Source organism: Salvelinus fontinalis, chromosome 37 (genome assembly GCF_029448725.1).
Source record: "Salvelinus fontinalis isolate EN_2023a chromosome 37, ASM2944872v1, whole genome shotgun sequence".
NCBI classification, from domain to species: Eukaryota; Metazoa; Chordata; class Actinopteri; order Salmoniformes; family Salmonidae; genus Salvelinus; species Salvelinus fontinalis.
This window is the reverse complement of record NC_074701.1, coordinates 18,915,628-18,987,716: the sequence shown is the minus strand read 5'-3', so window position 1 is coordinate 18,987,716 and position 72,089 is coordinate 18,915,628. Positions and strand designations below refer to the sequence as shown.

The 72,089-nt window shown below is 43.3% G+C and overlaps 1 protein-coding gene across 10 annotated transcripts; it reads right to left on the bottom strand.

The window, feature by feature from the left end:
- Nucleotides 1-35,660: 35,660 nt before the first annotated feature.
- Nucleotides 35,661-69,352, bottom strand: LOC129836311 (zinc finger SWIM domain-containing protein 8-like). Of its 10 annotated transcripts, XM_055902293.1 has the most exons (24): nucleotides 68,991-69,352; nucleotides 67,549-67,831; nucleotides 55,830-55,983; nucleotides 54,707-54,801; nucleotides 52,786-52,958; nucleotides 49,211-49,318; nucleotides 48,432-48,513; nucleotides 47,920-48,040; nucleotides 47,604-47,805; nucleotides 47,361-47,536; nucleotides 45,044-46,812; nucleotides 44,744-44,842; nucleotides 44,442-44,566; nucleotides 44,009-44,324; nucleotides 43,680-43,835; nucleotides 43,262-43,484; nucleotides 42,854-43,143; nucleotides 42,453-42,727; nucleotides 41,822-42,319; nucleotides 40,368-40,566; nucleotides 39,960-40,163; nucleotides 39,682-39,801; nucleotides 39,155-39,333; nucleotides 35,661-37,218 (listed from the first exon to the last, which is right to left on the bottom strand). In XM_055902293.1, exons 2-24 carry the CDS (start codon nucleotides 67,724-67,726, stop codon nucleotides 37,015-37,017), a joined length of 5,946 nt encoding a protein of 1,981 aa, XP_055758268.1. In that variant the 5' UTR covers nucleotides 67,727-67,831; nucleotides 68,991-69,352; the 3' UTR covers nucleotides 35,661-37,014. The 10 variants fall into 10 exon arrangements, with proteins under 10 accessions (XP_055758268.1, XP_055758267.1, XP_055758272.1 ...); XM_055902292.1 differs by having other exon boundaries at nucleotides 67,549-69,352; XM_055902297.1 differs by having other exon boundaries at nucleotides 39,960-40,133; nucleotides 67,549-69,352.
- Nucleotides 69,353-72,089: the final 2,737 nt, after the last annotated feature.

The following is a 72,089-nucleotide window of genomic DNA, read 5'->3' as shown; positions in this document are numbered from 1 at the left end:
CAATGTAGAATCCCTGTCCAGCAGGCAGTGGCAGCGTCCGTAGCCGTCTGGGTAGTAGTGCCATGCCTCCCATGGAGGGGGATGCTGCCAACACACAACACAACCAACTGCAAACTAATCCCAGGGTGAGGATGGAGGGGTGATGACAGCCCGTCCTGGCCTGGCCTGCGCCCACTGTAATATAACTCGCTCTCTAGTATGGATGGAAGAAACAGACTGGCTTAATATAGGGAGACGACAGGCCCTCCAAGAGCAGAATACGCTGTGGAACCCAATACGCTCACTGCTTCAATGCAAGGCTAAGCATGTGTGTGACGCGGACAAAGTCCCATTTGTACTGGTGGGGCTTCAGGCAGAAAGAGACACTCTCCCACTGCTGCTCAGACAATGGAGGAGAGGTCCAGATGCCACAGGAGCACAAGAGGATGTGAAATCAGTCAGCCGCAGATACACATTGAAATACAGTAGGCCTGTGTACAGACTACACAGACAGACACCCAGGAGTATAAGCCAAATGGGTTAGAGGTTCTTTCTGTGACACACACACAAATTCAGCGCGACAAAGTACAGATGTGAGCGAGCAGATGTGAGCACCCGAGAGCAAAATAAAAATGATTTTTTTAAACACACAAAATGCCGGGCCAGGGCTGTGTGAAATGTGTGGCACTCAAGGGAGCTTGAATCAGCAGAACACACACAAACACATCTCTATCAAGAGTCCAGTTTAAATGAGCAGCTGGTCTGGGGCCTTAATGGAATACTGAGTAGAGTGCCACTATGGGAATTCACCTGCAAGATGGATTCCTTCTCCTGGCCGTTTATAAACAGACTCCATTATGAACGCATGGTTCCAGCTAGTCAGGGGATCAGCATGGAGGGCCTGATTCCATTAATAAATATGATTAGACTACGATAAACAGGATTCCAGAGAGCGAGGCAGAATTACCAGAGGAGTGAGGTGGTGTACAACACTTGGAAATGACTAGCTAATATCTGATTACAGTGACAATTATTCAAAACATGGGTTTGGTGGATAGGCAATTAAATCGAGGGAAGTGCATCTAACATTTAAATGTATAAACTACACATGTTTAGCAAACAAGCTAAGTCATATATCAGTGGTCTTAAGAGTGAAGGGAGTCATGCAAGTGATAGTGGCCAACAAAGGAGCTGGTGATTATCCACAGTCGATTTCCATTCACCCCTCTGCACTAGCCTAACCTAACGCAGGAGGAAAAATAAACAGATGACACTTGATTTCCTACATACTGGTCTTTGCGAGAAGGGGGAAAAAATGGTCGGGGGAGGTCCTCTTCTGCACTGTTCCACCAATCCAGTAAATGTGGAGGAGGAGCAAAGAAGAAGTGTTCCCTTGTTAACATCCAAAAATGGAAGTCACGTCACAGGCTCGTTTTCCATTTTCCCTGAAAACCGGAACATCCGATTGTTGGGGACATGGCAAAGGCTAGCGCTAGCCAAGTGATTTGACTTCCTATGAAAAATGCCAGACCACAAAGAAGTCAGCGACCCCAGGCACATAACCAGCACCTCCACAACCTCTCTCAACTCCAGTCTGGGTAATAGGGGAGAGAGTTCCAGAACTTTTCCATTGGCTGAGCCTCTAACAGAGGCAAAGGGAATCTAAATTGATGGCAGTTCTCCTCCCAGACATCTCTAGCCAGACTAAATTTACTTTCTCCCTTTTGTCTTTAGCCAATAGTGGAATTTTCAAATTCACCATAACCACCCATTCAACAGACAAGCATGAATTTCATGCTGAAAAGCAATTGCTTATAGGCTTGGTTCTCACTTCTGAATATTACAGCGTTAATAAAATCTTGACTGCGTATATAGGCTACACAGTGAACAATAAAATAAGCAGTAATCTCTGAATGTTTATAATGTACACAAAAAAATATACTTGCTTGTATGGCTAGTAATTAAACACCCACACAAACAGGACATTTCATTACCTGCTCATCTAATCTCAAAGAGATTCACAGGTGAACAAACTGTAAATGTTATTCATGCCAAAAAGGCTGATTTACCAGAATAATAATGACAACATTAGGCCTACATCTAAATACACAGTTTCGGTAGGTACACACACAACACATGCACACACATGAAGTACTCTTGCATAGGCACAGAAAGAGTGCAAATCCCATTTGTTTACAAAGCCATAATTAATGGAACAGCTAGAGGAGCCAACAAGGCCTCGGTGCCTATGAAAGATGTCAGGGGACAGAGAATTAAACAAGGGAGATGACAAAGGTGTGTGTAGGGTTTGCACAAGACAAGATTCATTAACACACTCCTCATCCGTTAATAGTAGGTGACTTGCATTCAATCTATGACCTCACTTTTCCCAGCACAGTTTGGTAATTACACTGCTGATATCATACGATGCTATGGAAACACCATACGAGTCCATCTAGTATGGGTTAAAGAAGCCTCTGAAAATGTCAGACCACAGTAACTGAAGTGACGAAACAGTCATATGCACTGCAATGCTGACCAAATTAAAGGGATACTTCGGGACTTTGGCAATGACGCCCTTTTATCTATGAAGGTTGTCAAAATCCTGAAGTATTCTTTTAACCAGACAGGATTTCCCCATTACTTAACTGTGGGGAAGGCAGAGCTACACCCCAGTGGTCACTGTGGGAAGTCAGAGACAGAGAAGCTCATCTTTAAAGAAACACAAGTCTCTCTGTGCAAACAAAACATTTCTAGATCAGGGACGGGTATGCTCAGCTGAGCCCTGTTAGGGTTGGGGTCCGGTGAGGCTGCAGCCCATTAACGACAACAGACCTGGAGCTGACTGAGCTGCCAAGGCAACAGGGCATGGCCTCTGCAGTAATTACAACCCAATCAATTAGTCATTAGGGTTTGTGCTCATGTAGGGTAATGAAGGCCCTGCTTGTTTCTCTGGCACCTATCACTCTCTACCCTCCTCAGCCTGGCCAGCCCAAGCAGCTGCTGAGGTCAGCCTATAAAGCACCTGGCTGTGTTAATTTGATGTGCCTGCAGGGGTGTGTATGTGTGTGCATATGCATGCATTGTTGACTGATATAGAAAAGAGCTAGTAGAAGACACGAGAGAAAGATGAAGACAGATACACTGCATGCATGTGTCAAATAATGGGAAACCATATGTACAAGATAAAGAAATACAATGTCTTTCTATCGGCTTGTGTTTTTTTATTAAAGGGTAGAAATTACTATGCAATGACTGTGCAGCACAATGGCGGAAGAGGGAGAGAGAGGCAGAGCAGAGCTCCATACCGTGCCCATTCACTGGAAAATGCCAGGACGGACCACAGCCACCATGTGGAACCGAGAACGGGAGATTAAAAAAAGACACATAAGTGAGAGAAAGATGCACAGAAAAGAAAGAAGGATGGGTGGGTGTATGAATGCCACACAAATTTCCCCATACAAAACAATTTCCCAGAGATTATAGGGGAGCACATTCATGATCACATTCCAATACCAGTCACTTCTTCCACAAGAGAGCCCAAAGGCTACAAAGCTGTTTTAGAGAGAAAGGTAATTAATTATACAGTAGAACAGTGCTCATCTTCACTCCTGGGGTTCTAGTCCAGCTGCTATTTGGGCTCCTCTCTTATGGGAGGTTAACCGAGGCTGGAGCAAGAGAGGGCTGTGGAGAATAAGAGAGAGGCTGTCTTATCCAGGGAGCCTTTCAATCAAGCCACAGAGTTCCACAGGGACCGAACAGCTGCAAACCCTTCAACACACCACTAACTGTAAAAATCGCAGCACTCGGAGGGTCGGAAGCAGTGGATATAAAAAACAAAACACACAACGCGACAAGAGCAGAGAAAGGTGTTGCTGTTATAATGGGAAAGAAAATAACACATTGATCGTCACATTGAATCCCACTAGAATTGTTTGTCCTTGTTGTGTGAAAGAACGTCATGTGAAAGCTAACTTGACAAATAAAACTGAAGGTAAGGAGTGTGTTGATGGTAGAACCAGACCGATGTATATGTTGAACAATATTACCAGACAATTTTAGACAATTTTTTGGCATTTACCAACATATACCAGTAATTATTCCACCAACATTATTTACATAGGATGAACAAAAAGTTTGGTTTTCAAATGTAAGAAATCAGCATTCAAAGCATCTTTGTAGAGCGGTTTCTCAATTGTTACATGAGGTTCGATCAACATTGCAAAACTTCTGTGAAAAGACTGAAGGAGTGACAGACTGAATAGCCTAGACATGTCAACTGAAGAACATGTTTACAAGAACACGACTCAAAGTTCTTGACACGTTTACAAAAACAAGAATCATTATGGTGACGAAGATTAGCACTGCCTCTTCGGCACCACGGCAACGAGACAACTAGCCTACCTACTAAGAAAAGAATGCCCAGCGAATCAAACAATAGCAACACTTCTGTGTGACAGGCATTTGAGAAGAGCTTCTCAACAATGTATGGCCATTATTACTGCTAAACTGAAACCAGCAATTAAAATACAATTTTAAAGGTAGGAGAAAAAAAAATCCTGAAAAAAAAAATGTATATCTTAGCATGACTCATCTAAGTACCCTGCGTTTATATTTGGCTCCATGGCTTTATTTCCTCAAATTGAGGAAGAAAAAAAATAAGGAAGATGAAGAGAACTTACCTCACGCCATGGGTGGTAATGCACATTTTAAAAGGACATTCTGAAGCTTGACAGTTAATATGTGTTGACAATGTAGTCAGAGAGGATGTCATTAATGTTGGGTAAACAAAATTGCAGAAATAAATATTCAGCTTCTCTGTGTGCTCCGCAGAAACAGGTCACCAAAATGGCTCCCTTTAAGTAGCGTCATCTTCAAAGAGCATGGGTAAAAATAAAAATAAAGTGGCATTTGTCTGAGATCAAGCAGAAAAGACGCAGGGACTTAAAAGCGCCATGTTCCTAATGAGGGTCAGTGAAGCCCGACAGACCATTTCTCACGGAGCGGCAAACAGATGTAGATAGACGGGCTGTAAAGAAAGCCTCACAGTAATCCACACATGCTTTACAGCTCTCCCACGTGTTCTGTATGCAATTAACCATCCAAAATATCCAGCCATGAACAGCCAGTCTACAGAGGCAAGGAGGTGCATTCAGGGCTCATTAAAGTAAGCCACCTGTTCTTACAGCATACCTTCCACTGAATTCAAACCTGGGGTTGTCTTTTTCATCCATTTAACATGCTATTCAAAAACTCTGCTGGCCCTGACAGTTTGCCTACATTTTTCAGAATAATTACACAGTAGGGACCTTTCCTTTTTTGACTATTATTTCACAAAATGAAGCTCTATTTTCCATGAGCCATTACATGTTGACAAACCCAGTGAATTCCATTTGAATCAATTAAAAAAGGTAAATCAATGGAATGCCGATTAATAAATGTAAATGCTCTAAAATGTCTTTACCCAGAAAGCTATGTAGACCAAACATGGGTAGTCCTCAAAAACAAAATGTGGTCTTTGTTCCATGCAGAGGAACACAACAGGCTACTTACTTTCTCATCGCACACAGGACTGCGATTGCTCTGGTTGAGGGACCTCTGCACCACAAAGGCATGCAAGCACGAGTCACTACAACATGGTCAATTAACATTTCATTAGAAAGGCACTCGTGTGAATTATGATCATTTGTATTGCTGTTTTTTTGTATTTTTTTGGACATGCAATTTGCAAGTAGCTGCTGTTTCATCACCTAGGATTTGGGCTTAAATTTGCCAGTGGCACACTGGGCCAGTGCCAACTGAAAAGTTACTAGCCCGAACGATAAATAAAATGATCTGACAGGAAAGCGGAAAAGCAGGTGATTTTATCTTTCATTTGTGGGCTGAGCAAGCATTCTATACAGGGTTCATACATAGGCAAGACAAATTCAAGGACTTCTTTAAGCACTTATTATAATTTAAGGACTTTATTTTATACTTAAAATTGCTGTAATATCCTATAGAAGAAAAATACATCCTCCCACAAAATGTATGCAAAAAAATATGCATTACCACTAGCGTTGGTCGGTATCCAGATTTCAATACCGTGCCTGTCCCGTCCCGGGATATACTGTATTACCGTATATAAGGCCACCATTCTATTTATTTTTTTCATGAAAAGGCCCACAAAAACAACACTTACCAGAATTCTAACAATTACTAAGGAATTCTCATAGCGGATGCTAGGTAAATGCTAACAAGCGCATGCTGACATTTCGTACTAGTGTAACGGATGTGAAATGGCTAGCTAGTTAGCGGGTACGCGCTAGTAGCATTTGAAGTATCTCAAAACGCAGTTTGCAGCATGCACAGAACAAATATTAGGCAGCAGGGATCTTAATCCAGGAGGGGATTGTATCTGCTGCCGTTCCCAAGAAGCTTGATCTTGCAAGCTAGCATTAGCCACTTAGCTAACATTAGCAAGTTAGCAAAACTCAGCTGGAGAGAATTTGTGGCACATCTTAGATCACAAATAATTAAGATATATAGCTGGCAAACATTAATAGTGAATTTTATACAAGTGTTACGTGATCACCTCACTTAAAATGAAGCTCCCATTTTGCTCTGTGTTCTTCTTTGTAAACAAACACACTTGACTGGCTCAAACAGCTGTTTTGGTAAACTATTTTGCTGCTTGAACAAAACAAATATTATCTAGCAAGGCTCATGATCCAGGAGAGGATTCTCCACAGTTACCAAGCGAATGCTTGATTTTGGATGAAGCTAACCACTTACCTAGATAGCCAACTAGCTACAAAATTGGCAAATCAAATGCACAACTGCAGAGCATTTAGCACATTTTAGACAGTTTAAGAACGCAATTGTTCTTTACCTCCTAACGTGTTAAACAAGTTGAATGCAGGAATTTACTTAAGACGTATCTATAAATATTAAAATGTATTAAAAAAACTTCAGAAGAAATAGTTAATGGTATTGAAGAAACCAAATGCACAGCTTTTTTCAAATATCCCAGTATACTGTATTCTGCCCAAGCCTAATTACCGCTATGAAATTTTTTTTTTTTTTTTTTTTAAACTAGTCCAACCCAATGGCATTATGCATTGGCATTCACATTATTTTTACATTCTAAAGTATGTCTGGATAATGTGGGCAGCGACTGACTAAATAGACAGTGTGCTACTGACAAACCCCTGGCACGGAGGGTTTGCAAAACCTCCCCTGTATGTCGAGCCCTGACACACAGACAGGAGCATTCCTGTGCCATTGTTGACTCATCAGAAACTTGGTTGATTTTTAGTTAATTACACATTTCTGTTTGAATAAATCCTGAATGAAAAATAATATATAAAAAAGGAAATTGTGAACCAAAAACTAACATGACCAGGTACATTTTTTTCACTGGCACCCTTGTGACCAATTACAAAAAGGTGCCGCCCTGGCAAGAAAAAACAGATGCAGTATCGAACCCTGGGCTTAGCATTGGGTGAAAAGATTGGAGTAAAGGAAAAAATACAATTTGAGTCAATTGGAGGTGTACCTGTGGATGTATTTCAAGGCCTACCTTCAAACTCAGTGCCTCTTTGCTTGACATCATGGGAAAATCAAAAAAAATCAGCCAAGACCTCAGAAAAAATATTGTTGACCTCCACAAGTCTGGTTCATCCTTGGGAGCAATTTCCAAACACCTGAAGGTACCACATTCATCTGTACAAACAATAGTACGCAAGTATAAACACCATGGGACAATGCAGCCGTCATACCGCTCAGGAAGGAGACGCGTTCTGTCTCCTAAAGATGAACGAACCTTGGTACGAAAGGTGCAAATCAATCCCAGAACAACAGCAAAGGACAATGTGAAGATGCTGGAGGAAACAGGTACAAAAGTATCTATATCCACAGTAAAACGAGTCCTATATCGACATAACCTGAAAGGCCGCTCTTTCCTTTCTAATCGTTACAGGAAAATGCCTGATGTGATGATTATGTGGAGACATTTCACCGCAACTAATGTTGAAGGAAACGCTGTGTACATTTGCAAATACTGTGCCAAATCATATGTGCAGAATGCAACAAAGATGCAGAATCATCTGGCCAAGCACATAAAGTTCCCTCAGCGCTCACAACAAGCAACCTCTGACAAAAGTCCCTCTACTTCTATTCGAGGTGAAAATGATGAATCAGACAAAAGTTTTTTTGACTCAATGGAGGAACGTAGTCAGAGAAATGCTGATGAATGTCTTGCTCAAGCTGTGTATGCAACTGGTTTACCTCTGATGCTCACAGGCAATGTTTATTGGAAGAGATCTCTGAATGTTCTTCACCCAGCATACACCCCTCCAACCAGACATACTTTATCTACTCGTTTGCTGTATGCAGAGTTCAACAGAGCTCATGTGAAGGTCAAGCAAATCATAAAGAAAGCAGACTACTGCAATCATCTCTGGTGGGTGGTCGAATGTTCGTGGGCAAGGAAAAATTTACTACATCATCTACACCCCTCAACCAGTATTCTACAAGAGCACAGACACACCGGTCTCTACATTGCAGATGAGCTAAAGGCAGTCGTCAATGATCTTGGACTACAGAAGGTATTTGCACTGGTGACAGACAATGCTGCGAACATAAAGGCTGCTTGGTCTAAAGTGGAGGAGTCCTACCCTCACATCACACCCATTGGCTGTGCTGCTCATACATTGAATCTGCTCCCCAAGGACATCATGGCACTGAAAACAATGGATACACTCTACAAGAGAGCCAAGGAAATGTCTAGGTGTATAAAGGAGCATCAAGTTATAGCAGCAATCTACCTCACCAAGCAAAGTGAGAAGAATAAGAGCCCCACATTGAAGCTGCCCAGCAACACCCGTTGGGGTGGTGTTGTCATCATGTTTGACAGTCTACTGGAGGGGAAGGAGTATCTCCAAGCATTGACCATATCACAGTCTGCCGATATGGACAGCCCCATCCTCATGGATGATGTATTTTGGGAGAGAGTGGTAGCAGCCTGAAACTCCTGAAACCTATAGCAGTAGCCATTGCACGAATTGAGGAAGACAATGTCATCCTGTCTGATGTTCAGAATGCTTGCAGATGTAAGAGAAGAAATCCGTACTACCCTGCCTACTTCCCTGTTGCTCCAAGCAGAGGAAACTGCAGTTCTGAAATACATCAAAAAGCGTGAAGACTTCTGCCTGAAGCCCATACATGCCGCAGCGTACATGTTGGACCCCAAGTATGCTGGCAAGAGCATCATGTCTGGTGCAGAGATCAACAAGGCCTACGGCTTCATCACTACAGTGTCTCACCACCTTGGCCTGGATGAGGGCAAGGTTCTTGGCAGTCTGGCGAAGTACACTTCCAAGCAAGGGCTTTGGGATGGAGATGCAATATGGCAGTCATGCTCACATATCTCATCAGCCACCTGGTGGAAGGGACTTTATGGATCTGAGGCTCTTTCCCCTGTTGCCTCCATCATCCTCCAAATCCCACCATCATCAGTCGCCTCTGAGCGCAACTGGTCCTTGTTTGGGAACACACACACACACCAAAGAACACAACAGGCTGACCAATACAAGGGTTGACAAATTGGTGGCCATCTGGGCAAATTTAAGGCTGTTTGAACCTGACAACGAGCCATCCTCAACAAGGTTGGAAAGTGACAGTGAAGATGAGGCCTCAGAGTCTGATGTTCAAGGGGTGGACATTGAGGCAGTCCAGGGAGAAGACATGGAAGCCTGAGAGGAAGATAAGTGTCTAGACTAAAGCTTTGGTTTCTCCCAAATCTGTAAAATGATGTGATGGATCATTGGGGATCATTCAATATTCCCTTTCTTTTGCTGTTCAGTGAAGAGTCAATTCATTTAATTAAAGTTCATAACTAAATTGTATTTGATTTATTTTTTCTATTGGAAGGATTTCATCATTTGTAATTATGTCTACTCATGATAAGGTAAAAAGGTTCATGTTTCTGTCTCCATATGATGTGGTAAATATATCCAATATGAAAAACATCTACATTTAAATGGTATTAATGTTAATTTGCATACATTTCCATTAATTCCCATATTTTCCAGCGGAAAATTTCCACCTATGAATATTCCCCAGAATGTGCAACCCTAGTAGGCCTTTACAGTTTGTGGGCACTGTTTATCACCGTTATAGTGCAATTCATGTATTGTTTAGTGTTCTGCTGTGTAGTGGCTTTGCTGGCATGCATCCCACATTTTTGTGTTTGCCCCAACAAGATTTACATGCTAAAATCGCCACTGCAAGAGAGTAATAGGAAACTATTGACTGGACACTTTAACTTTATCTACACTGAACAAAAATAAATGCAAAATGTAAAGTGTTGTTCCATGTTTCATGAGCTGAAATAAAATATCCCCGAAATGTACCATAAGCACAAAAATCTTCTCTAAAACTGTGCACAAATTTGTTTACATCCGTGTTAGTGAGCATTTCTCCTTTGCCAAGATAATCCATCCACCTGACAGGCATGGCATATCAAGAAGCTGACTAAATAGCATGATCATTACACAGGTGCATATTGTGCTGGAGACAATAAAAGGCCACTCTAAAATGTGCAGTTTTGTCAAAATACAATGCCACAGATGTCTCAATTTGCGGGAGCATGCAATTTGCATGCTGACTGCAGGAATGTCCACCAGAGCTGTTGCCAGATAATTTAATGTTAATCTCTCTACCATAGGCCACCTCCAATGTCGTTTTAGAGAATTAGGAAATATGTTCAACAAGCCTCACAACCGCACACAACGTGTATGGCGTTGTGTGGGTCAACAATTTGAACAGACTGCCCCATGCTGGCGGTGGGGTTATGGTACGGACAATGAACACAATTGCATTTTATCAATTGCAATTTGAATGCACAAAGATACTGTGATGAGATCCTGAGTCATGCAATTAATCCACCGCAATCACCTCATGTTTCAGCATGATAATACACAGCCCCATGTCGCAAAGATCTGTACACAATTCCTGGAAGCTGAAAATGTCCCAGTTTGTCCATGGCCTGCATACTCACCAGACATGTCACCCATTGAGCATGTTTGGGACGATCTGGATCGACGTGTACGACAGCGTGTTCCAGTTCCCGACAATATCCAGAAACTTCGCACAGCCATTGAAGAGGAGTGGAACAACATTCCACAATCAACATCCTGATCAACTATGTGGATGAGATGGAGAACGCTGCATGAGACAAATAGTGGTCACATCAGATACGGACTGGTTCTGATCCACGCCACTACCTTATAAGGCATCTGTGACCAGCAGATGCATCTCTGTATCCCAGTCATGTGGTATCCATAGACAAGGGCCTAATTTATATAGTTCTATTGACTGATTTCCTTCTATGAACTGTAACTCATTAAAATCTTTGAAATTGCTGCATGCTGCGTATATATTTTTGTTCAGTGTAGAATCAAAAAGTGCACAATGTGAAAATCATTACTTGAAAGCCATGTTGTCAGCTCTTTTAAGCAGCAGCTCAGGGCGGTGCGAATCTCATTCCCTCCGATTGGGTTTCCCTGTCAGGAGGGAAGGGCAGGGAGTGCATTGTTTTCATTAATCTATACAGAAGTCCAGGGGTGGAAAAATTAAGACGGGACATCCAGCCACAGTTGGCAGCCGTGCTAACTGAAGTGAGAACCAAGTAGCTGGCGGGAGTAAAAACAAGGCGATTCCAAGCCAGTGGGAGCGGAAAATACTTTTGGTATCTCAGATTGTTCTGGTAACTCTCACATAGACACTACATTGAGAGGAAGGATGTTTGACATGCTTTTTTTCCATTTGTATAACAAACGTTTGAGAAAATCATATTGAAAGTGGCCATTTTAGGACCTATACAAGACCTTATGATCTGTACACAACAACATCTTGGTGTCATTATACTAGGACTGGACATTTACCGTATAACCAACAGTTAAGGATGAAGACCTTCATGAAATTAAAATAACTGAAAAAAAATGTAGAGGCCGTCAGTCCACCCATTATGCCATCATTGAGCTGAATGAGGATGCCTCTTCTCTTCATTCTATTTCTATGGCAGCACATTCAGTCAGGAGCAGAGGAGAAAATAAATCTCAGCCCCACATTATACTCCCTTTTCTTTCTTTTTTTTCAGTTACCTTGTCTAGGGTAGGGGGCAGCAATCGGAATTTTGGATGAAATGCATGCCCAAATTAAACTGCCTGCTTCTCGGGCCCAGAAGATATGATATGCATATAACTGGTAGATTTGGATAGAAACTCTAAAGTTTCCAAAACTGTTAAAATCGTGTCTGTGAATATAACAGAACTGATTTGGCAAGCAAAAACCTGAGAAAAATCCATTCAGGAAGTAGGATTTTTTGGGGTTTTGTAGTTTTCTATTCAATGCCATTACAGTATCCATTGACTTAGGACTCAAATTGCAGTTTCTATGCCTTCCACTAGATGTCAACAGTCTTAAGACATTGTTTCAGGCTTGTATTCTGAAAAATTAGGAAGTAAGAGCAGTCTGAATGAGTGGACCCTAAAGTGTCACAGAGCTTTTTCATGCGCACGACCGAGAGAGTGCCTTTCTTGTTAACCTTTTATATTGACGACGTTATTGTCCAGTTGAAATATTATCGATTATTTAGGCTAAAAACAACCTGAGGATTGAATATAAACATCGTTTGACATGTTTCTATGAACTTTATGGATACAATTTGGATTTTTTGTCTGCGTTTGAGCCTGTGGATTACTGAAGAAACGCGCGAACAAAACAGAGGTTTTTGGATATAAAAGAGACTGTCTGCTGAGTGCAACCATATGAAGATCAAAGGTAAGGGATTAATTTTATCTCTTTCTGACTTGTGTAACTCTTCTACTTGGCTGGTTACTGTTTGTAATGATTTGTCTGCTGGGCTATGTGCTCAAATAATCGTAAGGTATGCTTTCGCCGTAAACATTTTTTAAATCTGACACCGTGGTTCGATTCACAAGAAGTTTATCTTTAAACCTATGTAAAATATGTTTTGTTTTCTGAATTTTTATAATGAGTATTTCTGTATTTGAATTTGGCACCCAGCAGTTTCACTGGCTGTTGAAGAGGTGGGACGCTAACGTCTCACGTACCCAAGAGAGGTTAAGAACAAATTCTTATTTACAATGACGGCCTACCCCAGCCAAAGCCTAAGCCGGACGATGCTGGGACAATTGTGCGCTGCCCTATGGGACTCCCAATCACAGCCGGTTGTGATACAGCCTGGAATCGAACCAGAGTCTATAGTGACACCTCTAGCACTGAGATGCAGTGCCTTACACCACTGGGCCACTCGGGAGCCCAAGTGTGCTTATAGTGTGCTCTAGCATATGGAGTATGTCTAGATTCTGAAATACACATTTAAATCAATATAAAAACATTTTTTTACATGAATCTCAAAACAACCCTTTTAAAATGTACCTTATTTTTTTACTTTTCAAAAAAAATCCAGAGTGGGATCTCTGGCCATTTAACGATATGATCTATTTCACATATAGAAATTGACATATAGAAATTATTTGTTGAGTGCGAGAGTGGTGTTGGCTTGTGGAGGGATGTACACTGCCGTGATAATTACAGATAAACTCTTGGTAGATAAAAGGGCTTACCATGAGGTACTCTATATCAGGTGACCAAAAGCTTGAGATTACCTTCACACTTGAAGCAGCACACCAGTTATTTATGGGGGGGGGGGGAAACATGGCATCCTATTGTTTTCTCCAAAGCCGCCATCCAATCCTGGCAACGCATGGAGATTCCACTGAGAACTACATGCATAGCGTCATTATCCAGCCACGTTTCAGTAAGGCATTACAGCTATACACGTCTCTCTGATCGGAGACTCTCAAATGAAGCTCAACCATCTTATTCTCGAGTAACTGGACATTTGCCAATAGAACAGAGGGGAGCACCGTTTTGTTTTCTCTTCTTGTACGTGGCTTGATTCATGCATCCTTCACAAAGACAAATCTGCCCGATTCCAGCTTTGCTGAAGCACACCCAGATCATCACCAATCCTCCACCAAATCTCAGTGGGTGCGTGACACTGTGGCTTGTAGGCCTCTCCAGGTCTTGCACCCACTGTGGAAATTTGGTGGAGGATCAGTGATCTCTTGAAGGTAGACAGAACTGAGGAGATTATTAGTTTGTCTAATCTGGTACTGCTGCTTCAAAAACAGTTTTTTTTAACTCCCTTTGATCTCTCATTTACAGCTAATTGAATCAACCTTCCAGTTCTTTAACCTAAAGGCAACAGCATCCTATTGCCCCGCTCCCCTCCTCCTCAAGCCCTCTCCAACGCTGGAACACTGATTAACTCTGGTCTGCAGAGTGCCTTGCTTTCATTAAAACATGCCTGTTCAGCTTGGCTGCGTGACACAGCTTACAAAGAGCGGAGGAGCGTGAAGCTTGTAATAACTATTTACTCATCAGTAGTAGTTCATCAGAGGGGATGTGTGGGGCAGGGGGAATTACCACCAACAATGTTCTCGAAACGGTTTTGGGCAGTTGAGCTGTCAAGTGGGAATACTGCTCATTCCATACTATTATCTCAGGCAAATTATGAAACAGCTCAGCCATTTCAGAAGCACGTCGCCTCCTCTTGGCACATGCACAAAAGACCGGAGTGCAACTCCCTCCCCTCTGGCTCCAGTGCACAGAGTAACTGCTTGGTGTTTGGCAAGGCGCTCACACCTTTGAGAGCTCTACAAGCACTTATCTACGGAGGGTTGCCATCCATGGCTGTCACAATCAGAGCGTGAGACAGTGGTTTCTCATCCTGAACCTAGCCACCATTGCTTGCCTATCAACAGGGTTTGCACATCCGGCTTCTTCACCTACGGGATCGTCGGAGACCAGCCACCCGGACAGCTGATGAAACTGTATTGGGGGTGGCAGGTAGCCTAGTGGTTAGTGCGTTGGGTCAGTAACAGAAAGGTTGCTAGATCGAATCCCTGAGCTGACAAGGTCAAATCTGTCATTCTGCCCCTGAACAATGTAGTTGTTCCTAGGCCATAATTGTAAATAAGAATTTGTTCTTAACTGACTTGCCTAGTTAAATAAAAGGTTAAATACTAAAATAATTTCTGTCTAATAAAGCCCTTTTGTGGGGTAAAATTAATTGTTATTGGCTGGGCCTGGCTCCCCAGTGGGTGGGCCTATGCCCTCCCAGGCCCATCCATGGCTGCACCCCTGCCCAGTCATAGGAAATCCATAGACTAGGGCCTATTGAATTTATTTCAAATGATTTCCTGATATGAACTGTAACTCAGTAAAATTGTTGCATGCTGTGTTTATATTTTTGTTCAGTATACATTTTTAAAAGTCTAAAATATCAATTTAATATAGCCTCCACCATCACAATAAATCCATTCTTTATTTTATGCAGGTCTAAAGAAAACATTATGCTATGAAGACAATATTGCCCATATCAGAATAGCGTATGCCATATGGCTACACAAGTTAATTTAGAAGACAAGGTTTGCTTATCATTCCCGTGGCATTATTTTAATAATAAGAATACAATTGAACATATCTGAAAAGAAAATATATTTTTCCCCAAATGATTTCCGAGGGAGGGCGAACATGTGTTGAGCGGTTATCAAAGTAATAATTTGAAACAGGTCCTCCTATATGCTTACTTTAGAGTTATTTATGCAACGTTCATTGTAATACAAACATTAGGCTATATGTTTCATTTCTAATACATTGTAAGGCATGCGCTCTGCTCCGTTTCTTGCACAGGCTGCACACACTTCATCAATCTCTCACTCCCAATTTGACAAGCACATGACAATTCTCTCACCCATTAGACTATTCTCAATTAATTTGGTCTTAACATATAGCCTAGTAATAATTGAAATGCACACACGTTCAAAAGTTTGGGGTCACTTAGAAATGTCCTTGTTTTTGAAAGAAAAGCACATTTTGTCCATTAAAATAACATCAAATTGATCCGAAATACAGTGTAGACACTTAATGTAGTAAATGAATATTGTAGCTGGAAACGGCAGATTTTTTATGGAATATCTACATAGGCGTACAGAGGCCCATTATCAGCAACCATCACTCCTATGTTCCATGGCACGTTGTGCTAGCTAATCCAAGTTTATCATTTTAAAAGGCTAATTGATCATTAGAAAACCCTTTTGCAAATGTGTTAGCACAGTTGAAAACTGTTGTTCTGATTAAAGAAGCAATAAAAGTAGCCTTAGTTAGACTACTTGAGTATCTGGAGCATCAGCATTTGTGGGTTCGATTACCAGCTCAAATTGGCCAGAAACATAACTTTCTTCTGAAAATTATCAGTCTATTCTTGTTCTGAGAAATAAAGGCTATTCCATGCGAGAAATTGCCAAGAAACTGAAGATCCTCGTACAACGCTGTGTACTACTCACTTCATAGAAAGGTGCAAACTGGCTCTAACCAGAATAGAAAGAGTGGGAGGCCCCGATGCACAACTGAGCAAGAGTACATTAGAGTGTCTAGTTTGAGAAACAGACACCTTACAGGTCCTCAACTGGCAGCTTCATTAAATAGTACCTACAAAAACACCAGTCTCAACTAGAGGTCGACCGATTAACTTCTCTAGGGTAGGGGGCAGCATTGGGAATTTTGGATGAAAAGCATGCCCAAATTAAACTGCCTGCTACTCAGCCAAAATAGCTAGAATATGCATATAGTTAATAGATTTGAATAGAAAACACACTGAAGTTTCTAAAACTGTTTGAATTATGTCTGTGAGTATAACAGAACTCATATGGCAGGCAAAAACCTGAGAAAAAAATCCAGCCAGGAAGTGGGAAATCTGAGGTTTGTAGTTTTTCAACTCTTGGCCTATCGAATACACACTGTCTATGGGGTCATATTGCATTTCCTAAGGCTTCCACTAGATGTCAACAGTCTTTAGAACCTTGTTTGATGCTTCTACTGTGAAGTTGGGGCGAATGAGAGGGGAATGAGTCAGAGGTCTGCCAGAGAGCCGCGAGCTCTGTTCCATTGCAATTCTACAGACAAAGGAATTCTCCGTTGGAACATTATTGAAGATTTGTTAAAAACATCCTAAAGATTGATTCAATACTTCGTTTGACATGTTTCTACGGACTGTAATATGACTTTGTTCGTACTTTCCACTGGACTTGCACGCGCGGATTGTGTACTGAACACGCGAACAACAAGGAGGTATTTGGACATAAATTATGGACTTTATCGAACAAAACAAACATTTATTGTGGGACTGTGATTCCTGGGAGTGCATTCTGATGAAGATCAAAGGTAAGTTAATATTTATAATGCTATTTATGACTTCTGTTGACTCCAACATGGCGGATATCTGTTTGGCTTGTTTTGTTGTCTGAGTGCCGCACTCAGATTATTGCATGGTGTGCTTTTTCCGTAAAGTTTTTTTGAAATCTGACACAGCGGTTGCATTTAGGAGAAGTGGATCTAAAATTCCATGCATAACAGTTGTATCTTTTAGCAATGTTTATTATGAGTATTTCTGTAAATTGATGTGGCTCTCTGCAAAATCACTGGATGTTTGGAACTACTGAACATAACGCGCCAATGTAAACTCTGATTTTTGGATATAAATATGAACTTTACCAAACAAAACATACATGTGTTGTGTAACATGAAGTCCTATGAGTGTCATCTGATGAAGGCATCAAAGTTTAGTGATTAATTGTATCTCTATTTCTGCTTTTTGTGACTCCTCTCTTAGGATAGAAAAATGGCTGTGTTTCTGTGACTTGGCTCTGACCTAACATAATTGTTTGGTGTGCTTTCGTCGTAAAGCCTTTTTGAAATCGGACACTGTGGCTGGATTTACAACAAGTGTATCTTTAAAATGGTGTAAAATACTTGTATGTTTGAGGAATTTTAATTATGAGATTTCTGTGGTTTTGAATTTGGCGCCCTGCAATTTCACTGGCTGTTGACGAGGTGGGACGTTATCGTCCCACATACCCTAGTGATGTTAATCGGAATGGCCGATTTCAAGTTATAACAATTACACCTTTATTTAACTAGGCAAGTCAGTTAAGAACACATTCTTATTTTCAATGACGGCCTAGGAACGGGGGGTTAACTGCCTTGTTCAGGGGCAGAACGACAGATTTACCTTGTCAGCTCGGGGATTCAATCTGAAACCTTACGGTTAACTAGTCCAACGCTCTAACCACCTGATTACATTGCACTCCACGAGGGGCCTGCCTGTTACGCGAATGCAGTAAGAAGCCAAGGTAAGTTGCTAGCTTGCATTAACTTCTCTGGGATATGTGCGACGGTAGCATCCCACTTGGCCAAAAGCCAGAACAAATGTAGCGCGCAAAAATCAAATATATTACTGTAAAAATCAATATTTCATGAAATCACAGAAGACACCAAATTAAAGCAACACATGTTGTGAATCCAGCCAACATGTCTGATTTCAAAAAGACACACAGGGAAAGCACACCAAACAATTTATTTAACTCAGTACATAGCCACAGAAAAACACAGCCATTTTCCCAGCAACAGATAGTAGTAACAAAAACCAGAAATAGAGATAAAATTAATCACTAACCTTTGAACATCTTCATCAGATGACATCATGTTACACAATACATTTATGTTCAATAATGTAATAATAATAATAATAATAATTTTGTTCAATAATGTGCATATTTACATCCACAAATCTCAGTTTACATTGGACCCATGTTCAGAAATGCCTCAAATATCCAGAGTAATATATTTTTCTGTCAAATAACAGAAATACTCAAACTTTGATGAAAGATACATGTTTTACATATAATTAAAGCTACACGTTGTGAATCCAGCCAACATGTCTAATTTCAAAAAGGCTTTTCGGCGAAAGCATAAGATGCTATTATCTGATGATAGCACAACAGTAAACAAAGAGTGTAGCATATTTAAACCCTGCAGGCACAACACAAAACGCAGAAATAAAATATAAATCATGCCTTACCTTTGACGAGCTTCTTTTGTTGGCACTCCAATATGTCCCATAAACATCACAATTGGTCCTTTTCAATTAATTCCGTCCATATATATACACAAAATGTCAATTTATTTGGCGCATTTGATCCAGAAAAAAACAGCTTCCAATTGCGCAACGTCACTACAAAATATCTCAATAGTTACGCGTAAACTTTGCCAAAACATTTCAAACTACTTTTGTAATACAACTGTAGGTATTTTTAAACGTTAATAATCTATCAAATTATAGACGGAACTATCTGTGTTCAATACAGGAAGACAACAAACTAACGCTACTTTCCGAGTCATGCGCCTCTCTCAAAAAGTACACTTCAAGTGACCCACGTTCAAGATGGCCGTACTTCTTCATTACACAAAGGAATAACCTCAATCAATTTCCAAAGACTGGTGACATCCAGTGGAAGAGGTAGGAACTGCAAACAAGTCAATTAGAAATCTAGTATCCCAATGAAAACTCATTGAACAGACAGTGACTTCAAAAAAAGAAAATTCTGAATGGTTTGTCCTCGGGGTTTTGCCTGCTACATAAGTTATGTTATACTCACAGACATGATTCAAACAGTTTTAGAAACTTCAGAGTGTTTTCTATCCAAATCTAATAATAATATGCATATCTTATATTCTGGGGATGAGTAGAAGGAAGTTGATATTGGGTACGCTATTTATCCAAAAGTGAAAATGCTGCCCCCTATCCTAAAGAAGTTAAACGTATCTTATAAAAAACAATCAATCATAATCACTAGTTAACCTCTCTTGGGTACGTGAGACGTTAGCGTCCCACCTCTTCAACAGCCAGTGAAACTGCTGGGCACCAAATTCAAATACAGAAATACTCATTATAAAAATTCAGAAAACAAAACATATTTTACATAGGTTTAAAGATGAACTTCTTGTGAATCCAACCACGGTGTCAGATTATAAAAATGCTTACGGCGAAAGCATACCTTACGATTAATTGAGAACATAGCCCAGCAGACAAATCATTACAAACAGTAACCAGCCATGTAGAAGAGTTACACAAGTCAGAAATAGAGATATAATTAATCCCTTACCTTTGATGATCTTCATATGGTTGCACTCAGCAGACAGTCTCTTTTATATCCAAAAACCTCTGTTTTGTTCGCGCGTTTCTTCAGTAATCCACAGGCTCAAACGCAGACAAAAAATCCAAATTGTATCCGTAAAGTTCATAGAAACATGTCAAACGATGTTTATATTCAATCCTCAGGTTGTTTTTAGCCTAAATAATCGATAATATTTCAACCGGACAACAACGTCGTCAATATAAAAGGTAAACAAGAAAGGCACTCTCTCGGTCGTGCGCATGAAAAAGCTCTGTGACACTTTAGGGTCCACTCATTCAGACTGCTCTTACTTCCTCATTTTTCAGAATACAAGCCTGAAACAATTTCTTAAGACTGTTGACATCTAGTGGAAGGCATAGAAACTGCAATTTGAGTCCTAAGTCAATGGATACTGTAATGGCATTGAATAGAAAACTACAAAGCCAAATAAAAAACTACTTCCTGAATGGATTTTTCTCAGGTTTTCGCCTGCCAAATCAGACTCACAGACACTATTTTAACAGTTTTGGAAACTTTAGTGTTTTCTATCCAAATCTACCAGATATGCATATCATATCTTCTGGGCCCGAGAAGCAGGCAGTTTAATTTGGGCATGCATTTCATCCAAAATTCCAAATGCTGCCCCCTAGAGAAGTTAACTACACATGGTTGATGATATTACTAGTTTATCTAGCGTGTCCTGCGTTGCATATAATCGATACGGTAGCAATCGTGAAAAAGGACTGTCGTTGTTCCAACGTGTACCTAACCATAAACATCAATGCCTTTCTTAAAATCAATACACAAGTATATATTTTTAAACCTGCATAGTCATTATTGCCTGCTAACATGAATTTCTTTTAACTAGGACTATGGTGTCACTTCTCTTGCAACAGAGTCAGGGTATATGCAGCAGTTTGGACCGCCTAGCTCATTGCAAACTGTGTGAAGACTATTTCTTCCTAACAAACACAGCCAACTTTGCCAAACGGGGGATGATTTAACAAAAGCGCATTTGCAAAAAAAGCACAATCGTTGCACGACTGTACCTAACCATAAACATCAATGCCTTTCTTAAATTCAATACACAGAAGCATATGTTTTTAAACCTGCATATTTAGCTAAAAAAAAATCCAGATTAGCAGGCAATATTAACCAGGTGAAATTGTGTCACTTCTCTTGCATTCATTGCACGCAGTCAGGGTATATGCAACAGTTTGGGCTGCCTAATTTGCCAGAATTTTACGTAATTATGACATAACATTGAAGGTTGTGCAATGTAACAGGAATATTTTGACTTATGGATGCCACCCATTAGATAACATACGGAAGGGTTCCGTATTTCACTGAAAGAATAAATGTTTTGTTTTCGTGATAGTTTCCGGAGTCGACCATATTAATGACCCAAGGCTCGTATTTCTGTGTGTTATGTTATAATTCAGTCTATGATTTGATAGAGCAGTCTGACTGAGCGATGGTAGGCAGCAGCAGGCTCGTAAGCGTTCATTCAAACAGCACTTTCGTGCGTTTTGCCAGCAGCTCGTCGCTGTGCTTCAAGCATTGCGCTGTTTATGACTTCAAGCCTATCAACTCCCGAGATTAGGCTGGTGTAACCGATGTGAAATGGCTAGCTAGTTAGCGGGGTGCGCGCTAATAGCATTTCAAATGTTACTCGCTCTGAGACTTGGAGTAGTTGTTCCCCTTGTTCTGCATGGGTAACGCTGCTTCGAGGGTGGCTCTTGTAGATGTGTTCCTGGTTCGAGCCCAGGTAGGAGCGAGAAGAGGGACGGAAGCTATACTGTTACACTGGTAATACTAAAGTGCCTATAAGAACATCCAATAGTCAAAGGTATATGAAATACAAATGGTATAGAGAGAAATTGTCCTATAATAACTACAACCTAAAACTTCTTACCTGGGAATATTGAAGACTCATGTTAAAAGGAACCACCAGCTTTCATATGTTCTCATGTTCTGAGCAAGGAACTTAAACGTTAGCTTTCTTACATGGCACATATTGCACTTTTACTTTCTTCTCTAACACTTTGTTTTTGCATTATTTAAACCAAATTGAACGTTTCATTATTTATTTGAGGCTAAATTGATTTTGATGTATTATATCAAGTTAAACTAAGTGTTCATTCAGTATTGTTGTAATTGTCATTATTACAAATATATATATAAAAATAAAATAAATGTTTGTTTTTAGTTTTAAAATCGGCCGAATAATCGGTACAGGCTTTCTTTGGTCTTCCAATAATCGGTATCGTGTTGAAAAATCAGAATGGTCGACCTCTAGTCTCAACATCAACAGTGAAGAGGCAACTCCGGGATGCTGGCCTGCTAGACAGTTGCAAATAAAAAGCCATCTCTCAGACCGGCCAAAAAAAGAAAAGATTAATAATGGGAAAAAGAACAGACACTACAAAGGAACTCTGCCTAGAAGGCCAGCATCCCAGAGTCGCCCTATGCCTATAGGTTACGCTTAGAGTAATTTGGCCACTTTAGTTGTGAAACAAAACTTATCAAAACATATAGGCTAATGGGCTATGCTGCATGATGCATGCGAGACTATGATTTGAAAAAGTCACCAAAAAAAATGCATGCGCCATTTCTTGCCCAATTGGACACGCTGGGCATCATTCACAGGTGATATTCTCAACCATCACACTATTCTTAATTTAAACTTGTCTTTGCATTGCCTAAATAACGTGTGAAATTAGTTTTGATTTAGAATGGGCCATTGTCACGCACCTGTCGGAACAGGGTTCCCGCGGTTCATTTTCAAGGTAGGCTACTCCGATTGTAAAGCGACGCAATGTGCTTAATATCAGGAAAGCTTCAAGGAACACATTTAATTCCATCCATCAACCACCCTTGAGAAGCTGGCTCTTGCTTCACAACAGGTGATACTATTCCACTCAAACTCAATGCGCTCTCATGAAATGTTTGATTTGTAATTGCATTTGCATTGATGTCAGAGTGATTAAGTGGGACAATGGCGTGCTGAGTACCAGCCCATTAGCGATGGCCGTTACTAAGTTTGGCAGGCTACTAATGACCATCAGAGCGCAGTTTTGGAGAAGCGTCAATACCGTGACTGAACGGTTACATGAAATCTGACAGCCCTACTCATACATTCTTCCCCTGCCTTGACTGTGCGAAACCATTGTGATGAGATAAGGCCAAGCATACCGCTACGCAATGCCCTGCTCCAAAGTAAGTAGGTACCTTTGGGCAGATGAGACCTTTAAAGTTTTAGTCGTGATCGTGTAGGTCACTCTTCTCATTTCAGCCCAGGTTAATAACCTGACCGGCTCATGAATACCATCTGATCGCCATCTGTAAATGCCACAAGACTGTCCATGTATACTTAAAATGTCCATTTTATTATGAAAGCAAATAAATAATTTTAACATGCTGTTAAAGGCACTGACAATATAACCGTGCATATAGCCTAGTAGTGCTGGAGCAGAAAAACAGGCCTCATGGCTCTAGGACCAGGAGCATTACTGTACACTGAACCATTTACTGTTAGGAATGTGTATCTTTCAAAATGATTAGATCCCGTTCTTTGGGTCCAATACGGATTCAAATGTTTTGGGGGAGTAAACTTACCGATACCAATATATCTGCAGCGAGTATACTGTTTTACAGCGGGGAAATTTAAGTGTTATTTTTCCATACTGAATACTCATAAATTGACATCCAAGAGAGTAATTGTCCAATAACTATGCTTCAAATGATTGCATACATTGTGACAATAATGGCAGCATGAGAATGGCTGCAAGTGTTCAGAAACATGAGATTCCCTTTTTTCATCCTATTTATTGAATATTGGTTATTGAGTTATGAGTTATTCGGCCGATATCTGCCCGGTGAACCAATATATCGGTCGGGCTCTAAAGTCGATTCCTATCTCGATACATGGACTCCGGTACGATGTAGTTTTAAATGATTTGGTGCAATTCGATTTAGAGAACAAATTGATGCGATTCAGTGCAATACAATGCACTAGCCTAACATTTCTTGCATAAACACATTCATTTTCCATTTTAAACTCAAATCTGCTGCTGATTGAGTTCATGAGCTAGCCTTCTGAGCTGGCGCTGTCGGAGCTGTATGTCGTGCGTGTAAAATTATTTATGTACTATAATGAACAAAAATAAACATTTTTACTTACAGTTCATATAAGGAAATCATTCTATTGTAAAATGTATTAGGCCCAAATCTACAGATCTCACATGACTGGGCAAGGGTGCAGCCATGTGTAGCCCTGGGAGGGCATAGGCCCACCCAATCAGAATGAGTTTCTCCCCACAAAAATAGCTTTATTAGACAGAAATACTCTTCAGTTTTGTCAGCTGTCTGGGTGGCTGGTCTCAGATGATCCCGCAGATGAAGAAGCCGGATGTGGAGGTCCTGTGCTGGCATGGTTACACGTGGTCTGCGGTTGACATTTGTATTTGTTATGGTCAGGTCAGCAGCTACTCTTCCTGGGGTCCATCAAAATTAAGGCAGTTATAAAGTTTAAAAACATTACAATACATTCATAACAGATTTCACAGCATATCATGTGTGTGCCCTCAGCCCTCTACTACCACATATCTATAACACAAAATCCATGTGTACGTGTGTATAGTGCGTATGTTTTCATGTGTTTGTATGCATGGGTCTATGTTTGTGTAGCTTCACAGTCCCCGCTGTTCCATATAGTGTATTTGTATCTGTATTTTTTATTAATTTTACTGCTGGCATAAGTTACTTTATCTGCAATAGAGTTCCATGTAGTCATGGCTTATGGTAGAGAAATTAACATTAATTTCTCTGGCAACAGCTCTGAAGGACATGCCTGTAGTCAGCATGCCAATTGCATGTTCCCTCAACTTGAGACATCTGTAGCATTGTGTTGTGTGACAAATCTGCACATTTTAGAGTGGCCTTCTGTCCCCAGCACAAGATGCACCTGTGTAATGTGTGCTGTTTAAATCAGCTTCTTGATATGCCCCACTCGTCAGGTGGATGGATTATCTTGGCAAATGAGAAAGGCTCACTAACAGGGGTGTAAACAAATTTATGCACAAATTGAGAGAAATAAGCTTTTTGTGTATGGTGTTGGGTTTATATATTTTTTCAGCACCTGAGCCGTAAGTGAGACTCTGCATATACCACTCCTATCAGATTGTTATTTTTTTTATAGGGACGACGACAATGTAGCCTGTTTTTGCTCACCCCCACTTTGGTTCTGAAATCACCATCACCCACGAATGTATCAATATTTGTTTACAAATTAGCTATGACATAGCCAATGGCTATATAGCACAACTTTGTATTCATGCTACATTTGGATTGGTTTGTGGTCCGATGCAGTCATAGCTTAAACATTTGAATCAGGGACCGATGTATATCAGTGAATCGTTACATCCCTAACAGTGGAAAAATTACATTTCAGGAAGGAATTGAGGTGATCATGTTTAATATATTTTTTTATATTAAATCGAACACTCTGCTGCTTTCCAGCCTTCTGTGTCAGCAGCGAGGAAATGCTGGGGTTTATTCCATAAATAGCATAGGGAAGTTGGGTCAGAGCTGCAAGGGAATGAGCTTGCAAGTTAGGCATTTCACTGCACTTGTGCATGTGACAAAACTTTAATGTAATTAGTCACACCCACTCTTATCCTACATGCTGCTCAGAGGAAGCTAAAGCTGAGAAAGCACCTGGGCCGCCCGCCATTCTTAAAAACGCACACCAAGGACAAAACAATGGGGATTCAAAACGCACTAATGGGCAGTCAAGCTATTAGCGACTTTCTGAAAGTGTATGAGAGGGAGTCGCAATTGAACTGATGGTAAGTCATGCAAGAACACTCGATGCCTTCATGGGTCTTTCCGAGCAGGAGACCTATTTTACTACTGGAGGAATACAGAGGTCCCCAAGACTGAGGCACTGCCGAGGTAACGTGTCCATAAAAACAACCTGCTACAAGAGCCTAAAGGAACATCATTTAAAATCTCCTGATCCCTCCTTCTCAACCACACTTCAATGACCGGGAGACAGGAATGTGGGATACAGGCCTAGCACATTATAACATAACCTATTTGGAACTAACAGACTCTAAAAAGCTCTCAAAAAACACTAAGTCTCACTTTCAACCACAATTCATACATTTGCAAGGAAAGAAACGATATGTTAAAGAAATTCCAGACAGTGTGTATGAGATGCAGCTAATTAAGGCCCCACAGTGGAGAGATCCTCCCCCCAACGTGCTCTGACTGCAGCCCAAAGCCCTCTTGGTAGCCCTGATATTTAAACACTGTAGCATCATTCATTCAACCTATTAACCCTGGCTGCTGTGTGATCCCTGCGGCATATTCATCTCACAGTGTATATTATTAATAAACAGAAGCTGTTAAGGTAAGCACATATTGATCCTGGCTGTGATTAAGATAGAGGGGTCAGGGACTGTTCAATCTTGCCTTCTAATGGGGTGACTTCACCGGGCTCCTCCTCCCTGCCCACCCGGGTTTCTCTGATCGGCCATGTTTGAAAAGTGTTTGTTCCCTGACCTGATAAATGTCACAGGGCTGACAGGAGGATGTCTGGAAAAGGACTCTGGTTTTCCCCCCCGACACACACACCATTCTCATTGCACTTCCTCAGTGAGCGGTCAGCGAAATCAAGATGTGCAGCTACTCACTTTACCACCCTTAAAATCAAAGTAATCTAAACTGGGCATGCATCTCTGGCTGACGTCTTCAAGGTCCTTCATGCCACAAACAAGCTAAAGAAATAATATCCCTATGACCTAGAAAATACCAACTTACATTGAGTTTCCAAAACACACACAATGGGTATACTCTTCATTGCACTGCCTGATTCTGAATTACAAAGTCATACATTGGATGTTTGCTCAAAATGGATATATAGTATTGACCCATTGAACAACCACCTTGACCCTCTGAAAATGACCAAGTAAGGACAGTACATTTTGGAATTGGTATTGGAATTTCATTTTGCTTCCTATGTTCATAATTTAAAAGCAATTGGAATGGAATTGACCCCAACCCCGGTGACTAATCCTAGTTGTTTCAAGAGAGAAGACTTGTGAAAAGAAATGTCTGCCCAAATTTAAGCCGGACGTTGAGCGCAGCCTCAAGCAGATAAACCATTAGCATTTCCTCCCTCTGAGTTGCTGCGATTGCGTTTAGAAATTCAACCCCCCAACATCATTCTCTCATTTTCCAGGGAAGGAACAGGGTTTGATTCAGTGTCCTGAGATCTGCACAAAATCCTGTGTCTCAGAATCTGAACCCTTCAGTTCGTAAATGTCAACGCAACCCTGCATCAATCTCAAGGCCCAATTTCCAAGTAGGCTGGTATAAATGTTATTATTGTACTTTAATTCCATCGTAACCACCACAAATCATGAAGTCAGCAGAGAACCTCACAGGGTTGAATGAGGCAATTAAATGCCAGCTCCACATCATTTCTTGTGGCTTATGCCTTTACTCTAGGGAACAATTGCCGAATGACAAAGTATAAATATAAAATTCCAGCAAGAAGCATAAACATCAGGTACACTTCACTTGTTGGACTAAAACTCCAGCAGAGGAAGAAATGTCTGCGCTCAAACTTATTTATGTGAAACTATTTAAATTAGGCAGCAAATAGAATACAATCTAAATCAGGGATGGGCAACTGGTGAACCGTAGCCACCCTTTTGAAGGTCCTCGGATAAGCCCACCCCCACAAAAAAGGAACTCATTCGGGGTCTCAACTCACTTTTTCGAGTTAGAAAGCACAACTTGCAATTTCGATATTTCGTTGCGCATCAGCAGTTTTTCCTCTTGTTAAGTCAGTCACTGATAGTCAGTCAATTAGCCCATGTCCACTAAAATAGTTTAGCGGCCAGCTAAATTAGTAATCTAAAACATCTAAACTTGTTATCATGGTCAAATTACCGGTCGGAGGGGCCCCCAATGATTGTGTTAGTCTCCATCAGATATATTAAAACCTGCAAACATTTCTCTCCACCCCATGGCAAAATCTGTAGAATTTCTGAAAACATGCTTTAAAACTAACATATTTTCTCTACACCCAATGGCAAAATGTGTATAATCTCACAAAATTAATAAATAAGTAGGGCAGCTTCTCATGATCAGTTCAGAATTATTTTCAGGTGGTCCCCACCCCCTTCAAAGTTGCCCATCCCTGATCTAAATGCTTGCTGATTCCAGCAAAGCAACCATAATATTATATAAAATGGGTCAAAAATGTTTTAAAAAATTAAACAAAACTAGTTTTGCATAATCCATTTGATACTTGTGCTGTGTGAGATGGGGTTTGTCCAGTGCCACATTAAAAAGGGAAAGCTAGACCTGTTCCACTTTCAAAGGCCTAGTTTAATACCCTTCATGCAGAAACCCAGAACCACCCCCAGGTCTTAGTCTTAATTACACTGCTCAAAAAAATAAAGGGAACACTTAAACAACACAATGTAACTCCAAGTCAATCACACTTCTGTGAAATCAAACTGTCCACTTAGGAAGCAACACTGATTGACAATAAATTTCAGATGCTGTTGTGCAAATGGAATAGACAAAAGGTGGAAATTATAGGCAATTAGCAAGACACCCCCCAAAACAGGAGTGATTCTGCAGGTGGTGACCACAGACCACTTCTCAGTTCCTATGCTTCCTGGCTGATGTTTTGGTCACTTTTGAATGCTGGCGGTGCTCTCACTCTAGTGGTAGCATGAGACGGAGTCTACAACCCACACAAGTGGCTCAGGTAGTGCAGTTCATCCAGGACGGCACATCAATGCGAACTGTGGCAAAAAGGTTTGCTGTGTCTGTCAGCGTAGTGTCCAGAGCATGCAGGCGCTACCAGGAGACAGGCCAGTACATCAGGAGACGTGGAGGAGGCCGTAGGAGGGCAACAACCCAGCAGCAGGACCGCTACCTCCGCCTTTGTGCAAGGAGGTGCACTGCCAGAGCCCTGCAAAATGACCTCCAGCAGGCCACAAATGTGCATGTGTCAGCATATGGTCTCACAAGGGGTCTGAGGATCTCATCTCGGTACCTAATGGCAGTCAGGCTACCTCTGGCGAGCACATGGAGGGCTGTGCGGCCCCACAAAGAAAGCCACCCCACACCATGACTGACCCATCGCCAAACCGGTCATGCTGGAGGATGTTGCAGGCAGCAGAACGTTCTCCACGGCGTCTCCAGACTCTGTCACGTCTGTCACATGTGCTCAGTGTGAACCTGCTTTCATCTGTGAAGAGCACAGGGCGCCAGTGACGAATTTGCCAATCTTGGTGTTCTCTGGCAAATTCCAAACGTCCTGCACGGTGTTGGGCTGTAAGCACAACCCCCACCTGTGGACGTCAGGCCCTCATACCACCCTCATGGAGTCATATGCACATTTGTGACCTGCTGGAGGTTATTTTGCAGGGCGCTGGCAGTGCACCTCCTTGCACAAAGGCGGAGGTAGCGGTCCTGCTGCTGGGTTGTTGCCCTCCTACGGCCTCCTCCACGTCTCCTGATGTACTGGCCTGTCTCCTGGTAGCGCCTGCATGCTCTGGACACTACGCTGACAGACACAGCAAACCTTTTTGCCACAGTTCGCATTGATGTGCCGTCCTGGATGAACTGCACTACCTGAGCCACTTGTGTGGGTTGTAGACTCCGTCTCATGCTACCACTAGAGTGAGAGCACCGCCAGCATTCAAAAGTGACCAAAACATCAGCCAGGAAGCATAGGAACTGAGAAGTGGTCTGTGGTCACCACCTGCAGAATCACTCCTGTTTTGGGGGGTGTCTTGCTAATTGCCTATAATTTCCACCTTTTGTCTATTCCATTTGCACAACAGCATGTGAAATTTATTGTCAATCAGTGTTGCTTCCTAAGTGGACAGTTTGATTTCACAGAAATGTGATTGACTTGGAGTTACATTGTGTTGTTTAAGTGTTCCCTTTATTTTTTTGAGCAGTGTATAAAGTGGTTCTTAGTAGGGTTGGGCAATATTTGGGGAGACCCCTTCTACGATATGCAACTCCAAATATCACCATATCCAATATAATCATTTTGAGCCATTAATGTTTAAATAATGCCAGACTGCAATGATTTGTAAAGTTCAAATAGAGTATGATCTTGCATATCATGACAGATCAATGTCAAATAATATGATATGTTCGATTTAATCATACATCGGCCCAGCCCTGGTTCTCAGACATCAGTAATATGATCAGAGGACCGCAGTTGGCTTGAGCCCACAGCTCAACACTAATTGGGCGTTCCACTCAGGAATAAAATGAAACCAGTTGAAGGGGCTCATGAAACAAGGACTCAGCTTATTGTACCAGTCTTTCAAAATACAGCTTTTAAAAAGACTTCATTTGAGGTGCAAAATTTAGATGCGTGTGATAGTGAATGTAGGCTACTTTTGCATTGTGAAAGTGCACGTTGGGAAAAGATATTCATTCACTAGCATTTAGGGATGTTACTGGTGAAATGTTAATCTGTTAGCCGCTGAAAATATACTTTACAAAATTAGGGCAATATGTCAAATGTTGGTCCCAAGGTAAATTTTCCAGATTTATTTTTATTTTACCGTTATTTTACCAGGTAAGTTGACTGAGAACACATTCTCATTTGCAGCAACGACCTGGGGAATAGTTACAGGGGAGAGGAGGGGGATGAATGAGCCAATTGTAAACTGGGGATTATTAGGTGACCATGATGGTTTGAGGGCCAGATTGGGAATTTAGCCAGGACACCGGGGTTAACACCCCTACTCTTACGATAAGTGCCATGGGATCTTAAATGACCTCAGAGAGTCAGGACACCCGTTTAACGTCCCATCCGAAAGACGGCACCCTACACAGGGCAGTGTCCCCAATCACTGCCCTGGGGCATTGGGATATTTTTAGACCAGAGGATAGAGTGCCTCCTACTGGCCCTCCAACACCACTTCCAGCAGCATCTGGTCTCCCATCCAGGGGCTGACCAGGACAAACCCTGCTTAGCTTCAGAAGCAAGCCAGCAGTGGTATGCAGGGTGGTATGCTGCTGGCGTATGCACATATGCACAAATGCACAAAGAGCCCTTATATTTTGTGCACACTTTTGTATTATATCCCTGTTAATGAGGATTTCTCCTTTGCCAGGAAAATCCATGCACCTGACAGGTGTGGCATATCAAGAAGCTGATTAAACAGCATGATCATTACACAGGTACACCTTGTGCTGGGGACAAAAGGCCACTAAAATTAGCTGTTTTGTCACAACACAATGCCACAGATGTCTCAAGTTGAGGGAGCATGCAATTGATATGCCAACTGCAGAAATGTCCACCAGACATTCATTTCTAATGTTAAATTCTCTACCATAAGCCACCTCCGACAATGTTTTAGAGAATTTGGAAGTACATCCAACCAGCCTTACAACTGCAGACCACGTGTAACCACACCAGCCCAGGACCTCCACATCCGGTTTCTTCACCTGCGGGATCGTCTGAGACCAGCCACCCGGACAGCTGATGAAACTGAGAAGTATGTGTCTGTAATAAAACCATTGTGTGTGGAAAAACATATTCTGATTGGCTAGGCCTGGCTCCCCAGTGAGTGGGCCTATCGCTGCAGCCCCTGCCCAGTCATGTGAAATCCATTGATTTGGATAGATTTTATTTCCTTATGAACTGTAACTTAATTAAAAATATATATTTTAAAAAAAATCTGAGCCATTTTTATTTCCCCAATCTCAACTCGTAAAGCGCGCCTCCCATTCGGATGTATAGGCTATAGCTTGCCTACCGTTGACTATCAACACATCACCCACCACATTGCAATGTGAGCTTGAAGCAGTACAATTGCTTGAAACCTGAATGTTTTAATTTACTTCAAATAATGAGGCATGTTTAACCTTGCTTCAAAGTAGCTATGCGAAAAACCACCCATAGAAACGTGAAGGCAAGTATTTTAACAAAGACTTAGTCATGCCATTAACCAGCATTTATCTCCTGTTCTATTGGTTTTCATATAAACTTTTGTTGTCGAGAAGCCACAGGGACAATCCTAGTCATATTAGCAAACCCATCATAGTAGTTTCTATTAGATTCCCCCTCTTTCTAAATCTCTCACATATGGAACTGCTCGCATTAGGTGCACAGTTTAGAACTGTTTTCAATTAATTGCATTTGGATAAATGTTTGAAAATTACGTTTTACTAGTTGCTTCATTACATTACAATAGTTACATGTTCAATAATAGGCTATAGCCTTTTGACTAAGATAATAGGCTTGCTATTGTTGCATGTTTCCATTAAGCTGTTTATTAAAAATGTCCGGTCCTTTTATGCATGCATGGTATCAGAGAGGATGAGGCGAAGCGAGAGGTTTCAGTCTCGCCAAAATCAGTCCAAAGCGTTGACGGACTTATTTTGGGCCTACGCTTGTCGCCTGCCTTCACGCCTTGGGACGACTCCCATTGTTAGGGTGGAAACACAAGCGTCTAATAATTATATACAGATATCTGATTGTACTTTGTTGGTAGCGTCAGTTCACTGTTTGAAATTAGTTTTTTTTACCGTTTGTTGACCGCTTAATGAGGGTCAGTTAGTCAGCAGCAAAATGTATCGAAATGTTCACCCCTACTAGCATTACATTACTTATCAGGACATATTCCTAACAATGGTTTCGAGCCTATCAAGTTAACACTGCTTATCAGAGCAAACATAACTTAACACCATTGTTGCTGTGGCTCTTTCTGCCACGGTATCCACATCTAAACCAATCAATGGCGGCCACTTCAATCTACTAACTTTCATTCAATAACCAAAGATCATGTGGTTCCTTGTGCAATTAATTATTTGCCCATCTCCTGGCAAAACCTCTTCCACCGCCTCCACAATGTTACCCGAGTCAAAATATCTGGAACACCGTGCAATGATTTGGATAGTTGAGTGTTAACATGGTGTAAGTATGGCTAACCAAACCTTTCCATATTATCTGATACCTAAGGAGCCATTTTATTCTGGTTTATTAATGTCAAATGTTAACCAACACTGAACTGGCAAATCAGATTAACCAAAACAGCAAGCTGACATAGGAACACTAAACAAGAAATCCATTTACCTTCGGCCAGTGCATGAAACACCAGGTCAGGAGACATGTACTGTACGCATTAGTTAACACTATTTTAAAAAAGCATCTCATGATGCATAGCTATAAGTTAACAGTGCAAAGGTCATGACAAGTTAACGTTTGTTAACGCGTTAGACAGAACAATGAGCCAGATCTCGCGCCAGATAAACCAAAAAACGCGTGAATGTAAAAAAATAAATAAATAAAAAACCTTTCAAATGTATTTAAATAAGAGATTAGAATTGGATACAAAAACAATTTGTCATACATTCGTCAAACTATAGATAACTACTGTTACATTACATAACGATAATAGCTACTAATGTTAACTAGATTACTGGTTATGGAAAAACTTTTGCATGCAACACAGTCCGCCATATGATTCACCACTAACTAGCTAGCCGCTTAATAGAAGCTAAGCAAAGAATTACAGCATCTCTTTAGACCGACTAGAACCAACACATGCTGCTGGAATTGAACAAATTGTATGTTTTCTTCATAGTTAAAACGTTACTACCGACACGAATACAGATATCCACGTCGTTCGCATAAAATTCAAACAAAATCAACAGGAAAATCCTCAGTCCCAACTGGCACTGACATATAGGTAACGTTAGCTAGCTTGCGAGGTTAGCCTACCGGCTAACTAGTGTTGCAAACATTCAATGGGCTTCAAGTTAGAGGACAGGCAAAATATTCAAAGTAAATGTTTTTTCACTTACCAATGTACGTCTTTGAAAGACAGCTATCCACACGAAATGCACAATGACAGAAAATATGCAAATGCTTAAGTTTCAAGTCTAGTTGACAGCATCGCTCGTGAATCCGCCATCTTCATTCAGCAATCGATGTATTCTGCCGAAACTCCGGAATGAACCATACACAGCGAGCAGAAGGGAGATTTGGTAACAGTAGACATCCAAACGATAATCTGGGGAAATTACTCTGATCGCTGGAAAATCATTGAAATGACCCAATTTCAAACATAATTATGTTGCTATTCTTAAGATTATAATGCTTAGTTTTTAACCCCCATAACACATATGTTTGATGATACCCTTGTCCCGACAGAGAACACCCCTGAGCCTCTTTCAGGTTTACCTTCACAGGTGGGGCTATATATACACAATGAACAAAACTATAAACGCAACATTTAAAGTGTTGGTTTCATGAGCTGAAATACAAGACACAAGGAATTTTCCATATGCCCAAAAAAACTTTTTTCAAATTGTGTGCACACATTTGTTTACATCCCTGTCAGTGAGCATTTTTTTACTTTGCCAAAATAATCCATCCACCTGACAGGTGTGGCATATCAAGAAGCTGATTAAACAGCATGATCATTATACAGGTTCACCTTGTGCTGGGTACAATAAAAGGCCACTCTAAAATATGCAGTTTTGTCACATTGCCACAGATCTCTCAAATTGAAGAAGTGTGCAATTGGCATGCTGACTGCAGGAATGTCAACCAGTGTTGTTGCCAAGTAATTGAATGTTAATTTCTCTACCATAAGCCACCTCCAGCGTTGTTTTTAGAGAATTTGCCAGTACGTCCAACCACAGACCAAGTGTAACAATGCTCGCCCAGGACCTCCACATCAGGTTTCTTCACCTGCAGGATCGTCTGAAACCAGTCACCTGGTCAGCTGATGAAACAGGAGTATTTCTGTCTGTAATAAAACCCTTTTGTTGATAAAAAACTAATTCTGATTGGCTGGGCCTAGCTCTCAAGTGGGTGGGCCTTTGCCCTCCCAGGCCCACTCATAGCTGCACCCTTGCCCAGTCACGTGAAATCCATAGATTAGGGCCTGATTGATTGATTTCCTTCTATGAACTGTAACTCAGACAGATCTTTGAAATTGTTGCATTGATATTTTTGTTTAGTATTTGATAAGCTGCACATTATACAATTCTGTAATTAATACGAGACCATAACAAACATTTTTCTCCAATGCAGAGTACTGAGCCATGCTACTCCTTTTACTTGGGTCACTAGAGGACAAAAATCTTGATACAATGCTAACTTTGGTGTATGAGCAGGTAGCAAGTGTAGCAATTGTAAAACATTGCAAATGTGTCTTCCTATGTAAACTGCATTGTCTTATGAACCACCATTTGGGAACCATTCCATGAAAGCCACTTTGAACGAAATTTTGGGAATTAAAGATTAACTATAAATGTCGAAATTAACTCAGATTAATTAGCCAGACTACTGGAACTCGATCATAAATTACCCTATGGTTCCCTCTCCTGGTCATACTGTGACAGACCGAAGAATGAATTTTATGTCATACGTTTTTATTTTGCCAGTCAAATCCATTGGAGTTTGTGGTCAGAGGATTTAAAATAAGTAGACTATTTCTGATTTACATTAATAGGTAGTTCAAGTGTCAATTTTTGTACTCACTTGCACTTTCGACCCACGTAAAATAAAATTACAGCAAATTAGTGTTTTGAATTACCTTTATTAAGTAAACTCTACATTTCAGTATTGCTTCATCCGTTTTTTTTTTAAATTCTAAATTACAACCTCTTGCAATCATCAAAATGTGTCTTTTTTTTTTTCAATCAAGCTACACTTCGAGGAATACAAAAATATCACAGTACATTTTCTACTAAGTCACCCTTCACCCCGTGAGCTCCAGAGCAAGGTTGGAGGTGTGGATTTGGAACACAGGGATCTGGCAACGCCGCCTATAAAACATCAATGGACATGAATTCCAAAGTAACAGCTGATGGATGTGTCCTGGAAACCCAGTCTGCATATAAGCCTTTATGAGCATAGCACTTTTATGATTCTACATGTGCAGGGCATATGTAAATGTCATGTCCACTCATCCTTTATGTGATCCTGATATTTGATTGGATGATTGTACTTGAGATTCTCAGGGGCCGTACACTTGCACTCTTGAACCACTACAAAAGGGCCAATGATGAGCTTGGTCCAGCCAGACTCCTGTGTTTTTAGACCCAAAACCTCATACCGCTAAATTGGAAAAGGTAACCCACACAAAACTCATGTTAACACTCGCTCATTCTCAAAGTCCTCTCTGCATACACGTTATTCTATACAAAATATCAAAAACAAAAGATTAAACAAAACACTAAAAAGAATCCTCACCCGTACTCAGATAATTTTCGTATTACATTTCTTTTTTCAATTATTTCAACAAACTGTTTTTGTCTTGCTTTTTTCTTTCTTGTTGAAACACTGTCAGAAAACCTAAAATTCAGATCCGTAGTGACTGGTGGAGGCTCACTCCCCCAGGACAGAGGAATGTTGCAGTATGAATCTGATTTGCTCAGTGGTTTCAATAAAAGAACCAACTAACATCAACAACAAAATAAATGACAACTTATACACCCCAAGCAACCATAAAGCATCCTTCGTGACAGCTTCTGGTAGGAAAGTTGGGAGGATGAACATGAGTTGGGAATATACGTTACAGGAAGTTACAAAGAGACATGAACAATGATAAATGGGAACTGCAATTCAGTCACAAACAGATATAGAAAACTACATAAACTGATCTCCATTCAGCTTACCTCAAACTGTGTATCACACACCTATGACATCTAAAAGGAAATGGGGGTTGATTGTGCTGCCTGTGTGCTGTGTAGGGTGTGTACGTCAGTGTACACAAGGAGATGGGTGACGTCAGGTGAGCGAGAGGCCAGAGAGGCGAATGGAGAGAGCGTTCGATGCAGGGCTAAGGGTCGATGGAAAGAGACAGATTGACAGGGCTGTGGGTTTGTGGGGTGGGAGCGTCGTTCCTCTCCCACTCCACTGCCCTCATAGTCATGGGGAGAAGGTGGCCATCTCCAGAGAGATGCGCTGCCACAGCTCCTTGGTCTGCTTGCCCCTCTTCAGGTTCTGCAGCACGTCGTTGAACTGCATCATGCCCACAGGGGTCAGGCAGAAGGCCCCGCGGGCGCTGCGGATGATGTTGACAAAGTCGTCGTAGTCGGCCGGGGTCAGGTGGATCAGCCGGTGGTGGATGTACTGCAGTGGGAATGGAGAGGGGGACAGAGGATCAGATGGACTGTAAGTCAAACAGGGCACCAAAGGGTCATCTACTTTACTACTTATGTCAAAGTTAGGCACAGAGATAGGGCACCCAGGGGTCATCTCTTTACTCAAATTCAAAACCAACGCCTACCCACAATGAATGGAGAAAATTGGTCTGATACAAGTATGGTAATAGCTCCACTTTGTTCTCTGAGAGACTCTGCGGAATCTTCACCACATTGTGAATATCAATCCATTCAGATCTACACAACTATATAGGGGCTAGGGGGTAGATATGGATTGGACAACAGTGTTCGGGTAGGATACAGATATCCTTATGTGGTCCACTATCTTAATAGTATACCTTGATACGGACACCTTTAACTAGGTGGTTTAAATTATATTTCTGCTTCTGGACAATGTATTTCATACTGAGACGCGCTAGCATGCGGAGTTTAAATGGGTTAATTTAATCACATCCCTCCATCTCAGGGTTAGCCCTTTGTTAGGGCATTGATGAAGTGATGAGAATTCAGTCTTCACTCCCAGCTTTGAGCAGGTGCTTCATTTTTTACCTCTCAGGACAGATTCTGCATCATAATGAGGTTAAATTACTAAATTATTAATGGGAAACAGAGCACTTCAGTTTGCTCACAATGGTGCTGTTTAATGAAGTATGACTCAAAAGGGTAGACACTAACCTCTGGTACTGCTGCAATTTCAGACAGTAATTTCAATATAAGAACCACAAAAGTTACTCTTTTGACCTCATTTACCCGAGTTTAATATGAACAGGATGTGTTCTAAGGGGGAGTGAAGAACCAATTCCAGAGAAAGACATCACAAGACATCCATAACGACACCCAGCATATGGAATTCCTTCCCTTTCAGTGACTGAGGAAATGATTCATTGTCAGTCACGGTACAGTTCCTTTTGAGTACAACCCCCAGATACCTCATCTCATTAACTGCCTGATGAGAAAGAGTGGAGAGCCTGTGTCACGCTGATATTGTCAGCGGACATCAACAAATGTGCCAACACACACACACTTGTGAGAGTGTGTGTAGAAATAACACATCATTCAGATAAGAGAAAGTCAGCTTACACTGGGGCAAATTGTAAAGTGTAACACACACCTCTTCATAAGTAAGAATTTGAACATTCACCTTTAAAGCCCACACAGCGGTTTTATCTAGCCTCGTTTAAAGTAGAAAGACAGTGACTCAAACCACAGCAAGGAAGCAAGGAATTCAGTGTGCACGTGCATATGCATGTGAGCAAGTACAGAATCTCCAGGGGGCAACATGCCTTTCAGCTTTGCAACTGTCACAGCCGGTTAGCCGCTTCCCCATCAGAGCAGGCTATCCAGTGGATGCACTCATGAGTCTCCCTTCTCCACGGTGTGTAGCACTCGGACTTCATCAACTATTTATGTAAGCTGTGAGAAACGCTCACTCTCCTTCTCCTCCCCAAGATAATACTCCCTCTGCCCTGCCAATACACAGAATACACCCACTCTGATCAGTTTCTAACCTAGTATCTGGATATAAAAATGTGGTTGTTTTGTACACTTTTATCCAAGGGGACAGTCAACGTGTACGCTCAGGATATGAGGTCCATGGTGTTTACCAAACAGCTTCGTGGCTAGTGAAGAGGTGGTGTATTTGTATGTACTGGTAAGATGTGAGCCCCTTAGCTGTTTACAGATCTGAAATAACTTGATAGGTGTGGGCAATATGGCAAAAATATCCCCTAAGTCTTGGAAGACTAGGTGAAGCCATCACCATTCACCACATGGCCAGGTATGTATAAGCTAAGTGGCTAGGGGTTGTTTGCGGCCTGTGCTCTGGTGTTACCTTTCAATAGGCCTGTTGAAGGGGCTAAGGGAAGGATCTAGGGTGTAGTTTGCAGCCTGGAACCTGGTGTTACCTGTAGGTAGGCCTGCTGGCAGCGCTGCACCAGTTGGTGGAAGGCAGGCGTGCGGAGATGGGCATGGATGTGGGCGGGGTTCAGTCTCTGGAGAGCCTCCATGATGATCTCCTGAAGAACGAAGGGGCTGAGCACGCCCTTAGCCGCACCCACACAGAACTGGTACACGTAGTTCACCCCTGGAGAGGATGGGAGAACCGGGAGAATTTAGTATTTACTGACAGTTAACATAAGTCTATGGCTAACATATGTTCTACTTTGAATTCTGGCAGAGTGCCCTGTCATTTCAGTAAAATCCTCTCAACATACACAGAAAATGCAGTGCTCTGATATCGATATTTCTGTTTATGTGTCTTACTTAGCATTCAACTGCAGTCCTCACCTTCGTAAACCAACAGATACTGTTATGCTGTTGTATCAATAATTCAAATCTATAATTCCCAAAACACCGTAATAGATCAAACAACCACTAGAATCAAAGATGCCTGCAGAATGCCCTCTTCACCCCTGCCTCTGCCCTTGCTCACCTAGCCGTGCAGCCAGGCCCAGGAGCCACTTGACGTCCTCTGTGTATGGGGGGCTGCGGGAGAAGTTATTGGGGTGGTCGTTGTGAGCCCTCCTGCCAAGCATCTCCAAAGCTAGCATGCCTATCAAAGAGTCAGGGTCAAATATCACAGTTATCAACACCATCAATTAGTTTGAATCAAAAGCTTAACCATAGCAAATGATTGAACTGATATTCCCAGTGCATATACCATCTAGAGACGCTTATCATAGACACTTAAAAAGAATGGTTGTTCCTCACCAACTCTGTATGCTGAGTGCAGGTAGTGAAGGCCCTGCTGGCTGATTGGCTGGCTATGCTGCTCGTCTTCAGACGGGAAGGGGGCGCTGACCAATGAGACAGGCTGAGAAGACATTCCAGGAAGAGATGACCCCTGAATGGCCTGGATTGTGGCGCCTGAATGGACGCCACCTACTGGATAGAAAGGGGAAAAAGATGCGGCTCCTGAGTGCCATAGAGAGTCCATTATAAAACATCCAAGTGCAAACATTTTTTTTTTTTATTTTTTTTTTTACAACCTCTGCTATCAAATGTGAACCATCAACTACACCCACTTACATGGGTTAAATAGATTATTATTTTACATCTATAGACATACAAGGGACAAAGGCGTGCATGCACACACCCACAGCAGTGGTCTCTGCTAACCTGCTACAGTGGTGCTAAGAGGCAGGCCGGTCTCGGTGTGATAGGGGTGGACGGCGATCTGGGTCATGGACGGCACGGGAACACCGGGGAAGGTGACCGCTGTCGCTGCCATGGGCGGATGGGGGCCAGTGGCCACTGAGAACGGGTACTGGGCACCGATAAAGGCCGGGTGCATTCCCTGAGAGGGCACACATACACACTTAAAATTAGTTAGATGCTATTCTCTGTTGCAGTCCTGGGCCACTATCTTACGCCAGATAGTGCGACATTCGTCTGCACTGAGGGACAAGCAACACGTTGGAGTGACGAAAGACAATGGTCATGGGCTTAAAGGCACAGTGCAGTCAAAAATGTGATTTGCTGTGTTTTATATACATTTTCACACTAGGAAGTTGGAATAGTACTATGAAATTGGTGATAATTCCCTTTAAGTGTAAGAGCTGTTTGAAAAGACTGCCTGAAATTTCAGCCTGTTGGTGGCATGGAGTTTTGCCTGGTGACAATATTAAAAGAGAGTTCCAAACCTTTATTCCAATAACAGCTAGTTTTCCGTGTTCCCCTCCCCACTCAGACCACTCCCAAACAGCCCTAGCAAAATTATTGCTTGAGAAATTGCTATTTTTGAAGTCAAACACTATGTGTACACCGGTGCATACTGATCACTAGGGCAGTGGTCCAGTTGTAGTCCTAGTTGAGTCGCCTTGAAACTCAGTGTCAATGTTGTCTGTACATCTTTCTGTCCCCCCTTGATCTAATTTTTGCACTGTAAAAAACTATCACAAGCATTTAATGAAACCAAAAAGTTAATAAAATACAATATACAGAAACAGGTGTATGAAATCAAAGTTGTAATAAAAAAATAACAATAATAACAGTCTCTACCATCTGATATGCTCTGTGATGTTCTAGGGACTGAGAGAAGGCTTGCATCTAGTGTGAAGCAAAGTTGGGGGTGTATAGGGATACATTATGTCTTCAAAGTAGATGGAAGCTACAGTGTTTCACTGGAAGCCTAGGAATGATTTTCAACCAGCCTATTTCTGAGTTTATTTGTGATAGTAAGTACCGAGTGGTGCAGCGGTCTCAGGCACTGCATCTCAGTGCTAGAGGCATCACTACAGACCCTGGTTCGATGCCGGGCTGTAACACAACTGGCCGTGATCGGGAGTCCCATAGAGTGGCGCACAATTGTCCCAGCGTCGTCCGGGTTAGGGGAGGGTTTGGCCGGCATTGTAAATTAAGAATTTGTTCTTAACTGACTTGCCTAGTTAAATATTTTTGTTGTTGTTGTTAAAACCCAGTAATAATTCAATTAGACTCTAATTGTCCTCTCCATGTCCATCTCTTATCAAATTCATCTCCCCCACTATCTCTCCCTCAGCCCATCTTATCAGTATCTCCTTGTCTCCGTCAGTCTCCCTCCCTCCAATGATGACTCCAGACAGTCCTCTTACCTGTGGGTAGGCACCCCCTGACACAGGGAATACAGTGGGCCGGGGGACGTGCTGCAGTGGGTGCCCCAGGTACTGGGGGGTGCAGACTGTGGGTAGGTGGGCCTGGATGGTGGTGTAGGGGTGCAGGCCCTGGGTGTGGGGGTGGGCCATGGCCGAGCCGGGAAGGGCATGTGATTGGTAGATGGTGGAGCCCACAGAGATGACGGGCACCACAGCCGCTGCTGTCACTGAGGCCGTCACCGTAGCGACGCCGGAGGAATCCATGTTGCCAATGTTGTCCATTACACCGAGGCCCGTCTCTGGGGGCCTCCTTCCAGCTCCACCGTTGGCCCCACAGCGTCCCGGGCCTTCACGCTGGGCCCCTGACCCCCCTCCTACTGTCTGCTCATAGAGCCAGTACCACTGGTGGGCCACCTCAAACAGAACCTCAGGGTACACACCGCCCCCCTTGGCTGCCTCCTCTACAGCCATACAGGCTTTCTCTAGCATCACGTTGTCCTGCAGGGAGAGAGGAGGGGAGGAGGTGAAGAAAAGAGAGAGCGAAGAAAGGATGAGGAGATTTAGGGAAAAAAGTGCATTACAGAGAGAAAATGGATAAAAGGGTAAAAGAATAAAAGGATGCCCAGCCTACATGAGTAGTCCGATGTGTCTTCTGCAGAACTGAAGAGTACCGGACATGTACCTGTTCCTTGCACTGCACCAGGGCCCTCTGGATCTCATTGGGGTTGAGGGCGTGTGCATGGGGCAGGCAGCTTAGGGCCAGCTCAGCCGCAGCGCGAACCATGTTAGGATCCCGCGCCCGTGATGCTCTGTCGGCCAGTGATGCCACCTCGGGAGGGGTGAGGTGCCCGTCCCAGCATTCCACCAGGATGTTGAGGGCAGCACTGCCGATCTCCATGGCCTGGCCTGGAGGGGAAGAGGGAGAGACATTCATTATAGCTACTACTGTCTCATGGACTATGAAAGAAGAAACTTCGCTTTTGGGGTGAACTATCCCGATGAGAAAGGACAGAGAAAAACAAAGCCCCTCACCTGTGATCCAGGAGACGTGGGAGGAGTAGGTCCTGGAGAGCCAGTTAGGCGAGACAAAGTTGTGCAGGCCTAGGGCGTACAGGCCGATCTCAAAGGCACAGAGGTGCAAGTTGCGGTGGGGCCCCTGGTGGCCTCCACTGGCTGAGGGCTGGGTGAAGATGGAGGTGGAGCTGTTGCCCCCGGCCTTGATCAGCACGGTCTTGGCCAGCTCGAAGTAGAAGTGGGCCGCCGCCTCAGACGGTTGGTTGGGCACATGTGGTGCATGGCACTCGGGACGACGCCCTTTATACCTAAGAGGGGGGCGAGAAGAGGAATGTTCAATTAGCATATTTTTGTGAATACCTTAGTTGAGTTCTCCAATAATCAGATGGCATCAACACGTGTATAGAATATGTAGAAGTCACTCACCTGCTGGTGTCTGTGCTCTTTGCTCTAGCTCCGCCTCCGGCCCTGCGAGAGCCACTGGATGAGGAGGAGCCTAGCGAATCAGAAGAGGAGCTGCTGATGCTGTCACTGTCTTGGCCCCTCCCCCAGGAAGCTGCGGCCCAGCCCCCTCTGAGAGGGCGTCGACTAAGGGTGGGGGAGCTGTCTGAGGTGGTCTCAGGAGCACTGCTGTCGATACTCGCCATGCCTGGCACAACAAGGTAAAAACCCTTAAAACTCAAACTTCTATCTCGTCAGCCAAGTGTCAATACTACCTCTAGATGGCCATTCGAGTCATACAATACACCCTGTTTAAATGCAGTGCACACTATACAGTATAGGCTGTTATTTGAGAGACAGCCAGTGTCTTAATCTGAGGTTGAGGTGGGGTTGTCATGGTTACCTGTGTGTTTCTTCTTCTGGCGGACAGGAGAGCCCCAGCAGCGCCCGCTGTATGCCCCCCGTCCTCCCAGCGCCAAGCGACTCGGCACTGTGCCCTCTGGCTTGAATGGGACAGCCTCACTCGGCTGGTCACATGACGCAGGCTGTACGCCATCTGCTAAGACAATAAGTTATGTATCGAATAAGTTTTACATCTAAACAGTAGTAACAGAGTTGGATTAAAACAATTCCTTCCATTTTCAACAAATCTGTTTCGCATAGGTAGGGTAACACCTCATGTTCAGTGCATCACAGGTAAAGTATGTCATTACCACCCTGTCTGTGTCTCACCTTGCTCTCTGGCCTCACTGACACACTCTCCGGCTGTGGAGTTGTTCTGCACCCCACTGCCCGCCAGACCCGCCTGCTGTCCTGCCGCCCCCCCAGCAGCCACCGCTTGCAAGGAGGAGGAGGACCCGGCTGCAGCTGTGGTGTTGGGGGCATGTTTGGACACCCCTCCGGTGGCACCTCCGTGTCCGTGAGCAGTGTGGGTAGCGTGCTTGGACGGGCTCCTTTGGCTGCTGGCAGCTGGCTTGCTGGAGTAGAAGGAGCTCAGGGTCTGGGGCTTGTGGGTCTGGCTCTCTCTGTCCAGCAGCTTGTCCAGGATCTGGAAGGCCAGAGAGAGAAGGTGAGTCATCCACAAGCCTTAAAATGCATTCAAAAAATGCATTAATATGTTTGTTGGTAACTAGTTATTCTACTGGCCACAGTGCAGAAGGTCTACCTTTTTCAGCTTGCTCTGGTCATCCTTGTATGTGATCATGAGGGCCAGAGCCAAGTCTCCTTTCTCTCTCCTGGTCCCCTCACACAGCAGAGGATGCTCTGCCTCGCTCACTGTGGTCTTCATACCTACACCAGGGGGTTAGAAAGATGAAGACAGAAGCAAAAGAATTCATATGTTTCTAAGCCAAACTAGTACCAGGACGTTTTCCTATTTAAGTATCACTAACCTCAACACGGAACCACTAAATGGCGCCTGACTCTTTCTGAGGGTGTAAATGCAAAAAACCTTGTGGTTGATCTTACCCAGTGCTGCTACAGCCGCCTCAAAGCCCAGCTCCTCATCTCCAGGCATCTCGTTGTTCCGATTACGACTAGGCGGACGGGAACCTGTGGGGGACACAACTGTACAAACAACATAGAGAGGGGGACGAGGTGAAATATAAATGACTGGAAGTCTCACTTGTGTGATGACTGCATGACGTGTAATTCAGATCAATTATCAAGTAAACGTTATATATCTGTGTATGTATTGTGTGAGCTCAAACAGAATCTCAATGTGGAAGGAAAAAACATGGCAAATTTAAAATATGTAGTGAGATTCACCTGGGGTACACAGCACATCAAATATGAAGCTGGCCAGCATGAGGGGCAGGACGGGCCTGTAGTCACAGAAGTTCCCGTCTCGGAGCTGCTCGGCCCTGTCCCGTATGGACGTCATCTCCACCAGGCCCAGAGGGATTTTCTTCAGCAGAGCCACCACCTCTGACTCCTGGTAGGCAAGCTTGACCTCCAGGGCCTTGGTGGAGGCTGGGGGCCTCTGCAGCTCCAGAGAGAACATACCCGTGCTGAAGGCCAGGTTGTGAAGCTCCAGCCTCTCGCTCAGCACCGTCAGCAGGAAGGAGGTCTTAACCAGGGTGTTGGTGGCCACCTGGGTCTGCCTGCTGGTGGACACCTTGCTCTTCTTGCCCTTGGTCTGGGGCTGCTCCACCTTCAGGTCTGGAGGGTTGGCCAGCAGGTCTCCAGCCAGCTCCACTGCCAGTCTACAGGCATCGTTGCTGTAGCCGTGAGCGTGGAGGGCCTCTGCACACGCAAACAGCACCTCCATCTGGCCCTCCTGCTCCAGTGGCTTGATCCCAGCAAAGATGTCTGGTTCCTCCTCATTGTTGTTCTCCGACACTCTCTCTGCCCCCTCCTCATTAGCTGAATTCAGAAAGTAGGCCTGGTAGTCATCCTCTCCTACAGGGTCTCCTCCTGCCCCTGCTTCTGCTGCTCCCTCTGGGGCTTGATTGGGCAGGGCTACGGCTTCGGTGCCAGTTTCTCGGCGGGCACCACGCGGTGACTTGGCAGCAGCTGCAGTCACGGTAACAACCGAGGTGGAGGGCCGAGCGTCTCCAGCGATGGCCGCCTCCTCATTTCCATTCATCTCCGCCTCCACATTCACCACCTTCTCCACAGCAATGGCTGCTTCTACGATGACAGCAGCATTCTCTTTGGTGGGGAAGGCGGGCTGGGGCTCAGTGGCAGGCAGGGTGGCAGCAAGAGTGACCCGTTTGCCCTCGAAGGCGCGCTCCTTGGGCGTGTTTCCGGCCCCTTTCCCTCCCCCACTGTATTTGTGTGGCTCTCTGAGTAGAGGGCTTGGTGAGGGCAGCATCTCAGGCGGCGGGGGCGTGAAGTCAAAGGTGTTGCTGGCCTCAGCACCCAGCGCCAGACTGGAGCCATCATCCAGGCTCAGCTCGGCCATGTCAGGTTCAAGGGAGCTGTCCTCACTGCTGGTGCGCCGCTTGGCCGCTTGGTGTTTTCCCCCTACCACTCCTGATCCCCCAGAGGACGACTTGCCCCCCTGGGCTATCTTAGCCTTGCCCCCAGTGGACGAGGAGGAACCTGCGCCTTTGTACATCCCCTTACTACTGCCCTCCTCTAGAGAGAGAGACACACTGCCCCCTAGCCGCACTAGGACCCCTCCTCCGCCCCCGGCCGACAACCCCTTCCTCTTGCTCACGATGGTCTCTTTGGGCCTGACCGCCACTTCTTGTTGGGGACTTCTGCCCTTGTAGTCTCCCCCACCTCCCTCAGAGCTGCCAGATCTCCCCCCTCCTCCTCCAAGTTCAGTGGTGTCTCCAGCCAGGCCAGCCTTGGCCCCTCTCTGCTGCTGCACTGCCCTGGCCCAGCAGAAGGAAGCGCTCTTCTTGTCTGCACTGCAGTAGGTGATGCCTGGCAGTGGGTAGGCCACCTCCCAGTTGAAGTAGCAGGACTCCACGGCTGGCTTGAAGCCCTGGAACAGTTTGTCCAGGGACTTGCGGTGTTGTCCTCGCTTCACGATCTCAATCACTTTCAGATGCCACTGCTTGAGCTGGGCAGCCAGCTCCAAACGCCTATGGGATGGTGTAAAAAGAAACGTAGACACACATTGTTATAGTCAGTCAAGGAAACAAGGGCCACAGAGCAGAGACGATAGTAACAAACAAGCACACACACACACCATTATTCCGATAATTGCCATTGTAACTGAAAGACACACACAAAGAGCTTTCTGCAAGGAACTGACACGGTTGTTCCTTATTTCGCTTTCTGTCATTGCGTCTCAAAGAGCTAATTTAACACAGTGTCGAGTGAGACCACATAGCACTCTAAAAGCAAAGCAGCAATCAGGTCACAGTGGATCAGGAGGATGCCCTGGTCTAATACACTCAATGTCCCAAACACTTACTGCTCTAACCAGATGAACTTAACAGAGCCTCAAAAGAGTGTATATCAACCCAACGCAGACAGATATAGACATGGGATGGGTTGTGAAAGTGAGAATTGAATTGAAGGTAAGAGAGACAGGAGGAGTGCTGTGTTGTCAGTATTAGACACTATTCTAGTTGATGTAGGAAACCAAGGCTAAGTGTTAGACAGGAAGAAAGGGAAGTGACCTCACCTATGAGGGCTCATGGTGGGGTCTAGGACAGCCAGCCTCCACAGAACGACCATCTCATCACACATGCTGGCGCAGGCGTGGGCTGCCACCTCCGACTGCCCGTTACTGCGCCCCGTGTGCCCGCTGGCACTGCTGTGGGATGCCGACGTACGCACGCTGTACCACCAGCCAATGATCTGAGGAGAGAACAGTCACCTCTGTCCTATCATGTGTGAATAAGTATGTATGTAACGTGTGGGTTACCTGTTCATAAGTGAGACACTGCTCAGTGAGGATCTCTAGTAGGGGTGCAGCATTGCTGTCTCTCCTCTTGAGCATTTCCCTGACGATGGACAGGAGGTTCCAGATCCCCTCGGGCTCCCGCCCCCTCAGCGGCCTCAGCAGACACGCCCACTCTGCCGCCGCCGGAGGCTCCGTGGATGACAGGTACATGGAGTTGACGTCACTGCACCGGGAGAGAGGGAGCACACACACAGGTTAGCAAGTAAACTTCCACACATTACCTGCGTCCTCTCCGTAATATACCTGTTACCTTTGACTATGCCAGTCTCTGTCTTACCTGAAGACAACAGGAGAGGGGCCACAGAACTTGTGCAGAGTCTTCTTGATGTTGTCACTGAGCGTAGACTCATCTAGATACCAGGTGCTCTGATCAGAGGCTGAGGGGCCAGCAGTGGGGTCTGTACACAGGAGACAGGGAGTAAACGCAAAGCCAGAGAAATGAAATACAACAAACATACAGGAAATGTCAAGATGCTGATTTAAGCTGATAATTGGGAAACACATGTCATGTGAGGGCCATCTGAACCACTTTATAGCATGCTCAAACCACACATATATACACATGAGCAAAACGCCCTCAGGCCTCTCTCTCTACCATTTGCACTATCTACAGTTGTGGGCGTGGGACGCAACCTCTATCTCATATTGGTGGCGGATGTGGTGAGTTACACCCCATACAATACACAGCACTTTGACTCATTATCATCGTCTCCGATCACATCATGAACCCTTGTGAGAGATAAGTAGAGGCTGCCCCCTACAGGTGGCAAACAGAAGTGCAGGGCGTACCGGGAGCCCCACACACTGTGTTGATGGCTGTGGACTGGGAGGACAGGAGCTCATCCAGGAGCCTCTGGGCTGTGGGCAAAATCTGGAGGAGAAAAATAACAGATCAGTTTTAATGAGTATGACAGAATCTGTTTCAGATCCATTAATGATAGGTTATGACAATCGGTTTCGCCATTGTTTCAGGGTGGGGGGGGGGGGGGGGGGGGCATAGCTTCTCATGGCTACTTGTTAAATCCTACGTTTTGAACACAAGGCTCTAATTACAGCTAAGAAATACAGTTGGCCTTAGAGCTGAGTAACATTACACTGACCAACACTGCACTATTGACTGTAATACATAAGGAGACAATGCAACTACTGTGTTCTTTATCCCAGTAGCACAAGGGGCAGACAAAGGGAGTATTGAGACTGGGCCTGTTACAGGCGGAGCATAGCTACCTCTACAGACCTAGCCACTGGGAGGTAGAACAACATTGTTCACACATTCAACTGAATGTATTTTTGCAACTATTGGTGATCTTCAGTAGATAAACAACATTATCTAAATGTTTTTGAAGAGCCTAAAAGGGATTGAGAAATGTGTCTAGGATTCTATGCACAATATATGGCTTTGCTAATACAACAATATTTATATTTACACATTTGAATGTAACTTTCAGTGGTTGAAACTTGCCTCCTAGTTATGATGACCCTCCACATTGAGATACCCAGCCAACCCATTATTCCTGAAGTGAAGCTAGCAGATAATCTAACCAGTTAGTGTGGTGCGACAGTCTTACCTGTTGGGGAAGCTCACTGATGAGGTACTGGGCAAACTTCTGCAGCTGGTCCCTCTGCAGCCGGGACAGGGACTCTGACACGGGGGCTCGCAAGCACACTGCAGACGCCTGGCAGACAAACAGAGGAGTGACAGGCATTAGTGTACATTTAGGATCTCACCTTGCTCGGTTTTCTGTTCACACAGTGAGTTTAAATGCAGAGAATTAAAATATAAACTGAAATGTAGGTGTGCAACAAACTTCAAGTTTGGGGGTCGTACAGCACAAGACACCACTACAACAGGAAAAGGTTATAATATACCTCACATTAAAATAAGACGGCAAAGAGAGAGAGAGGTGGTCTGCTACTACTGTGTGGTGAATGGGAGCGGAAACACTTGGGATTCCTGGCCCAGGATGGAGACATGAGAAAGGAACAGAGGGGATGATATAATGATGATGGGCCGAGTATGTTTTAATAGCCAGGGTAAATAGCACAAACAGCAAGATAGGGAGGGACAGCGGCATGCTTGTGCTCTAATAGCCTGCTAAAGAACATTTCATGGAGAGAAGCTATACGGACATGCCTGGTGCCTAAATGGATGAAGTGTGTCGCACAGCTGAGAGTCGAGTGTGGACACGAATCGATACGGTTCAGTAAATCGTTCTGATATGCCCTTCGTTTATGCTGGCAACAGCATGGTGCTAGATAAAACTTATGAGAGAAAGTGATGTGTATTTTGAAGGGCGAGGGAGAAATAACTTGTAGCATTGGTCACCATCTCCAATTTGTTCCATCCCACTTCATTTTATTTTGAGTAGGATAGCAGCCTACACGAGAAATAACATATTGGTAGTAACCATCTGAATGTCACAGAGATGCAGCCTATACTGCTCAATGGGGAGAGTTTGCGCTGAAAACCGGCAACGCGGGGCACAGTGTCCTTCGCTCCCGCTTGCCGCAGTAAGGAGAGGGAAGTAGCTAGATAGTTTAGCCAATATAAGGCCAGGGTGACAGCTAAAGCGCAACATTTATTGTCGTGATTTTCACCTGAAAATGTACAACTACGGCATTAACATCTAATGTTACATTCAAATAATAAAAAATAAACATAACAATTACTCCGATAAAAACAGAATGATTCTAAACACTCCCAAGTCCCAATTTCGACATTTCAAATTCTCACCGAAGTTTCTAGCCACAAAAATAAACTAGCTAGCTTGCTGGAAAGGGCTCATCGGGACGACTGGCTAAACTGAACTCGACTCTTGCTTGGCAGACAAACGTCATCCATTTGGGCACCAGACGTATAGCCTCTCCCCATTCCAAACTCATTAATAGGATTATATCATCAGCAGCAGATATGCCCATTGCCAACACACTCCCCCTAACCCCCAACTTTTCGGTGAGGATCTTCTGCTGATCTCTGACCAAAACATTTCAGAATAAAATGCTTTGAGATCAGAGGTTATAACAGATGGATCAGTTCTTTAGGGGTGTTAATGTACATTGCTTCACACACTTAACAGTCAAGAGTTCTGTGCTGCGCGTGTGTGTGTGTGTGTGTGTGTGTGTGTGTGTGTGTGTGTGTGTGTGTGTGTGTGTGTGTGTGTGTGTGTGTGTGTGTGTGTGTGTGTGCTTGGTATTTATCGCATTGTTCTTCTGGAGTGGTTTCATAATGTGCAACTAATTGAGCACACTCAAGTTGAACTGTGTGCGTGCGTATGTGTGTGTGCCTGTGTGCATGTATGTGTGACCAAGCGCCCTACAGAGGAACAGGGAAGACACAGAACTGTAGGTTCAGTCTGTGGATGTATGTTTGAGAAGATACACATTTAGACAACTTCTTGTTGAAAGCACAGTGCCTATATTCTGACACACCGTGTGAACAGAATTTCAGGAAATAAAAAAACTGGTTATTAATAATGTATTATTTCAAAGCTACCTACACCCTACGGTTCCCCATTTGAACACAACCCCCCAAAAAACTGCACTAGTGGGTCTGTATTTCTCACAATACCTGTAGCAGCATTCATTTGAAGACCTCTCATGATTTGATATCCAACCCATGAGAGGGACGTGGCAACTGTTGCATTCCCCGCTGAGTATTTGGAGTGATTAAATCTGTTTTGACTACTGCATCGCTCTTTTGTCATGGCAAAACGTCACCTCTTATGGCAAGTAAGTGGACTGAATAAATGGAAAGGTCTAAGCATAACATAGCCCCCATGGCTTTGCGAGAATGGCGTCACCTAGGGCGACAGGTTTTCAATATCCACTTTCACAAAGAGGGTGAAAAGGCCGGCCTCCCATCTGGGCCTGAGAGATGTTAATTACTTTACAGCTAATCCACCCATTCAATACAATAATGGTTAATGAGGGTCCATGTGTGCCTGATAAAAGGTCACAAGAAAGCTATGGAGGTGTGTGTGCATGCCACAGCCGCAGAACAGGTGACAGTCGGAAGTGGGAGAAGACCTACACAGCAGGGAGTGCGGGTATGGCTATGGGAGACTAGGCTCTCTCCTGGACTGATAATTACAGAGAAAGATATAGAAAGAGACAGATCGGGTTGTTCCCCAGTGGAAAACAAATATGAGGATTTGCAGAGTTTAAGATCAATGTGATTTTCTGATTCTGATCTTATGGCATAATCTGCTTTTAGTGCCATGGGATCATATGATCTCAGAACATCTGAACATAACGTCAAAGGGTGAACTGAGCCCACACACTTGTTCATGCCAACACACAAACTCAGACCTTGCAAGACCCACCTACACTGTGATATCAGTAGAGAACAGACAGTCCTCCACCCAAAGACATCAGAGCCTCCCACACATACACACTCATAGTGCCTCAGCACTCTCTTACACCCTATGAGTCACAGATAGACAATTCTGTACATATATACAGCAAATCTGTAGGCTATTTGAATACATACAATGTATTCCAACAGTAATGTGTTATATAGACGGTAGGGGTGTTTACCAACAAAACCGATATGTGCAACCACGACTTAAAAACAGACACGGTTGGCTTACAATCAAAGGATTATTACATTATTATTATTACTACACGTAAGTAAGCTATATTTCGTCTGCAAATGTTTTGGAAAAAACAAATACATTTGCCTAAGAAGCACTTGTTGGTTGTACAAATACATTGTTACAGTTGTTGGTTAGCTGACTAGCTAACCCTAGCCATATTAGCATAGACGTGACAAGCATCAAAACACCTCAAAGCAAGACATGGTATTAAGAACAAATACAACCAGCTGAAACAAGTCATCTACAATTCGCAAAACAGCTTCTAGTCATTGTTGCTAGCAATCTATGACAACAACACAGAGCCTTTGAACTCGGAGTTGCACACAAATTGTTGTTGTGACGTTGTCAACCCATCTATAGGCTTATGGCTTGTGTCTGTGCCAGGTTTGGAGTAAAAGTTCCTAAATTGAAATGGAATTGACCGTTATCACAGTACTACACTAACTCACACACATGTATACTGTACTATAATTGCAGCACAAAGGTGTATAGGTGTATTCATGTGGTAAGGCGGTGTGATTCATGTTGTGTCTGTACTCTAAACTCACGTTGTGGATCCTGAAGAGGCAGAGGGCCACCACATGGGCGCACCACTTGGCCCCGGCTCCACAGGTGCAACTGCAAGAAGTGATGCGGCAGCGGTCGAACATGACAGCCACATTGTACGCCCCTTTTGATTGGCCAGCCTGGGGCGACACCACGGTGGCACTGAGGTGGAAACCTTTGAGAGAGAGAGAGAGGGAGCGAGAGAAAGAAATAGAGAGGGGATAATATCTGCTCTGTAACGTCCATCTATTTGTCTGTGTCGGACAATGAGACTGGAGCAATGGAATGAGAAATACAGTGTTATTATGATAAAGCGGGGGTGATGGCCGACACTGTGCAGCAGCAGTGCTGTAATGCGTCCTGAGCCTGGGCTGCCAGACAGGAAATGAAAGGCAGTTATTTCCATGCACATGGAAAGACTAGGAGATAGGAGGAAAAAGAGGGAGAGGGGGAGGTTGCCCAAAAGCTTTTACCCAATGGACAGCAGCCAGCATTCTCCTGGTGAGCCCGAGCCGGCACAGAGCAGGAGGGGAGGGTAGGAGAGGTGGGGGAGTAGAGGAACGACTCAGAGTAATTGTTCCAGATTCAACATATCAGGACCCCTTCAGTCAGCCAAGCTCTGTTCCTGCTCCAGTTTCTCTGCTCCTACCTGGCAGTCTCCAACTCCTCCTCCACCTCTAACCTACTTCCTTTCCCCTCCTACTTCCACTGGGAGACAGGGTTTCCATTACCTCACAATGAACTATAATGTGTTTAACCTAATACAGCACTGACATACCCTGGGCTCGCAGGAAAACAATGGAGGCGCACTCTGCAGATGAAGATAAAGCGCTTGCTTTCAAAATGGTTGTAAACATTTGAATCAGAACCCTTGGTTCATTATGAAAGTATTTGAAAAAGCTAATATATGCCACTCCAAAGTTTAATACAGTGGGAAAGGTTACATCTCTAGATATCTGCTTTCAGCTACCCAGAATTGTCTTTAACATAACTTACAAGCATTAATCACCAAGCCACTATCGAGCAGTGCAAAAAAGGGGCATTTCACTGCAATACTTTCTGATCCTAGCTGGCATCTCAGTGATGTTGAGTGTAATAGATGAGTAACCCAATCATTATGTAGAATGCTCAGTGGATTTCAGGCAGGCTGCTTGGCCTGTAGTTAATCCTAGGTGCTGTGCCCATTGAAGTGGTCCATGTAATAGCAGGTCTATGCACTATATTTCACCCCTGTGGCTTCATTCATTGACCTAGGAAATGTCTTAAATGGCACAGTACAACAGCAACATTCCTACACGATTACGCTACATCAAGTTCTCTTTCTAGTAATGAACTGAGGGTTGGCAAACTCAATGGCGAATGATCAGTGATAAATATGGCCACATACCCTGACCGGGAAAAACTTCTGGGTCCTAGTGGTAGCCTATCACCACCAGAGTAGTGCGCAGAGGTTGTCGTGTCACAGGGTTAGGAAAACTCTAAGCCCTAGTGATGAGCGGTGAGAGTGGCGTGGCGCGGACTGAGCTCTATCTGTTAGAGCTAGTGAGTGAGGCTCCGTTAGGACCATTTAGGGCCATTAAAGCACAAGTAATCCCCACACATCCTGCCTGCCTCCCTGGCCGGCTCCTCTAATCCAGTCATCTGGGATGAGCAGAGAAATGCAGAGGCTCCACCCGGATTCCAACACAACTGAGGTGAAAACAGCATCTGACCTGGGATAAATGTTCAACTAGATAAATGCATAACTAGTTTTTGAAGCCCAAAGCACAGAGTGAGTGTGGGGCTGTGGAACAAGCCTAGCCAATATGTGACCAGAACAACTTTATGGAGGTTTGTTGGAGGTTTGGGAGAGTTCAGCCTTCCGTGCTGCTGTTGTCTTAGAGCTGTGGTGGAATTAGGTGATTGACACTGCTCAGTGCTCACCTATCTGCAGAGGGTCTTTGACAGCCCTCATCCTGTACAGCTGCTCCCCTCGCTGGAACTCATCAGGGCTGCCGTTAGCCAGACACGAGTACAGCCTGCATAGGGAGAACCGCAGAGAGAGGGGGTGAGATCAGAGAAAAATTAAGATACATTAACTTCTCCAAATACTATGTCCCCTCTGAAGTTGTGCTAGCTATTTGTATAATACGTGAGTGGTCCCCAGTATTTGGCATTAGTGAATGTTCTGAGTGATTTCATAAATGTAAATGAGTGGGTGTGTGATAAGCTGAAATGGAATGGGATTCCAAAACAGAGAGAGTACGATGTACAATAAGCCCCATGCCATTTCATTTCCTTGTCATCCTTTAAAGGCCCAGTGTAGTCCAAAATGTTATTTTATGTTTTATACATATTTCCACACTATGAGGTTGGAATAATATCTGTGAAAAATAAGATAATGCCCTTTTAGTGTAAGAGCTGTTTGAAAAAACTGACTGAAATGTTTTGGTTTTGGTGGGATAGTTTTGGCCTTCCATGTTGACATCACAATGTGGTAAATTAGTTAATAGACAAATAAGAAAGAGTTCCAAACCTCTGCCAATAACAACTTATTTTCACTTTCCCCTCATTTAGACTGCTCCCAGACAGTCCTAGCATAATTCTTACTTGAGAATTGCCCTGTGCTAAAAAGCTTTTTCTTGTTGACAATTTTAATTGAAAATCACAGTAGGTACTTAATTGTTACCCAGAAATAATTTGATATTGAGATAAAAACAGTTGCCTTGGACCTTTAACAACAATCCCACAAAGATCAGTGTGTCTCCAGATATCTCTGAACATATTATGGAAATCCGAGACGATCTCAGATAGACTTCAGAGCGCGTGCACAGTTTGGTTTTAATATCCTTGTGGGTAACAGAAGTCCTCACAAGGATAGTAAAACAAGTAAAATGGGACATTTCGCCAGTCCCCACAAGGAAAAATGCTATTTTAGACTTTAGGGTTACAATTGGGTTAGGTTTAGGAAATAGGGGTTAAGGAAAATAGGATTTTGAATGTGAATAAATGTTATGGTCCCCACAAGGATAGGAAAACAAACGTGTGCATGTGTATCCAGCCTCACCGGATGTCCTCCTCGTTCTCTGGGAAGCTCCAGTAGGCGATGCGGAGCTGCAGCTGCTCGGGGACAGGAGGGTAGACCTTCTCCACCACCTCAAACGGGATGTGGAATGCCACCTGCTTGGCTGATAGCTCCACCAGAGGGATGACCTGACCATCTAACAGACACACAGAGAGAGAGAACCAAACATTGAGTGAGTGAGTGAAAGTGTGTTGGAGGGAATATGTGTTAAAATGCATGTAAGACAGAATAAAACAGAATAGAAATATACTGTGTGTCCCTATGTTACAATGGTAATTCCTTTTGTGCTCTGCTTGGATAGCCACGCTAGCTTCACCCTCATGTGGAGGCATCAACAGTCAATCCAGTAGCGGCTGGAAGCTATAGTGAGCTTCGATTGGTCAAGCGCAGCTGCAATATCGCAATGTATTTGCATAAAGTTCAGCTTTCCACAACTTAGGTCCTGCCCTGTTAACGCTCCCTCGCCATGCTTGCATCGCCCAACCACCCACTTCGCTTCCATCCATCGAAAATGAACGGGGCTCTGTTGTTTCCTCGCCCTAACATGCTCCATGGTTCTCGGCCGTTAGTGTGTTGTGTATAAGACAGAGAGACACACTAGAGAGAAACTGGGGAGTGTGTATGCTTTGTAAAGTTGGCTGCCATGAAAAACATGGGTCTCTAACTTTACAAACACAGACCTGTTTCTAGGCTCACTTGTCCTGCCATCAACAACATGAGGAAAGAAAGCAGTCTGAATAATGTCAACAACTGTGATGGCTGTGGTTCACATGGTCAGAAGACATGGTCAACCTATCAAGGATGGGGAGGGTTGTAGTCAACTATTTTGACCGGTTGACAAAAACATTGCCTTGGTGCAAGTCTCCACACTCAACTAATGGGCCTGACCAGGAAAAACCATCAGCCTTAGTTGGGAGGAAAAACTCTGGGGTCCCCTGTTACAAGTCATGTCACGTGGTCAGGAAAACCTACTGGACCTACTTAGGACTTTAAAGCTCCCTTGGTCTCCGTCGTTAAAGAGCAGGACAGCAGCCAAACCTGCAGCCCGTTCAGGAGCCTATCCTGTCTAGCCTGATGGCTCACACTAAATGATTCCGTTGCTATCGTTCACTACATACTTTAGGTCTGAGACTGCAATCATTGAAGTTGTTTGTGGAGACGAGGGGCACTGTACATCAGCGATTGGATCATCTCTAACCAATCAGAGTATCAAAGCCAATGATACATTTTTAAACCACCGCTTTACCCAAGTGTCTTAGCATTGGGCCTCCCGGGTGGCGCAGTGGTCTAGGGCACTGCATCGCAGTGCTAACTGCGCCACCAGAGTCTCTGGGTTCGCGGCCAGGCTCTGTCGCAGCCGGCCGCGACCGGGAGGTCCGTGGGGCGACGCACAATTGGCATAGCGTCGTCCGGGGTAGGGAGGGTTTGGCCGGTAGGGATATCCTTGTCTCATCGCGCTCCAGCGACTCCTGTGGCGGGCCGGGCGCAGTGCGTGCCAGCCAAGGGGGCCAGGTACACGGTGTTTCCTCCGACACATTGGTGCGGCTGGCTTCCGGGTTGGAGGCGCGCTGTGTTAAGAAGCAGTACGGCTGGTTGGGTTGTGCTTCGGAGGACGCATGGCTTTCGACCTTCGTCTCTCCCGAGCCCGTACGGGAGTTGTAGCGATGAGACAAGGTAGTAATTACTAGCGATTGGATACCACAAAAATTGGGGAGAAAATGGGATAAACTTTATAAAAATAAAAAAAAAAATTAAAAAAAAAAGTGTCTTAGCATTGGCCCAACCCATCGGTTTCTGGACCAATCAGACGACGCCAAATGTGTTCGCATTCGGTGAACTTTCAGGGAGGTACTCAGATCCAGACACATTGTGGAGAAGAAACTTACATCCGTGGGCGTGGCGTAGCGTTTGGCCCGAAGCAAGGAGTCTGGGTAGCCAGGCAATGTTCTGTCAGCCAAGGAAGAGTCTAGGTTTCCTGAGGGGTCATGAACCCACACCACCCCTTCTCCAGATACAGCATGCTTCAACAGCTACAACAATAACGAGACCCTAAAAATAAAACGCACTAGAAACATATACAGTACCAGTCAAAAGTTTGGACACGCCTACTCATTCAAGGGTTTTTCATTATTTTGACTATGTTCTACATTGTATAATAATAGTGAAGACATCAAAACTATGAAATAACACATATGGAGTCATGAAGTAACCAACCAAAAGTGTTAAACAAATTTGAGATTCTTCAAAAGTAGCCACCCTTTGGACACTCTTGGAATTCTCTCAACCAGCTTCATGAGGTAGTCACCTGGAATGCATTTCAATTAACAGGTGTGCCTTGTTAAAAGTGAATGTGGAATTTCTTTCCTTCTTAATACGTTTGAGCCAATCAGTTGTATTGTGACAAGGTAAGGGTGGTATACAGAAGATGGTATTTCACCAAATAGGGCTAAGTCCATATTGTGGCAAGAACCGCTCAAAAGAGCAAAGAGAAATGACAGTCCTTCATTACTTTAAAACATGAAGGTCAGTCAATCCGGAGAATTGAGAAATTTGAACGTTTCAAGTGCAGTCGAAAAACCATCAAGCGCTACGAGGACCGCCACAGGAAAGGAAGACACAGAGTTACCTCTGCTGCAGAGGATAAGTTCATTAGAGTTAACTGCACCTCAGATTGCAGCCCAAATAAATGCTTCACAGAGTTCAAGTAATAGACATCTCAAAATCAACTGTTCAGAAGAGACTATGTGAATCAGGCCTACATGGTCAAATTGCTGCAAAGAAACCACTACTAAAAGGACATCAATAAGAAGCTACTTGCTTGGGCAAAGAAACATGAGCAATGGACATTAGACCGGTGGAAATCTGTCATTTGGTGTCCAAATGTCCAAATTTTTGGTTCCAACCGCTGTGTCTTTGTGAGACTCAGAGTAGGTGAACGGATGATCTCCGAATGTGTGGTTCCTATCATTAAGCATGGTGGTGGTGGTGTGGGGATGCTTTGCTGGTGACACTGTCAGTGATTCATTTAGAATGCAAGGCACACTTAACTAGCATGGAAAGCACAACATTCTGCCGCTATGCACCATCCCATCTGGTTTGCGGTTAGTGGGAATAGAATTTGTTTTCAACAGGACAATGACCCAAAACACACCTCCAGGCTGTGTAAGGGCTATTTCAGCAAGAAGGACAGTGATTGATTGATTGCTTTCATACTCTTGCCTCTCATTTTTACCCGTTAACATTACGACTATGGAAATGTTTGTAATGACCTGTCAAAAACACCCCGGAACTTGGCTTTATTCCATTATAGCAATGGAATACATTGTCTTTCCACTGAATGGACAAGAACACTAAAGCTTCATCTGCAATTTAACGCAGTAGGTGTCTCAACACTTACAGTTGAAGACAAAAGTTTAAAATACACCTTAGCCAAATACATTTAAACTCAGTTTTTCACAATTCCTGAAATTTAATCCTAGTATAGATTCCCTGTTTTAGGTCAGTTAGGATCACCACTTTATTTTAAGAAGGTGAAATGTCAGAATAATAGTAGAGAGAATGATTTCTCAGCTTTCACATTCCCAGTGGGTCAGAAGTTTACATATACTAATTGAGTGTTTGGTAGCATTGACATTAAATTGTTTAACTTGGGTCAAACGTTTCAGATAGCCTTCCACAAGCGTCCCACAATAAGTTGGGTGAGTTTTGGCCCATTTCTCCTGACAGAGCTGGTGTAACTGAGTCAGGTTTCTAGGCCTCCTTGCTCACACACGCTTTTTCAGTTCTGTCCACACATCTTCTATGGGATTGAGGTCAGGGCTTTGTGATGGCCACTCCAATACCTTGACTTTGTTGTCCTTAAGCCATTTTGCCGCAACTTTGGAAGTATGCTTGGGGTCATTGTCCATTTGGAAGAACAATCTGGCCTTAAAAGGCCATGTAATCTCCACCCGGCACAGCCAGAAGAGGACTGGCCACCCCTCAGAGCCTGGTTTCTTCCAAGGTTCCTGCCTTCCTAGGGAGATTTTCCTAGCCACCCTGCTTCTAACATCTGCATTCCTTGCTGTTTGGAGTTTTAGACTGACTTTGTGTATAGCACTTTGTGACATCTGTAGATGTAAAAAGGGCATTATAAATACATTTGATTGATAGGTGAAAGAGACAACCGTGTTGACTTTTAATCCGAGGGTATCCTGCTTTTGGCACACTTATTGAATTATGCAAGAGAATGTGACAACTGTAATTAATGAGGCAGTATAGACAGCGCAGGTAGATTAGACAGAGCAAGTGTTTCGTGGTTGCAGCCCTATTCCACCCATTTATGTAAAAAAAAATACATATGCAAATACACCCATTGTATTTATGCAAAATCGACCCACATAAAAACGATTTATTTTAACCCAAAACGTCACAAAAATACCCGATACTAGGGTTGGGCAGCATCCAGATTTTCATGTCTCTGATGTAACCAAGAAGCTTGATCTTGACATCTAGCAAGTTAGCAAACCAAATGCATAGCTTGGAGCCCCGAGCTAGAAATAATTTATGACACATCTTAGGTTTCTTATAGTTATACTTAGTTATACGCAGTGGCGTAGCACGCACCCTCGCAGCCCACAGGGGTGCTTGCGGTATTGAATATCATAGCGTCGGTATTTCGAAATACCCCGGTATATCGCCCAAGCCTACCTGATACAATAATAAAATGTATATATGAATTCCCAACACAACGCCTGAACTCCATTGATTACTTGTCCTTGCCAGTAAAATGTTTTATATGCTGTAATTCAGTTAATTTGTCAAATTATAAAAATAAAAAGTTTGGAGAATCTTCATCCATTGTCCAACTGTTGCATTTATTTGAATTTTTAAAACCTTAACAATTTCGATGACCGTTGCAAGAATAGTAATAGTGTAGGCTTAGTCCAAAAATAAAAATGTATTGTTACATCTGACAAATACATTTCAGATTTTGTTGTTGTTGAAAGAACGGAATTCGTGAGGCTAGGTATGCACTCTACACAATACAACAAAACAAGTTTTGGCAGGATATGACTCCTCTTTGTCAGGATGATGCGGAACATTTTTTATTGTTCCTCAAACAATTGAAGAAAACATTAGTGATGACCCTCTTCAGATTAGAAAATAAGCTGAGGCCCAGCACACCACCACTACACACACAAGACAAAGCCCTGGCCCTCAGCTGACACTCCGTCCTCGTTTCCTCTCCTAACATAGCAGTGTATGGGGGCTACACCTTGGTTTTCATGGAGATGGGCATGTAGGACCAAAGGGCTCAATAGTAGGTATCAGACTTGGGTACTGCCTGAAACAGCCCTTAGCAGTGGTATTTTGGCCATATACCACAACCCCCTGAGGTACCTTATTGCCATTATAAACTGGTTACCAACATAAATAGAACAGTACACAAGTAGTTGACTCATACCGTGGTATGTTGTATGATATACAATGCCTTCAGAAAGTATTCCTTCCCCTGGACTTTTACCACATTTTGTTGTGTTACAGCCTGAATTCAAAATGGATTAACTATATTTTCTCTCCCCCATCCACGCACGCACACACACAATACTCCATTACAAAAAAAAACATATTTCAAATGAAATACAGATCAAATTTAATTTACACAAGAATTCACACCCTTGAGTCAATACATGTTAGAATAACCTTTGGCAGCAATTACAGCTGTGAGTATTTCTAGGTAAGTGTCTAAAAGCTTTGCACACCTGGATTGTACAATATTTGGCCATTATTTTTTTCAAAAATTCTTCAAGCTCTGTCAAATTGGTTGTTGATCATTGCTAGACAACCATTTATAGATTATCAAGCCGATTTAAGTCAAGTAAAAACTGAAACTTGGCCACTCAAACATTCACTGTCTTGGTAAGCAACTCCAATGTAGCTTTGGCCTTGTGTTTTTGGTTATTTTCCTGCTAAAAGTTGAATTCACCTTTCAGTGTCTGGTGGTAAGCAGACTGAACCGGGGTTTCCTCTAGAATTTTGCCTGTGTTTAGCACAACTTTTTTCTTTTTTAATCCTAAAAACTCCCCAGTCATTAAAGATTACAAGCATACATATAACATGATGTAACCACCACCATGCTTGAAAATATGGAGCGTGGTACTCAGTAATCTGTTGTATTGGATTTGGCCCAAACCGAACACTTTGCATTCTGGACAATTAGACATTTGCTTTGCCAAACTTTTTTCTGCATTATTTAGTGCCTTGTTGCAAACAGGATGCATGTTTTAAAATATTTTTGTTCTGTCAGGCTTCCTTTTCACTCTGTCAATTAGGTTAGTATTGTGGAGTAACTACAACATTGTTGATCCATCCTCAGTTCTCTCCCATCACAGCCATTCAACTCTGTTTTAAGTCACCATTGGCCCCACGGTGAAGTCCCTGAACGGTTTCCTTCCTCTCCGGCAACTGAGTTAGGAAGGATGCCTGTATATTTGTAGTGACTGGGTGTATTGATACACCACCCAAAGTTTAATTAATAACTTTACCATGCTCAAAGGGATATTCAATGTCTACTTTTTTATTTGACCCATTTCCAATACATTGAGGCATTGGAAAACCTCTTTTGGGTTAAATCTGTGTTTGAAACTCACTGCTCGACTAAAGGACCTTACAGATAATTGTATGTGTGGGGTACAGAGATAAGGTAGTCATTCAAAAATCATGGTACACTATTATTGCACACAGAGTGAGTCCATGCAAGTACTTATGTGACTTGTTAAGCACATTTTTACTCCTGAATGTATTTAGGTTTGCCATAACAAAGGGTTTGAATACTTATTGACTCAAGACATTTCAGCTTTTATTAATTTGTATACATTTATTTTATTCTCACTGTCACTGGCCTACACACAATACCACAATGTCAAAAAAAAACTATTTAATAAATTTTAAATGTAGGCTGTAATAACAAAATGTGGAAAAAGTCTGAACACAAGCACTGAACACAAGGCTGGAATGCAGTTTCAACTAATCCGCATCCAGGACCCAAACTGACAGGTTTTTATTACTATTTAGGGCATTTCAGTGATATTTGACTCCAAATATTGATTTGTAAAAACAAAAACAATTCGTTACTGTACCTAGCGCTAGTCGGGCAGTACCTGCAACACAAATAGTGAGCCAACATGTTTTCAGTACTTTTATTTCCCCGACTGATAAAAACTTTTTTTCTCAAGCTCTCTCGTCTCTGCAGCAGACATAATGAGCAATATGTTTGGAACATCAAATCGCAATAAAATCATAGTAATGAACCGCAATACATATCGTATCGGCACCTAAGTATCATGATAATATCGTATCGTGAGGTCCCTGGCAATTCCCAGCCGTAGTATTTCAATTACTTTCAAAGACATTTGGAAGTAAGTATTTAAATATTTTTTATTTGAAAAGAAAAGTCGTTGAATATTGGAATAAATTTGGAAATACACTTGGAAAGTATTTGAAAATACGAAGATGCAAATACACTCCCATGATTTAACCCAATTATTTTAAAATAGTATTTGAAATAAGAATTTGAAAATCCTTTCAAATAGTAGGCTATTTACTGAAAATTATTTTGAAAACACTTTCAAATACTTCCAATAGAAATAGTTGAGTCGGGTTTGGGACACATTATTTGAAAATACTCAAATACACAGAAAATATGTAGTGTTTTTTCAATAACAAATACACATGTATTTGTACCCTGGTCTGGTAGGTATTGTATTGCCACTACAGCTATACCATCCACACTGCCATCTTCTCACCTCATGAAATCACCCATCACAAGAGCAGTGTTAGGAACTGTTTTAGTTTGAGTTATAGGAACCTATAACATAAAAACTAAACAGAAATCATATTGCTATACAATAAATATTTATCCAGGCTAGTTGAATTGAGTTACTGGTGTTATTGTGTTACAAATAGTGGGAAAATAAAGGTATGTTTCTATTGGCTTGAGCCCAAGGCAGTTGTGTGAATTCTATGGCATTAGATGCTAGGCTTGAGCTTTTCATGCTCGACAAACAGGGAAAACCCCATGGAGGGAGCAGACCCAGGTGATTTACATCTCTCTATTAACACTTGCTCCCCAGTCCCCACCTGTCCCTTGGAGGCTACAAATAGGAAGGATAGAGGGAGAGAGGGATAGAGAGAAAGAGTAAGAGGATGGCAGTAACAGCAGCGAGTGGGCAATAAGAGGGTTCAGCCACTGCCAGTTGCACAGTGACTAACTCCTGACTGACCAATCGGGAGAGAGCGGGACAGGGGGGCACACTCAAACAGCTGTTCCATCATAGAGCGGTGTAAAAGTGATGGACTGCTGCTCACACACATGCCCATTAATTAGTATGTGGTTATGGAAGAAAGATCAGAGCCAACAGATGCATAGGGCCTAACCAAAACCCTAACATGCCCTACATTTTGAGCAATGGAGATGGAGAGATATGGGCTAGCCTTCAAGGGGGCAAATTTCAGTAAAATCTATTTTACTGATCTTACTTTTTGGGGGATTTGACTGACTTTAGATGGGAGGGTTTTGAGGTTTGGCAGCTCTTTTGTGCAAGATCAGCAGCAATATGTAGATTCATAAAATGTGAGTTTGTATTGCTAAACCACAATCCCCAGCTCTGAAGTAAATGACCTGCACAAGACAAAGCCCTCTATACAGTCCACAGCTGACTCCACTCAGCCCTTCCCCCACCACTCCTTAAACCCAAACAAACATGCCTGACCGCACACACACCCTCCCCCAAACTCCCCTAGATGAGACTTCTAATAAATAGGTTCTCCCACACCGGTTCCTCACTTGCTTGTACAACTCACACGGGTTGGCGCTCTGCTTGTCTCTTCCCAGCTGCCCTCCCATAGGCCGACTCAGAGCTTTCAGCCGAGTGAGCTACTCCAGCCCCACCCCCCCCCCACACACACACACACACACACACACACACACACACACACGGGAACCCAGTGTACAACTCTACAAGAACAGCCAGGCTGGCCAGCCTTACAAATAATAATATATTTATTTCATATAGCGCTTTTCATTAGAGAGAATCTTAAAGACGCTGTAAAAACAAACAAAATGTACAGATCTGGCAGGTCTTGGGCGATGGTCTTCCACGGCTTCAGATGATAGTTTTGTTCAGCCATGCAGTTCAGAAATCTATGACTGATTAGGTCCATTCAATATGTTAGGCCGTTCAGGTCTTTACATGACAAAATTAACAGGTCAAATAACAAAATGTGATTTTCATGCGCAAGCCAAGCGCTGGCAATGCGGTCAGTAGCACTGTCAAAGCTGTAAAAAAATAAAACATGGACACAAACAAGCACACAGAAATCAAATCCCAAATATAACAGGTTAACCAACAATGTAGTTATTTTTTGTGTAAGTAAGAAAATATTTGCAAAACAATAAACTAACAATTACAAGGCTATATAGAGGGGGAACTGGTATCGAGTCAATGTGCTGGGGTACAGGTTAGTCGAGGTAATATGTACATGTAAGCAGGGGTAAAGTGACTATGCATAGATAATTAACAGCAGCGTTTAAAAAAAAGGTCAATGCAAATAGTCCAGGTAGCTATTTGATTAACTGTTTAGCAGTCTTATGGCTTGGGGTAGAAGCTGGAGGCTTTTGGACCTAGACTTGGTACCGCTTGCCGTGTGGTAGCAGAGAGAACAGTCTATGACCTGGGTCGCTGGAGTCTGACAATTTTTAGGGCCTTCCTCTGACACCGCCTGGTATAGAGGTCCTGGATGGCAGGAAGCTTAGCCCCAGTGATGTACTGGGGCGTAAGCACTACCCTCTGTAGCGCCTTGCGGTCGGATGCCGAGCGGATCCCTTACCAAGCGGTGATGCAACCAGTCAGGATGCTCTCGATGGTGCAGCTGTATAACATTTGAGCCCAGTATTGATTTGTTTGCAATACCGCGTTGGTAATAAGCAATAATTTGTTCGGTTAAATGGGAAAACGACTGCGTAAGCATTTGAAATAAGAGCAGGATCTAAAATGTTAGCTAGGTAATCCAACATTTTCCCTGTCATGCAGCCATCCCAGAGGCAGGAGAGAAATTATCGTGGGCCTGCTGCTGCTGCCAGCCAGCCACAGCCCAATCAGTTGCACCTGATTCATCCTCACAGCCCAAGCAGTTGCACCTGATTCATCCTCACAGCCCAAGCAGTTGCACCTGATTCATCCTCACAGCCCAAGCAGTTGCACCTGATTCATCCTCACAGCCCAAGCAGTTGCACCTGATTCATCCTCACAGCCCAAGCAGTTGCACCTGATTCATCCTTGTCAAAATACAGAATAATAATCAAGCAATTTGTCAACCTCTATGACAGTTTGGAGACTGGAGGTAGGCGTCTCCCTAATACGTTGACTTTTGTTTGAAGTATGACAAAGTCACTCACAAATAGCTTTGTTACAGATGCTTTTAGCAACTTCTGGGGAAGCTAGCACCAATGCAACCAGCCTAAAAACAATGATCAGAAATTGCAGTCATTCTCAATATTTAGGAATCCATGTGACTATTAAGAAGCAACTTGTTGTTCTCCTATTGAAATCAAACTTCAGTTCATGGAAATAAGACAACGAACTAAACATGATAGCCAGCTACATAGCCCTGTTGCCCCCCAAAAACTAGTAAATCATTGTGATATGAAATATGAATGAGTGTTACCACTACGTAAAGAAAAAATGTATGTGACGTGCAGTCATATCCAAATCCTAATTAGTCAATAGTCTTATTAGAAGCGTCAAATAGTATTACTTGACACGTGAAAATAACGAGACGTCTACTGACTCAAATGGTGTTCGATACTCCCAATGCCACTATCCTCAATGAAACCAAAGTTACACCTAGCCTTTACAACATTATCTGCTTTGGTAGAGAAAGTATAAAATCAATAATAGGCTATGGGGATAATGTAGACCTGAGGTTGATGGGCTGCTAAAATAAATAAGGGGTTATCACATCAATGACATCACAGCCAATACATTAAATGAGAAATCAATGACATTGTCAGCCAGCACCTACTCTCCTATTTGCATAGTGTCCCATAGAGATGCGTTCAGAGGCCTTTGAGGACTCTTCTGAGATTAAGAAGCTGAGCAATATGGACTGTTGTGCAGTGTCAACAAATAGGCTTAATTCTGAGAGAACAAGCTTGCTAGGCCTATATGCTGGGGGAAATGTAACATTTACTTAGTTGAGAGACTAAATTATCAAATGCGCAAATGACGTGGACAGGGCAATCAACCTAAAATTAGGACATAATTAATTATTTTAAACTAGGCTACACTGGTCAAAGCTTTTAAGGCCTACAGCGCTACTGAAATTTACAATTAGTGAAGATAATGTGCAGGCCTAGCAATTTTCTGAAAGCAGGCTAATGTATGAGAGTATTGTAAAATATTTACAGGAAAACACTGACTTCAATGACGAACAACAAATTCAGGTTCAAGACAAGCCTTCAGATGGTTTGGATCCATCATCATAGGCCCTTTAGGTAATGAGATAAGGGAGAACCCATGCTGGCCACTACGCAATGTTATTTGGCAACAAGCATCAAGTTGTTTTAAGTGGTAAAAGGTCAATATGGGAATGAGGACAAAAAGTGTAATAAGAGGATGTGAGTACAAATAATACAATGGAAGGTGAAGTGCGTGTTTACCTTTAATCTTCACTGTAGGAGAATTTGGTCCAGCAGACTGTTTTCTCCATCCCCTCCAGTTCTGACACAGACTCTCAGCCTCTGATATGAAGGAGCAGAGCGAGTCCTCCTCGAACCGGTCAGAATCTTCAAAGGAGAACCTCTCTCCATCTTCCCACTCGGCGAACATTAGTTCCATTACATCCACTGTAGGATATACAACTCTGGATTCAAGTGGACTGTACAATAGCCAAGGCCTTCCGTCAAAGGCAGGGGGGAAAAAACGGGTGAGAGCTGCCCACCACTGAAAGAGAGCAGAAGCAATGAACACTTCCACAAGTCTCCGGTAAAAGTTGGGGGAGGGGTGAGCGCAACAACCAAAACACTGCTGAGAGCTCACTGTAGTCTTGCAGGCAAACTACACAGTAAAACAATAATATCCATTATCAACGGTAGGGGGGAAAAATACTTCCTTCACAAATTGTACCAAATTAGTACTCAGTATTTGGAAAAATAGAGGCAAAACTTGGGAACACAATGACTTAACTTCATTACCAAGGGCCATGCCATTTAGGGCAATAATTTCTGAGACACCTTATATCCATGTCGTTTGAGAAAGTTGATCCCAGTTCGGTAACAATTTAGTTTTTGTCCCCTATCACTCCCCAGTTTCGAGTTGGACTGTTTTTGCTTGACTGTCTAAATTGAGTAGTGCTTCGAGGGAGACGACCCCCACTCACAAGTCACACACACACAGGCATTTTTATAGGGTTCCAGCTATCTAACTACTTTAAATTAAACACTTTTAATGAAACAATTACCTAAGATTAACCCAACTCGTAAACAGAAATATTGACGTCAGTTACTGTACTTAAAATTAAATATACACAAACTTAACTTGTTTTCTTCCATTTCCTACCTCCCCTTCTTGACGAATCAGCTGTGCAACATACACTACCCGTCTCAAGACAGCCGTACAAAATGTTCCAAACACTTGCAAGGCCTTTTAATTTAAAATAAAACAACGTTGATAAGTATAATCTAGCTAACGTATGTCATTCTTTCTTTGACAGAGATTCACTACTCAAGCTTGAAGATCTGCTCGCTAGCTACTAGCTTAGCTGGCTAATGCTAACTAACTAGCCAGCTAGCTAGCTAAGCTAACACTGCCTGGTCAATCAGACTCAGTAGCTTGCTAAAATAACTAACTAGCTTAAAAATAAAAGACTCGATTGTCATCATTCGCAAACGTTGTAAGATGTAGAATTTAAGGGAAAGCTTGAAAGAACAATCGTTTTACGAACACATTATCTATCTGGCAGGATACCGTTGGTCATAATCCGAGTCTCAAAACCCCACTACTAGTACAGTACACACCACCCGCTTCAACAAGGGCTTTGGTGTTTGTTAACATTGACACCTTTGAAGAACTACACAACCGTCAAACTTGACCGACTACTTACTGTTTTCGATCAACTGTCTCCGGTAATGGTGCACGGTCAGTTTTATATTTGTTCGATTGCAAACCTACGCTATTAGCTAATACCTTGACTCGAATCTCTTTTCCCTTTGCTTTGTATTTTGAAAAAAGCTGCCTCGCTCGAGCCCGCCACTGCACTGGTTACCAATGACTCCTAGTCCGGAAACTGTAGAAAAGCCCCTTTCATTTTCCCCGACCGACACCGGTAGTCCTACCGTCCCCAGGTTGTGTCTTTGAGGCTTTTAACAACACCGGCGTCCCTCAAAATTGTCTCAACAATCCCCCATCTCTTCCACTCTCTCTTGTCGGGAAGATGGCTCTTCTTTTTCTTCTTCTTCTACTACAATGGTATAATGGTGTTCGAACAATTTACTCTTCATGCCGCCATCTACTGTGCGGGATGGAAACAGGATTCCCAAAAAAACGGAACCGATGTGGGGGGATATATCCATCATACAAACTACCTAAAATAAATAAAATAAACAAAATCAAATGTATGTGGACACCTGCTCGTCGAACATCTCATTCCAAAATCATGGTCGTTAATATGGAGTTGGTCCCCCCCATTGCTGTTATAACAGCCTCCACCCTTCTGGGAAGGCTTTCCACTAGATGTCAGAACGTTGCTGTGGGGACTTGCTTCCATTCAGCCACAAAAGCATTAGTGAGGTTGGGCACTGATGTTGGGCGATTAGGCCTGGCTCGCAGTCGGCGTTCCAATTCGTCCCAAAGGTGTTCGATGGGGTTGAGGTCAGGGTTCTGTGCAGGCCTGTCAAGTTCTTCCATACCGATCTCGACAAACCATTTCTGTATGGACCTTGCTTTGTTCACAGGGGCATTGTCATGCTGAAACAGGAAGGGCCTTCCCCAAACTGTTGCCACAAAGTTGGAAGAACAGAATCGTCTAGAATGTCAATATATGCTGTAGCTGTAAGATTTTCCTTCACTGGAACTAAGGGGCCTAGTCCGAACCATGAAAAACAGCCCCACACCATTATTCCTCCTCAACCAATCTTTACAGTTGGCACTATGTATTGGGGCAAGTAGCGTTCTCCTGGCAGCCGCCAAACCCAGATTCGTCCGTTGGATTACCAGACGGTGAAGCATGATTCATCACGCTAGAGAACGCGTTTCCACTGCTCCAGAGTCCAATGGCTTTACACAACTCCAGGCGACGCTTGGCATTGCGTATGGTGATCTTAGGCTTGTGTCCGGCTGCTCCGCCATGGAAACCCCTTTCATGAAGTTCCAGACAAACAGTTATTGTGCTGATGTTGCTTCCAGAGGCAGTTTGGAACTTGGTAGTGAGTGTTGCAACCAAGGACAGACGATTATTACTCGCTACAGCACTCAGCGGTTACGTTCTGTGAGGTTGTGTGGCCTACCACTTCGTGGCTGAGATGTTGCTGCTCCTAGATGTTTCCACTTCACAATAACAGCATTTATAGTTGACCGGGGGAGCTCTAGCAGGGCAAAATTTGACGGACTAACTTGTTGGAAAGCTGCATCCTATGACGATGCCAGGTTGAAAGTCACTGAGCTCCTTAGTAAGGGTAAAATCAAATCAAATTTTATTGGTCACATACACATGGTTAACAGGTGCGACTGTAGCGAAATGCTTGTGCTTCTCGTTCCGACAGTGCACTAATATCTAACATGTAATCTATCAAATTCCGCAACAAATCTAAAGGGATGGAATAAGAATATGTACATGTAAATATATGGATGAGTGATGTCCGAGCAGCATAGGCAAGGTGCAATAAATGGTATAAGGTACAGTATATACGTACATATAAGATGAGTAATGTAAGATATGTTAACATTATTAAAGTGGCATTGTTTAATGTGACTAGTGATCCAGTTATTAAAGTGGCCAGTGATATGAGTCTCCATATAGGCAGCAGCCTCTCTGAGTTAGTGATTGCTGTTTAGCAGTCTGATGGCCTTGAGATAGAAGCTGTTTTTCAGTATCTCGGTCCCAGCTTTGATACACCTGTACTAACCTCGTCTTCTGGATGGTAGCGGGGTGAACAGGCAGGTGGTTGTTGTCCTTGATGATCTTTTTGGCCTTCCTGTGACATCGGGTGCTGTAGGTGTCCTGGAGGGCAGGTAGTTTGCAACCCGGTGATGCGTTGTGCAGACCACATCACCCCCTGGAGAGCCTTGCGGTAGAGGGCGGTGCAGTTGCCGTACCAGGTGGTGACACAGCCCTACAGGATGCTCTCGATTGTGCATCTGTAAAAGTTTGTCACGGTTATAGGTGACAAGCAACATTTCTTCAGCCTCCTGAGTTTGAAGAGGCGCGGTTGCACCTTCTTCACCACACTCTCTGTGTGGGTGGACCATTTCAGTTAGTCTGTGATGTGTACGCTGAGGAACGTAAAACTTTCCACCTTCTCCACTACTGTCCCGTCGATGTGGATAGGTGGGTGCTCCCTCTGTTGTTTCCTGAAGTCCACGATCATCTCCTTTGTTTTGTTGACGTTGAGTGAGAGGTTGTTTTCTAGACACAACACTCAGAGTGCCCTCACCTCCTCCGTGTAGGCTGTCTCGTCGTTGTTGGTAATCAAGCCCACTACTGTTGTGTTGTCTGCAAACTTGATGATTGAGTTGGAGGCGTGCCAATGTTTGTCTATGGAGATTGCGTGGCTGTGTGCTCGATTTTATGCACCTGTCAGCAATCGGTGTGGCTGAAATAGCCGAATCCACTCATTTGAAGAGGTGTCCACATATATTTGTATATATATATATAATTAAACAGATCTGAGCCCTACACAGGCTCAAGGGGAGCCTGGGATGGCGGGCCATCTTCCGGCGCAGTGCCCCTTGCAAGTCTTCCAATGTACACTCCGGAAGTCCCAAAAAAAATCCCTCTTCCCCTTCCTTTTTATGTGAAAATTATGTGGATATATATAAGCAACATCTCAAGACATCAGTCAGGAAGTTAAAGCTTGGTCGCAAATGGGTCTTCCAACTGGACAATGACCCCAAGCATACTTCCAAAGTTGTGGAAAAATGGCTTAAGGACAACAAAGTCAAGGTATTGGAGTGGCCATCACAAAGCCCTGACCTCAATCCTATA

Coding starts and splice junctions, on each gene's coding strand:
- LOC129836311 (XM_055902292.1), bottom strand. CDS start 67,726: ATGGAACTAATGTTCGCCGAGTGGGAAGATGGAGAGAGGTTCTCCTTT. Junction 54,802..55,829: donor GAGAACGAGGAGGACATCCG/GTGAGGCTGGAT, acceptor CTCCCTATGCAG/GCTGTACTCGTGTCTGGCTA. Junction 46,813..47,360: donor CCCACCATGAGCCCTCATAG/GTGAGGTCACTT, acceptor ACCATCCCATAG/GCGTTTGGAGCTGGCTGCCC.